Below are 61,122 nucleotides of genomic sequence, written 5' to 3'. Positions count from 1 at the left end.
TTTATATGTAAATATTTATGCTTTGTTGTGTTTAATGCTTTTAAATAGGTATTAGTATTTTGTGGTTGGTAATTGTAGCCCCACCTTCATGGGCTGATCCTCTTAAGGTTGACAGCAAGAGAGTATAAAAGCCTGCTGTATCTGTGTGGAATGTGATATTGGTTGGAAAGTACATCGAAATAAAGAGTCATACTCCTTGTTGGATTATAAAGCAGTCTCATGCTTCTTCATATTAATCATATGACCGACGGCTAACTGACAGGTTGCATGCCTCTGTGTGGCCCTGCGATGGACTGGCGAGCTGTACAGGGTGTACCTTGCCTTTCGCCCAAAGACTGCTGGGATAGGCTCCAGCTTCCCTGCGACCCTTCATTGGACTAAGCGGTTAAGATAATGAATGAATGAATGAACAAATGAACTTTCCATTCTACAATGTGCCATTTGATGGCAGCGAACTGTAGCAGCTCTGACTTGCTATCTTGATTTAAAAAAGAAAATAGAGAATCTTTGAACATAGATATTTTTATATATGTATATATATATATATATATACATATATGTATATATATATATATGTGTATATATATATATATGTATATATATATATATATATATATATATATATATATATGTGTATATATATATATATGTATATATATATATATATATATATATATATATATATATGTATATATGTATATATGTATATATATATGTATATATGTATATATATATGTATATATGTATATATATATATGTATATATGTATATATATATGTATATATGTATATATATATGTATATATGTATATATATATGTATATATGTATGTATATATGTATGTATATATGTATATATATATATATATATGTATATATATATATATATGTATATATATATATATATATGTATATATATATATATATATATATGTACACTGCTCAAAAAATGAGGCGGCGGAGAACATCCGCCGCCTCATCAGGAGCATGCCCAGGTGTTGTAGGGAGGTCTTACAGGCACGCGGAGGCCACACACACTACTGAGCCTCATTTTGACTTGTTTCAAGGACATTACATCAAAGCCTGTAGTGTGTTTTTCCACTTTAATTTTGAGTAAAACTCCAAATCCAGACCGCCATGGGTTGATACATTTAATTTTCATTGATAATTTTTGTGTGATTTTGTTGTCAGCACATTCAACTATGGAAAGAACAAAGTATTTAATAAAAATATTTAATTCATTCAGATCTACAACGTGTTAAGTGTTCCCTTTCATTTTTTGAGCAGTGTGTGTGTATATGTATGTGTGTGTATATATATGTATATGTGTGTGCGCAAAACAACAGTAAGCACAACTTCTGTGCAGAAATGAAGAATGAATGGGTTCATTCCTGGGGGTAAATGAGCAAAAATTCCAGCAAGGTTATTGTTTCTTTTGATCGTACCCATCCAAAAATTACTTGAGTAAAAATGTATCTTGAACAATAATATTATTGTCATCATTCAATCAAAATAATAAACAGCAATCGTAAAACTCATTTACTTTAAACACCACAAAAATGAATTAAATCTCTACAAATATAGTAGTCAAAGGAAGACAAATGCATTTATATTCTTATTTTCTATCCAGAAATGAGTAACCTCAGAGCAGCCTAAACAGTAACCTAACTTTACTTGAGTAATAGCAGCTTATTATTACTTTAAAATAATTTTACTCAAGTCAAAGCATTTTTGCAACAAAACTCCTTACAGTACCAGTTTTCCAAAAAGTTATTCGAGTAAATGTAGATACTACTACCTCTGTCTTAACTAGCTAGCTTAGCTAATTTAATTGTCATGTCTGTCATCTTTTAAAATCCACATGGTGACAAAAACAATACAAAATGTCTCTGTTTCTGCTCAACAGCGTCTGCATTCAGCAGCATGACTCATCTTACGCGGTTTGTTTGGAAGAAACTGGTTTTTTTTTTATGTTTGCACATGTGAATCACACCAAAGACAAGCTTCTCTGTTTACACATGGTTTGTTGTTAGCCGCCATGGCTTCGCCTGCTCGTGATGTATTTGGGTGCGGGTCAGAAAAACACGTTTCAGCATGTAAAGAAAGTCATTAAGTGGTTATAATGGCTGTAAAAAGTTTGTGGGGCAGAGGTCAGAGATGTGGGAAATGCGAGCGACATGCCCCCGTCTCCACGACGCCCATGTTGGTGTGGCAGTGTAATGTTCATTTTTCTGTCGCCCGCGCCGACCTGTGGTGGTGGTGTGGTGGTCTGGTTCTTAGGAGTGTCCTGCCATCTGAGTGGAGTGGTATAAGTGCCCTGTCACCCTTACCTTGCCTACAGCTGTCTTTCTGGGCTTCCCTTCTGCCCCTCTGTAGTGTTCATAGCAACACGTTATTCTCCAGATGAAGACTTTTACAATAATGTTACGGTTAGTCTTGGATATGTAATTTAGTTAGAAAACATTTCACTCTTCCCATCCATTTTGCCTAGTACGTTGTTGTCGAGCCAACAGACATGGTGGTGGTTCCCGTGGCCTGTACTTTTTGAGACAATGAAAACATCTTCCTGAGATAAATTAACAATCTCCGCTAACTCTTGTGTGTGGTCTGATTTTTAATCCAAGTTAAGTTTTTTCTTTTTTTTTTTTTTAAATTTCATTGACATCACCACTGTCTTTGTTTTAAAGGGCATTTAAGACTATTTAAAATTAATTTTTTCCTGCACTATTTTGCGGGGTATGTTCCAAGCGGAGTCACATTTACATTCTTAAAACTGAAAGATGACATAAAATGCTTAATCATTCCACCTCATACACTCCACCTCCACCTAAAATATGACAATCACAATAAAAATAAATCCAAAAATTTATTGTTAATTTCAATTTTATTTGGGCTAGTTACAATTTAATCTGCATTTTTATTGATTTACAGGAGCTTTAAATCCATTTAAAGTGAAAAATGTGTCAAGTCTCCAGCAAGCCAGAATAAAAAAAAAAAAAAAAAAAAAATCAGGAACACCATTCTCAGACCCCAAATCTCGTATTTTATTTGCTCTGTACAGATTTCCTTCAACATTCATCCTGGACTGCCATGACCATCAGCAGGGTGAGAGGAGGAACACAAGTCATTATTAGTTTAATCTTTGTCAAAGAAAGCAGCTTTTTTTTTTTCTTTTTCTTTTTTAAGACAGTTTTAGACAGAGGAGCTAAAGGGAGTCCAGACAGAACAATAGATGTGATGTCAGGAAGAGGTGAAGAGGAAGCAGGGAAACAATCCCTGATAAAGTCTAGTTCTTTACATGAATGGTTTCTGCACATGGTTGGGATTTGCCTGCAGCTCGACTGAAGTAATGAGAACCAAGCAGATGGACTTTCCCAGATTCACTTACCGGCACAGGATCTGCTGCACGTTTAAAACCTGCCAACCAGCCATCTTTTGGAAAGTGGCTTGTAAACCATCACTGGACTTTATAAATACTCGTCTAAAGAAGGACATATTCCAACAGTTTGCTGGCCGCTGGACTCAATAATAAGACAGGTCACAAACCAACCAGAAAGAATTCAGAAAGGAATGGTCCCCAAGACTGTCCTATAGCACACAGTTATCTGCAGAGCGACAACCACACACTGCCAACCAGCTGCAGAGACACAAAGATGCAACTCTAAGACAGCGATGCGCAAAGAATGCATAGAAACCAATCAGAAAATGAAGCTGAATAACTTCAGGAGATATTTTATGGGCTTGTGAGCATGTGTAGCTATACATTGTGATAGGTGACACATTTAGGAAGGACTTCTGTCCCCCAGACCTCTCCAGCTTTAGAGAACCAGGCCCTCATAGGCAGGGCCCTCTGACTCAGGGGACTCTCTCTGCAGGCGGAGATGCTCCAGCGTATTGTGGAAGTGTTTGTTGATCTGCTCAGTTTCTTCGCTCGCTTCCAGGTTTGGAAGATCCTCCCTGATCTTCTGAATCAGCTGGTTCAATACCTGGACAGTCACCTGGATGGGTGGGACATGATAGAAATGATATCTTACGTGCAGCATGATATTTGGATATGTAAAAAACATCCAAGTGTAGATGTAAAAGTCAGTGACATGACCAAAGACTGGAACTGTAAGATGTTTGAAAAGAAAGAAGCCATGAAACTGGTTTAATCCTCATTTAGTGGTAATAATTAATTCCGAGCCTCTGTGAAGTGAGATTTCTAAAACATGTCATGCAGGGGTTTGGTAAAAGAAAGCAGTGAATGTCATCCAGCACAGCTCGGTGAACAGCTGACGTAATTAAAACTTTCATGTCTTACCGCATCATTTTCTCTTTCATAGAAGCAGATGTATCTGTTGAGGATTTCAATGAAAAGCTGAACTTGAAGTGATGAGTCCATGCACTGGTTGGCAATCTTCAGGGCTTTCTTTAGACACTCCATCACCCGCTTTCCATCATGGATCTAGACAATATTAGTAGAATGTAATGAGATGAGTGCATGAACTTAAAGAATAGTAAAGTCTAAATGCTAAACTAAGTGATGTTTGCATTTGGTTTAATAAGTTCCCACGCACCTCTTCACCATTCTTGTCAGTGCTGCGACCGGACCAGAACAGATGTGCACATGTGCTAACAGCCCTGCACTGGTCAGGCTTTTTTAGCAGCTTAGACGCAGCCAGCGCACACTGAGTCCTCAGAGGCTCGTGGTTTTCCTCGCTGAAGCATTTCATTCGCTCAAAAGTGCCAATGATCAGTGTGATGGCTGCCAACTGGGCTTTAGAGTCACTGATTTCATCCTCATACAGAGAGAAAGCCTAGGTGGGAGATGCAAGACCTAAGTCAAAAACAATACCTTTGATGGCATCATTAACAAAGAGACCAGAGCTCCTCTAGCGTCTCTGCTTGCGTGAGCTCTTGTGGCCTGTGTGCAAGCTTGAACTCTGTGCGTTTGTGCCCTGGTGTGAGCTTCTCTGATGTTTGTGCCAGTGTGAGCTCTTGTGGTGTCTGTGCTAACATGATCTCCTCTGCCCTGTGGGCTTGTATTAAATCTCATGCCATCATGCTTTTCAACATGAGATCCGTTTGTGACTAATCTATGCTGGCTAGGTGAAGCACTAGGATGGATGTCAATCACTTTACCTGTGACATGAACTCATACGCTACAGTTTCATGGTTTTCAAAGCCAATTTCGCCTGCAGCCAGCGCCCCCTGCAGGAAGAGTCGAAGAGGCAGTTCAGAAAGCTCAGCCTTGATAAGTGCACTGATAGTCTGGTGGGCAAAAGAAAAGATCTTTTGGCACTTCTTCTCCCATTTGTCATCCTGTTGGAAGATAAAAATGTTTCAGGATTTCAAACCAACCATCAGAAAACTGCCTGGGAGCAGTAAAATGAAGGGCTGCTTACAGTTGAAGAGTTTTCTTTGTATCTGAAGGCCAGTTGGTAGGCAGCAAACACCAGAGGAGGCAGAGTGTAGCGAATCCTTTGGTTTCCACCAGAACCAAAATGTTTACGAGCCGTGTTGAGAATCTGAATGAAAAATAACACAAAACATTCTTCACAATGTTTTAAAACAGACTGGCTCTCTGCATATCCACCAGGTTGGTGAGATAAAAGGATGACTCAGCAGACTAATGGGTGGATGTTACCATCAGTGATTTCAGGCCTGACTTCAGAAATCATGACATACTCTGAAGACGTGTGATCATGATGTTCCACTGTCAACATGTGGAACTGAAAATCTTATTTATGATTTTTGTGATAGAAAATCTCCATGTGGGCAGACTGTTTCAGACACGATCCTCACTTAACATTTACTGCCCTGAAGGCCCTAAATTAAGCCCCCCCCCCCATTTCAATAAAAGAATGCAGTTTCGAGCAAAACAGGCTTAAGGTTCAAAGGTTAAAAAAGGAAGAAGAATTTAAGAAGCATTACGCAACTTTCAAACCTTAAAACTGCATTCTGGACTCGTCTGATTCCACAGTGACATAGTCTTGCCAACTATCCTGGTCCACAACTGAACCCGGTTCCCAATAGGATCGAGCTATCCTGGTGGGACTGCAACCTCAGTTTTTTTTCCTGCTCCTGGTGTTTTTCTAACATACAGTGGGACATATGGATCAGGAAGTTGACTGCCACACATAGCAGAACTCAGCTGTGTCCTGAAGGACAAGAATCTAAGTTTCCGGACCCTCTTTCCAGCGCAACTAAAAGTGTTCTATGAAGACGGAGTGATAACCTACAACGCGGTGGAGGAAGCAACAGCTGACCAAGCTAGCCAGGGACTCCCAGTGAAGGTTGTAAATTCACCGGTTACCCCCAGAGAGAAACTACAGAGGGTATCGTCATGGCAACAGGCAAGTAGCAGATGCACACGGCAGAACTGAGGAGCTGCAGGATACAAAGAGAAGCCTCAAGTATACAGACGTGAAAAGAAATAACAATGTTACTTGGCTGATATGGACAATATTGTGAATTAAATTTATTGTTGAGCTAAAATTAGAGGGGATTCCTCATACTGAAGGCACAATGTCAGTGGAAGGCCGCCTAACTCTGAAAGTAAATAGCGCTATTCCTTCATGTTCACTGGTAAAAAGTGGAAATTATCTAATGTTTGTAACCTGTAGAGGAGCACTAACACCTAATTTGTTCCGTTCACATTTCATGTTTACTGTTTGTTTCGGTTCTAAGGGATAGTTTCCAGATGTTGAGGTTGTTCTTTGTGCTCAGATAAACATAATGCGATGCAAAATGCGCCAGTGAAAATTATTTCTTTTTTATGTAAATGGGGTCTTAACATGAGCAAAATGTATAAACCAAAGAAAGAAAAGCCCAGATTGCTTTAATTCAGGGGACACACATGAATCAGGTAGAGCATATGAGGTTGAAAAGAAAGGGCTTTAAATATGTATTTTTCTCTTTTGAAAAATCTAAACACAAAAGGGGTGTGGCTATCCCTGTTTCACTTATCTATGAGCAAATCCCAGAACTCAGTGATAAAGAAGGATGGTATGCTATGAGTAACAGGAAAGATAAATGGGTCAGTAACTACAATATTAAATGTGTATGCTCCACCTGTCAACGATTGGCCCTTATATAGGATTTTTTTTTTTTTTTTACCTAATGGTAGGGGATGGTTGTTTGTGCAGGAGAAATTAACATCAGGCTAGACTTGGTTATGGACTCTTCCAACCCCATCAACCGTACAGTCCCACTCACAAAGAAAGTGAACTCTTACATGGCAGATATGGGGATAATGGATATGTGGAGAGAGTTATTCCCCTCTGTCATGGATTTCACCCATTACACAGGTTTTTTCAATGTTTAGTGACTAAAATGAAAGAAGACATAAGAGAATTCCTAGAATTAAATGACATCCAAAATCTCAACTATCTTATGGGACACGTTGAAAGCAGTAATGAGAGGAAAATTCATTTCCATTGCATCCGACCTTCACAAAACCAGAAGGCTAAAACTAGTAAATCTACACGCAAACAACGCTGAAACAGAAGGAAGACATAAATAATCCAAACCAAACTGTAAAGAAAGAAATCAAGAAATGACAGGCTGAAATCAATGATATTTATACACAGAAGAATTTAACCTTCCGGAGGCAAATTGCTATTATAGGAGGGAAATCTGCAAAATACCTTGCATATATATTATGCAAACAACAAGAGTAAAATACAGTTTTTGGAATCAGGAACCCTAAAACTAACCCCCTAGAAACTAGACTGAAAATGATTCAGAGAAGTTTTGAGGCCTTCTTTAGGAGTTTATATGCACAGCCTAATGCTGCTGAGCAGAACCTTATTGATGTGTTCCTCTGCTCTCTAGATCTGCAATCACTTTCAGACTTCAAAAATGGAAAGTTACTATAGTGAATCTCTGTGGACGAAATTAAAGAAGCTCTCTCCAGATTGAAAAGGAAAGGCTGTTTGGTCGGATGGGTTCAACTCTCAGTGGTATCATAGTCTAACGACATAACTAGTTCCAATATTACTGAAGAAATTTAACTATGTCCTTCAGGAGGGCACCGCTCCCCCTTCTTGAAGGAAGGTAATAATCTCAGTAGTACGTCTGGGCGATTAATCAGATTTTAAACTCAGTACGATCTGGGTTTTCAACGATGATAAAACTAAAAGGGTGTGATTATTTTCCTCTCTGCAGTTTCCTCTCCTGCTGTCTTCAGCTGCTAATCGAGCGTCTCTGGCGTTGCAGCGCTGTGCTGTAAACTCCTCCCACAGCCGCTTTGCTTTCATTCAGACACTGTTGCCAACTTGGAGACTTTCTCACTAAATCTGGTGACTTTTTTGTTAAAAACGACAAATCTAGCAGCTTTTACTGGAGTTATTAGAGACTTTTCTGGTGTTTTGGCGACTGACTTGAAGGCACATATTGTTCTGCAGTTACTGTAAGGAAGGAGCAGCGGGAGCCTCTCCCGTCCTAAAGCACTCCCAGGCGGCCAGTCTCAGTCGGCTCCGGCTGCAGGTCCATGTAGAATAACTGCAGTAGGTTGTGGAAGTTTCACGACAGTATAGTTTATACCATTGTCAGTGACAACTGGCTGCATTATTTTCCTATACATAGTTTGGTGAGTTAAACACTGTAAAATCCCTCCGTTACGGGGTGTTACCATAGCAACGTGTTAATCAGCTTGTTCAGATCAGCCGTCTTTTAACAGGTGCATGAGAAAAACACGCTGCAGCCTGACAGCGGTTGTTTGGTATAAAACGTACATCCAGGCCAACGTAAAATATTTTCTATATAAGTAGTAGATACGGATTAAACAACTCTGAACCGCGCATTAGACGGTTATAATGCACAGCGCTGTTTAAAAATACTGGATAATTGTGTTAAATAATCAAGATCTCAATTTCAGTCAAAATAATCGTGATTATAATTTTTGTCATAATCAAGCAGCTCTACTCAGTAATCACAAAAGAGGGGAAAGATAGAGAATGTAAATGTCCTCAGTTTAGATTAGAAATTGTTCATCTGTATTCTTGCTTGCAGATTAGGGAGGTTATTACCTGACCTCATAAACCTGGACCAGAATGGCTTTATCTCAAACGAACTGACAAAATAAAAAAAAAAAGTTATATTATCCTAAGCCATATGCCATAAGCCATATAAATAAAACTCATTCAGTTGTTGTCTAGATGCCAAAAAGGCTTTTGACTCTCTACAAGGTGCTAAAAAAGTTTGGTTTACAGGAAAACTTTATTAGAGTAATTCAGGCTCTGTATGACAGACCCACAGCCTGTATTAAAATCAATGAGGACCTATTGGATGCCTTCACGGGGGATCGGGTTTGCAGACAGGGTTGTGGACTTATGCCTGTCGCAATAGGCAATAAATCAGTTCATCACAGGATAAGAAAAAATGTGCACAATAAGTTTGCCAGAAGCAATAACTTTCATTTGTATTTCTTTCCTTCTATCCCATTTGTTTTAAGACATATTAACTAAACATGGCAATACTACAAGTTCCCATCTGCACTTAAAACACTGCAATTTTCCCAGCTGTGAAAAAAAGACCTAAACAAACAGGTTAGCTCTATTTTCCCGACAGTCCATGATCACTGACGTGTTTAACCGACAGATTAAATACGAACAGGACAGTGCAACAAGGTGTGCACTCAGACAGCGTGGTTGGTAAAGCAACAATGCCCTTTAATGTTGTTAAAAATGCGACATTTTGAAAAATGCTGCAAACATTTTACAGCCAGTATGAATTACCTGGATGAACATACATGTCACAAATAGCAATTCCACAACTTTTCAGTGACATGAAAAAGGACATACTGAAGGCAATCGAAGATTCCATCTCTGGTCAACTCCAAACATGTCCACTTATATGAGCTTGACCATAGACTATGTAACTGTGTTACACTGTGTTTAGAGACCATATGTTCCAGATCCCCACATTGCTTAAACCCTGGGAGAAATTCGGATCAGTTTTAGCAGACCGGGGACGGGATAAGCGCAAACTAGTCTGCACATCAAGCTAAATGTTCTTTAGAAATTAAAGTCTGTTGATCTGTGAGTTGGTGTACTTGCATTATTGTGGCATTATTGTTATTGTAGTTGAAAATGGTCTCAAAATGATAATAAAAGCTTAGCACAATATTATCGTCTATCGCAATAATTTCTGAGACAATTAATTATATGGCAAAATATGTTATCATGACAGGCCTATGTGGACTTTTACCCCTCCTTTTTGATTTTCTTTATAGAGACACTAGGTCAGCTGAGACCAAAATGTTAGGGCTGTTGCACTGTCAGGAGTGCAACATAAGATCACAATGTTTGCCGATGATGTCTTGGTTTGCCTGGGGGACCCAAAGAGGTCTTTAGTTGATTTGATAAACACTCTGGAAGACTTTAGGAAGCTATCTGTTTATAAAGTCAATATCTCAAAAACACATGTGATCGTACTTAACTATACAGAATATATCTGACCAGGGACTTCTTGGGGCTCTTCCAGGCAAACTATGACCCAGTATCTTCAAAGATAAAAGAGGAACTACGCAGATGGATCCTATTTACCTTCTTGAGCTTTAGCTCTAGGATAAGTGCAATAAAAACAAGAGATGCACCGATCGGTTTTGATCGGAGCTCACAAAAAATGTCAGAGCAGGCCGATCAGATGACATTTACTACAATCCGCCGACAGGGCATTTATTCTCAGCCTCCTAAGGGGAGCACTAATACAAACTTACTGCCGGAATGTGAATGAGCAGCAGAAGAATAACTTAGTGTCCACACTAAAAATGGCATCGCCAGTGTGGGAGTTTTACAATGTGTCCGAAAAGGACAACAAATTTGCCGTTTGCAAGGTGTGTGCCAAGGAGATACCTCAAGGAGGAATGCAACAAAAGAATTTCTATACAACAAACATGATAAGACATTTGAAAGTTTCTCATATAAACCTATAACCTATAGCAACGCCACTAACTCAGCTGACTAACGGATACTTACAAACGACAGCAGCCCTACAGCAGCAACAGCAAGAAAAAGAAAGAACTAAATCGTAAAGTAATGGATTTTTTTTTGCCTTGCTCATCAACCGCTTTTCGTTGTAGAAGACATCGGGTTCAAACGCCTCGTCAACTGCTTGGATCCACGTTACACGCTGCCAAGTCGTAAACATTTCATTGATCAATGCCTGCCGGAGCTGAACCTAAGTATCTCCAGTCACATCCGAAGCCTTATGTAGGACGACAAAATCAGGTCAGTTGGCTTCACAACTGACATTTGGAGTTCTAGTGTGAGTCCCACGTTGATGCTGAGTTTAACCGCGCAGTTTATTGATGAAAAGTTTGCGCTGAAAAGAGTTGTGCTCCACTCACAAGAGTTACCTGGATCACACACGGCAGATGCCATCGCAAAAGCTTTCACAGACATGTTCCAAATAACACATTCTATATAAAGGCCAAATGGAAGAGAGAGTCACACATTAGCATTTCTGTGGAATAGTGGGAAAGCATCTGGGCCTAACATATGCTTTTTTTTTCTTTTTTTTTCTAAACTTTATGTCAAACTGGATGGATGTACCTTGGTGTCGATTTGAACAGTTCAGTCAGTCTGGTGTTTTGCGGGAGAGGGGGGCTGAGTAGTACTTCTCAAACTTAATCTTGCCCAGTTCATCAGGCGGTGAATGTCATCTATGTATATCCAGCAATAAAGTGAGAAATACATGTAAATAAATTCTCCCCATTATGGATTAGTTCTGACTTTGCTAATATAGTGAAATGGTTGCCGATTACACTTGGCCTTCAGCCAGTGGCAGCGCTCATGGCATATTAGCAGCTGCTGTAAGTAGGGCAGGTTAAACTGAATTCTGGCTCACTCAGTCCTGGAGACAAAGGCCTTGTCCACATGTAGCAGGTATCTCCCAAAAGGAAGATATTTTTCTCCGATTTGGCCTGTCATCCACACCAAAATGTTTTTGGCATTTTGGGGGTTACTGTTAAGGGGTTAAGAGACGAAGGATAGAAATTCATGGCTGTTTAGAATAGAAAGGGTAGGGTGATTGGGGTGTGCTTGTATGTGCAAAGAGTTTAAGGATCTTATTATGTGGTGTGTGTTTTTAAATTAATGAGCCACCTGAGGAAGAAAAGGTGACTCTGTCCCTTCCTGTATGCCTGTATTGACTGACCATTCCAACCTTTGGTCCAGAACCACCTCCAGGTACTTGTAGGTCTTCACATTCTCCATTTCCTCTCCACCAATACAGAATTTATTATGCATAAATAATATTTATTGTGTTATTTTGTGTTGCTGGTTGTACGAGAAGTGCTTTATAAAAAAAAGGTTTGATTTGATTAGCAAAGTTCAGGTCTGGAAAAGTAACATTACTTTTCTTCCGAACACATAAAACTGTGACATCTAAGCCAACATCTGCCCGTTCCAGCTGCTGCATCATGAGCCCATCACACCATACAAACAGAACATGGTGTGTGACAGTTTAGAGCAGCGTAGATAAAGATGAGATAAGCATGGAAATGAACACATACCAGATACTGCTGGTCTGGATCATCAGAATGGAATAGGTGGATGAAACGACCCACAAGGCTCTGCTCCTCTGCAAAGTCCTCTGGGTCTGGATCATCAGCTGGCTGGTCCGGTTGATCCTGGATTAGTGTGGACACTAAGCTCAAGATGGCGTCAACCTGTAGAATCCCAAATTTTTCTCAATGTCAGCAAACAACATGAAAAACAAGCAAACAGATAGTCTGTGTGTTACTGAAGTCCAACCTGCTCCTGAGCCACGATGGTGGTGTTGAACTCCAGCGTGTTGCTCAGGACGTAGCAGCTCATGCTCTTACGGGACTCGTAGTCAAAGTATTCAAAAAGTGGAGGGAAGTGTTTGAGCTGAAGCACCATCAGGATGCTGTTGTAGGAATCCACAGGGATCTTCAGAAGACGGGTCAGCTCCTTGGACACAGCGCTGCTGGTTGCTATGCTGCAGGCGGGGAACACAGTGTTAAAAAGGGTCACCCAACATGCCAATCATGCACTCATGAGTGGATGTGTGGTGTTTTTTATATCCAGATGTTTTCATTCAGGCTCTGCAACCTTATCAGGACCTTCTAGTACTGGGTCGTCCTCTTCATCATGACTTTAGAGTACAGACTTGTCTTCTTAATCAGGACCTTCTCATACCTGGTTTATTAAAAAAAAAATAATAATAATAAACCAGGTAAAAAAAATAAAAAATGCTGCCAAGTGATTGGCTGGTCAGAAAAAAGTGTAACCAAGAAGTTAGACCCAATAAATGAATAAAATTAAATCAAATGAATGAAAATTAATTCAGTTTAATTTATTAAATTCAATACTTTCATAAATTAATTAGACTGAAACTTAAATTTATTTGAATTTATTAAATGTATATAATTAAATGTATTAATCTATTTTATCCATTCATCATTCAGAAGGGGTCCTCTCACACCCTTAATTCCAGGGTTTTTCCGGGAGGGCGGTTCAGGCGGGGTAAGCTGCCCAGTGATCCTGGGTCTGGGCTGGACTGGCTGAGGGGCGAACTCAGCTGGCTCTGGGAGTTGCTGGGTCGGCTAGGTCTGGGGAATGGGGGGGGGGGCGGCTGGAGGTGGTGGCCGGTAGTTGTGGGGGCCGTGATCGGGGCCTTGATGGTCTCTGCCCCCGCAGGGGCGTCCCGCACGGGACATGTTGGGAAAGAAAGATGAGGGTGTGCTGGAGCGAATGGATTGAGTTGCGGATGGAATGTGAGAGAATAGAGGTGGGGAGAAGGTGTGTATGTGTAGAGAGGAGGTGGGGTGGGGGAGTGTGCAAAGGGGTGTGAATGAATAAAGGGGGAGTATGCAAGTGGGGTGTAGAGGTGGAGGGACGGGGTGGGAGGTGTTGGGACGTATAGGGGGTAGTGTATGAATGAAGACGGAAAGGTGAGTTGGGGTGCGTGTGGGTAGGGAGGGGGTGGGTGATTTGAAGAGTGGTGGGGATGTTTATGGGATGGGGTGTGTGTGCGGATAAATAAGGGAGTGTGTGAACTGGGGACGAGAAGGGGGTCGCGTGTCGAGGTGTGTAGAGAGGGAGCTCGTGAGGGGAGTTGTGTTATGCTGTATGTATGTGCGCATCGGGGAGTATGTGAGCGGGGGCAGGGGAGTAGGGGGGTGTGACATGGAGCATGTGGGTATGTGTCGGGAGGGAGTACGTGCTTGTGAGTGAGTTGGTACGTGTGTGTGGGAATTAGGGCTGGGCGATATGACCTTTTAGTAATATCCCGATATTTTTATGCCATGTCACGATATACAATATATATCTCGATATTTACCTTGAATGAATGCTTTGGTGCATACAATCACATCAGTAAGATGATTGTGTGTCTCCATTAAAACACAATTGTTCATACTGCATTAAGATATGCTGATTTTAAACATTTATGCCAAAAGGATGAAATTGTAACGAAGCAAACTGATCAAAACCGTATTTATTGAACAGTTAAAGCAGTGGCAGAAACATGTCATTTTAAAAGAAAATAAAGTGACTTTGCATGATGTAATAAATGCAACGTATGAAAATAGGTGCTCTGGGGGGACTTTTCAAATGATGAACTATTATAAGGCTTTGCTTTATGGATACGTTTTTGAGTTGTCGTGTATTTCTTTTTATTGCAGAGTTTAGCGTAGAAATCAGTCTTATAATCCAGGCAGAATGTCCTCGTATCGTCTCCAATAAACGGCTTCAGCCAGCTTTTAATTCAGGGTTTGATTCCCACTCCTTTCTGTACTTTCTAGAGACATGACGAGCTAGATAAATATGCTTGTGTCACACACACAGTGGATGAGGTGAGTAAATGACAGAGGCTGTGAATGTAATCAAATATGATTTATTTTTGCGTGACGTGAAAAACTTTGTAATTTACGTCCCACTCTGTAATCCAGAGCGGGATCAGTGGTGGATTTGGCTGTTCATTGTGACTGTAGGTGGAGTGGTGCAGGTGTCCTCTCTGCTCCTCTGACTGGCTGCAGCTGCAGCCGGAGCGACTGAGTGCTTTAGGACGGGGAGAGACTCTCCTTCTGACAATAACTTTACAATATGTGCTTTAAAGTCAGTTGCCAAAACACCAGGAAAGTCTCCAATAACTCCAGTAAAAGCCGCTAGATTTGTCGCTCGTCGCTTTTCACAAAAAAAAGTTGCCAGATTTAGCGAGTAAGTGGCTCCACGCTGACGTAGCATGTAGCTCACGTTATGTACGTAACTAGGTGCGCTTGCTTTAACTCTCTGTGCAAAGTGGTGCAGAGTCAAGGAGGAGGGAGGAAACCCCGCCCACAGCTAAAAACAGCTGCGTGACAACAGGATACTTGAATATGACGAATATTAGGCATTTTCTATATCGCACAGGGGACTAGCCACGATATCTCCAGTATATTCGATATATCGCCCAGCCCTAGTGGGAATATGTGTGTGGGTGGCTGTGTATGCCTGTGTGTGTGCCCGGGGAGCGCGGCTGGTGCACTGGGGTGTGGCCTGACTGCCACTCGGCGGCGATCCGGGGATCCTGGCTGGGCCCTCTGCCCTCGGCGGTGGGGGGTTGCCTTTGGGCTCTTGGGGCCTGCGCTCTGTCTGCCCTGGGCGGCCGGTGCCCGGCAGGGCCGGTTCTTGCCGGTCTGGGCCTGCTGGGGCCCGTTCCCCCTGACTGTAGGGGACCACAGCTGGGGCTCCCCTCTGATGCCTCCTGGTTGGGGTGGTTGGATCCAGTGCTGCCGGCTACCTGAGTCTCGGGGTCTTCCTGGCCTTCCTCTTGCCTTTATGTGGGTGGGGTCACATTGACATGATCACTCTTCTCCGAGCACGTTCCACTCTGTATGTTCTGCATGTGACACAGTCACTGAGTCATCTGCAGGTTTATTCACTAACAGCAGCTAGTTTTCTTTGTCTCCCATTATTATTTAATCCGACAGTTTTTGGTGCTCCTGTCACTTGATAGCTTAGTTCTCCACAAGGGGTGCATGACTCTAAGATTGGCCTGTTTGTGTATGTGTGTGTGAATGCGTATGTACATGCGTTTATATAGATGAATATGTATGGGTATACACATGTTCATGCAAATGTCTTTTTTTTTTCTTTTCCTTCTTTCTCTTTCTTTTCCTCTCACTCTATGAGGTGTTTTCTTTCTCTTTCCATTTGTCTTTCTGTTTCTCTTCTATCTTCTCCAGTCTGGTCCAGCAGTAGAAACAATATAATTACAATTATACAAAATAAATAGAGAAATAAAAAAAGAATCCAGAAAATCAAGGGGATCATCATACCAGTAATGCTCCCCTTGGCAAAGTAAATTTGCTCAGCAGAACACAGCATCCAGACCATCATTCTGCTGCTTAAATGCTGGACAAGTCACAAAAAAATAAAATAAAATAAAAATAAATATTTTATTTATATTGATAATTAATTATAAAAATATTTTGAATAGTGAAGTGGATGCAAGTTTATTTGTTGAATGTACTTGATATGTATTAAAAAGAAGAGAGAGAGACAGACAGAGAGAGACTGCGACAACACTAATCAACAGAACTGGTTCTACCAGGTCCGCTGCAGTGCGTTTCTGAAGTATCCCATCGCCGTCGCTTTCCACTTCTGAAATTACTGTATATCAATTTAAAGCAGAGTGGATTTGGTGGATTTTGCCAGTAAATATTACATGTCCATTTTGGATGTATTTTATTCTGAAACCGTTCGGTGAAACATAGTTTCACTTAATATATGAGTGAAACTATATATATTAAGTTAACATGTCATGAATTTCTGAAATGAAATTGTTGTGATGCGTAACGTCAGATTGCCTGCTAACAAAACAGATGAACTCAAGGTGCTAACAAGGTCTCAGAAAGAATACAGAGTGCAATATTACGTGCTTTACCAGTCACCTGAAAAAGCTGCTGAACATCAAAAAGAAAGCCTTCAGGGATGGAGACAGGGAGTTATTGAGGGCAACACAAAAACAACTTAGAACACAAACTAAGAAGTGCAAGGAGGACTACAGGAAGAAGTTAGAAAGTCAGCTCCAGCAGAATAACGTGAGGGATGTATGGTCTGGAATGAAGAATTCAATTCAATTCAACTTTATTTATATAGCGTCAAATCACGGCAATGCCATCTCAAGACGCTTTACAGACAGAGGGGAAAACATAATGAAGATCACTGGCTTCAAGTTAAAGGGGGACCAGCCTGATGGAGGTCTGGACAGAGCTAATGAGCTGAACATATTCTTCAACAGGTTCAGTTCACCCCCTACCTCCAGCCCAACAGACCACACACCCTCCATAAGCCCACTGCTTTCCTGTCACGCCTCCAATCTGTCACCCTGCAGCTCAGTCATGGACCAGAACACAGCTTCATCTCCCTCCACATCAGGACATCCTGAGACCTCCACCTTGTTTGTCTCCTGCAATCAGGTTATGAAGCAACTTGAGAAACTGAACCAGAACAAGGCTGCAGGTCCAGATGGTGTCAGTCCCAGAGTTCTCAAGACCTGCTCAGAACAACTATGTCCGATTCTCCAGCACCTTTTCAACACCAGTCTGAGACAAAATAGAGTCCCAGTGCTGTGGAAAACCTCCTGCCTTGTTCCAGTGTCTAAAAAAACGCAACCAGCTGAACCAAGTGACTACAGACCAGCTGCCCTGACATCTCACATCATGAAAGTCCTGGAGAGACTCTTACTGGCTCACCTCAACAAGCAAGTAAACACCTTTCAGGACCCATTCCAGTTTGCATATCGTAATGGACTTGGGGTTGAAGATGCCATCATATACCTGCTCCAGAGAGCACACGCTCATCTGGACCATTCAGGCAGCACTCTGAGGGTCATGTTCTTTCATTTCTCAAGTGCTTTTAATACCATTCAGCCTGCTTTGTTATGTGAGAAGCTCCATAAATTCCAGGTGGATACCTCCACAACCACCTGGATCTATGACTATCTCACAAACAGACCCCAGTTTGTGAGACTGAAAGGTTGTGTGTCTGAGATGGAGGTCAGCAGCACTGGTGCACCACAAGGAACTGTACTCTGGCCATTCCTCTTCACTCTGTACACCTCAGACTTCCAGTACAACTCTGAGTCCTGTCATCTGCAGAAATACTCTGATGACTCTGCAGTTGTGGGGTGTATCAGGGATGGACAAGAAGCAGAGTACAGAGAACTGGTCAGTCAGTTTGTTAAATGGTGCGGTGACAATCATCTCATATTAAATAGCAGCAAAACAAAAGAGATGATTGTTGACTTCAGGAGGAAGAAGAATAAACAAAGCACTGTTTCCATCCTGGGAGAGGAGGTGGAGGTGGTGGAGGAATACAAGTATCTTGGAGTTCAGCTGGACAACAAACTGGACTGGAAATGCAACACTGACTACATCTACAAGAAAGGTCAGAGCAGACTGTACTTCTTAAGGAAGCTGAGATGGTTTAACGTCTGCACCAAGATGTTGCATATCTTCTATAAGTCTGTTGTGGAGAGTGCAGTCAGCTTTGCAGCATCTGCTGGGGTAGTAGCATCAGAACCAGACACAACTGGTCAAGGTGCTTTTGTGCTGAGAGGAACTCTGGAGCCACTGATTGTCCAAAGAAGAATGCTGCACAAGCTGATGAAGATGATGGAGGATTCTTCACACCCTCTCCACAACACAGTGATGAAACAACAAAGTGTGTTCAGTGAAAGACAGAAGATCATTCCTGCCAGCAGCCTCCGAAGCAAGACTTCCTCTAATTAACAACAATTATCTACTACAATATTGAATTTTCCTTTGGGATTAATAAAGTATTTTTCAATTAACTTAATTCAATTTTAAAAAGGCCTACACCAACTATGGCACCACACAGACGCTCCACTCTGAACCTCTGCTGGTAAAATATGGTACCGGAGTGAAAGCTCGGCGCACCAGCTGCGCAGCGCCTCCACAATGCTTCCACATGTTGTGACACTAACCCTTTGTTAAATCAGTGTGTTGTGACTCTACATGTGTGTGTGTGTGACACTGTGACCCTTTGTCAGGTTGACTTACTGCTCCAGATTGAGCTTGTTAAAGATCTCCACCGTGCTCTCCAGGACCTTGTCTACGTAGTCCACGCGATCAGGGTAACACTTCATGGCCAAATTTATAAGAGAGACTTGAAGAGAGACCACGTCCTCTGATGGCATGTCCTGGCGGGACTGAGGGAGGACAAAGAATGCTGTTGAGCAGTAAATCGTCCTGAGAGAGGAAAGTAAACCGGTGCACTCACCTGAATGACAGTGGCCACCTGCTGAGAGAAGATGTCAAACAACTTTATCTCAGGTGGAATACCTGGACCATCTTCTCGATGAGCAAACAGAGCAAGCCTGGAAAAACAAGACATCTTTAACAGCGTTCCTGTTAAAAGGGAGTTTTCCTTTCCACTGTCGCCTCATGCAAGCTCGGGCCGAGAGACTGGATTGAAGTCAAGATTTGATGCAATCTGTTGGTTTTTCTTAGCTACACTATTTATAATGAATTGGCTTGAAATGATGTGTCTTTGAAGTGCTCTGAGATGACATTGTTGTGAAATGGCGCTTCACAAATAAAGCGGAATTGAATCTTTACAAACATCTTACGTCCAGACATCTCACTTAGCTCTGACCCTGCCTCTGTGAGGGCAAACCAAGCTTACTAGGCCTGTCACAGTAATAAATGTTGCCATGCGATTGTCTCAGAAATTATTGCGACAGTGGAGAATATTGCGCTAAGCGATTATTGCTGTCATTTTGAGACCATTTTCAACTAAAGTAACAATAATGCCATAATAATGCAAGCACACCCTTTCAAAAGATCAACACTTAAAGTTGTGGAATTGCTGTTTGTAACATGTATGTTTATCCAGGTAATTCTTACTGGCTGTCAAATGCTTGCAACATTTTTCAAAATGTCGCCTTTTTAACTATATTAAAAGGGCAGCATCGCTTGAGCAACCACGCTGTCTGAGGGCACACCATGTTGCACTGTCCTGTAGGTAGTTAATCTGTCAGTTAAACACCTCAGTGATCGTGAGCTGTCGGGAAGATGGAGCTAGCTAAGATGGAGCTGTTTGTTAAGGTCTTTATTTTCCAGCTGGGAAAGCCGCTGTTGATAATTGGTTTTTAAGTGCAGATGGAAGTTTGTTGTATTGCCGTGTTAACATTGTCAAAACAAATGCAGCAAAGAGAAAAGAAAGAAATGAAAATTATTGCGTCTGGCAAACTTATCACACACATTTTTTTAAATTGTGCAATCAATTGACTCATTGCTTATTGCAACAGGCCTACAGGCTACAACAGGTAAATGTGTGTTTTTTGGTTGGTGGTGGTTGGTGATGAGGGGGGGGGCAGTGGTGGTAGAGTCGCTTGTGGAGATGGGACATTTCACATTGACACTCCAAAGCCTGTTTCACTTAGTCTAAACAGACTGGTTGGAACAACTGTGTTGAGGCTTCAGTTAAATATCTGTGATCATGTGACCAAAGTCATTGGAGGTCTCATTCATCCAGGATTACATCATTGATTGTAATCACTGGTACCTTTCATTCATTTGAATCCTGTAGCTTGGAGAGAACAATACTGATAGAGAATGCAAATAAAACAATTCCAACGGGAACATTTTGACTTTGTGTCACCCATAAACGTAGGCATATCTAATCTGCTAACTGTATGTCCACAACCGTTGTGAGGAGTAAATGGTTGCAGAAAACGAGTAAATGGTATGTCTGGCTGCAACTAACGATTATTTTAAGAGTCGATCAATCTGTAAATTGTTTTTTCGATTAGTCACAATTATTTCTGTCACACCCACTATATGCGCTTCCAATTGATGCAGCTTTTTTTTTTTTTTTTTTTTTTTTTTTTTAAACAAGCTCCAGTATGTTTTACTCCACTCTTCACTTGCATCATGATTATCACCCAGATTTCCAGTCGATCACGCCATAAGGTCCTTTGGTAAAGTAAAATGACTCCTGAACCAGTTGAATATCAAATATAAGCGTAACAGCTTACTACAAATTTTAAAACAAATAAACATACTTATAATGTCACATCCAAACTACAGAATTTGCCTCAAAAAGAAAAAATAAATAAAATATTTTAATTGTACAATCGTGTCGGTTTATTTTCTCCTCGTTTCATAATCCAGGAAATTTCTGGGAAAATAAGAATCTGGGAAGGTTGACCCCTGACCCCTTAAAAACCGGGAGTCTCCCGCAGAAAACGGGATACTTGACAGGTATGACAAAACTACGTAACTACTCGATAATTCTAACTTACCCATCAGGAATGCTAGCAGAAACCATGACTCCAGGGTGCTTTCTCTTCACATGCATAACTGTTGTCCTGCCGTGGTACGTCAACTCTGCGTGGCAGACTACACATTTCACCTTTTTGGACAGGTTGTTTAGCTGGAAAAACTCCCAAACATTTGATGCACGAGGTCTAAAGCTGTTTTCACTCGACTGTTTAGGTTGCGCCGCCATCAGTCTTGAGTTGTTCTTTGTTAGTTAAGAAGACGGTGCACAAAATGACAATACTGCCCCCCGCACTTCCTGTGGCATCAAGTCATTTACTTGATGTTTACAGTTCTTTTACGGTCTAAAAAGCCGTCGCGTTAAGTTGCCTGGCGCAGCGTTTTAACAGCAAAGCCGTTACGGGCGTTAATAGCACGACGCGTCGACAATGAAATTTGGCGTCAATGAATTTTTATTGTCGACGAATCGTTGCAGTCCTAATGGTATGATATAAAACAGAGAATAATTAAGTAGTTTCAAACAAACATGGCTTTTTAGTCCACCAGGACTTTAATAAGCGACAGGACAACTTTTATCATCATACTGAGATTTAAAAATGTAACATCACATTCAGAAAGAAGAGATGACTGTTTAAGATTGAACTTGTGGATTTTATGTTGGAAGTATAAGAAATTAAAATGGGGGAAATGTTTGGAAGTTTGAGGCTGCTGTAACTGCAGCTGACCACTAGATGTCACCATTATGGTGGTTCCTGAGGACTGGTCCCAAGGGCCAGTACCAAGTCTGGATAAATGGGTTACGTCGGGAAGGCATTGGCATAAAGCATGCCCATTCACTCATGCAGTGATTCACCGTGGTGACTCTGCAGGGCTTTGTCTGGGATCTTGTTCAGAATTTTACTGTGCTGCATTGAAGAGCAAATGACGTGGTCCTCTTTGTTTCATTGGGCTGGGACCTTCAATTCCCACAGCAGACTGAAGCAGCTGGGAAAGGGTGATGCGTCCCTTCCAGGTTGGGAATGTGGAGGAATTCCGATCTCTTGGGGTCTTGTCCGAGAGCGAGACAAATGGAGCAAGAGATTGCATGGTGGATCGGTGCAGCATCAGTGATGATGAGGGTTCTGCATCACTCTGTCGTGGGGTTGCTCAGAGCAGAGCTGCTGCACCTTTGCATGAGCATTTAATCCATGGCTGGGCAACTCTGGTCTTCAATGGCTGCAGAGTTTGATGTCATGCTCTGCACAAGTTTTTTAATTAAGTCTGATGTCTGTTGCAGCAAGGAAATTCCCAACACTTGCAGGACTGTGGCCCTCAGTGACCCCTGATCTAATCAGTCTACAGGGAAGACAAGTGTCCATGTTGTTCTCCACATGGAATTTTTCCCTAACTGATCCAGAGTATGTACAGTCAACACTCTGAGCTGCACTCAGTTACGTGGGGACTCGGTAAATTCTAGTTTATATGGGAGCAGATAGATGTAGCCAGCCAAGCAGGCGACAGAAGGACATACCTGTCAATCAGGGCAATTATGATGTTCTTTACATTGACATGCTGATGCAGTTCAGCACAGGAACGCAGGAAGGGGTTCAGGGTCTGAAGGTGGAACTCATCTGGGAAAACCTGGAAAACAAAATTGTCTCAGTTCAGTGCAAACATGGAATCCTCTGAGTTCAAGATGATGATTGACAGAGACGCAGCATAATACGCAACACTATGAGATTCAGCAGACATCTGAGAAGCTGAACTTTTAGTTTGTAATCACACATGATGCAGCTTATCATGCATGATGCAGGTTATCGTGTGTACATAGCTATGGGATGAACTTTGTCCCACTATGGAGTGAATCTGAGTTATTTATATTTGAATGTGAATTTTAACATTTGAATCTGAATATGCCATCCATCCATCCATCCATCTTCTGCCGCTTATCCGGGGTCGGGTCGCGGGGGCAGCAGCCTAAGCAGGGAAGCCCAGACTTCCCTCTCCCCAGCCACATTTGCCAACTCTGCGGGGGGGATCCCGAGGCGTTCCCAGGCCAGCCGAGAGATGTAATCCCTCCAGCGTGTCCTGGGTCTTCCCCGGGGTCTCCTCCCAGAGGGACTTGCCTGGAACACCTCACCAGGGAGGCGTCCAGGAGGCATCCTGACCAGATGCCCGAGCCACCTCAACTGGTTCCTCTCGATGCGAAGGAGCAGCGGCTCTACTCTGAGCCCCTCCTGGATGACTGAGCTCCTCACCCTATCTCTAAGGGAGAGCCCGGCCACCCTGCGGAGGAAACTCATTTCAGCCGCCTGTATACGAGATCTCGTTCTTTCGGTCACGACCCACAGCTCATGACCATAGGTGAGGGTAGGAACGTAGATCGACTGATAAATCGAGAGCTTCGCCTTCTGGCTCAGCTCCTTCTTCACCACGACAGACCAGCGCAGAGCCCGCATTACTGCAGACGCCGCACCGATCCGTCTGTCGATCTCACGCTCCATCCTTCCCTCACTCGTGAACAAGACCCCGAGATATTTAAACTCCTCCACTTGAGGCAGGACCTGACTCCCGACCCGGAGAGGGCAATCCACCCTATTCCGGCTGAGGACCATGGTCTCAGATTTTGAGGTGCTGATTCTCATCCCAGCCGCTTCACACTCGGCCGCGAATCGCTCAAGTGAGAGCTGGAGATCACGACCAGATGAAGCCAACAGGACCACGTCATCCGCAAAAAGCAGGGACCCAATCCTGAGGCCACCAAGTCGGATCCCCTCAACCCCTCGGCTACGCCTAGAAATTCTGTCCATATAAGTTATGAACAGAATCGGTGATAAAGGGCAGCCTTGGCGGAGTCCAACCCTCACCGGAAACTAATCCGACTTACTACCGGCAATGCGGACCAAGCTCTGACACCTGTCGTACAGGGACCAGACAGCTCGTACAAGGGGGTCCGGTACCCCATACTCCCGGAGTACCCCCCACAGGAGCCCCCGGGGGACACGGTCGAATGCCTTCTCCAGGTCCACAAAGCACATGTAGACTGGTTGGGCAAACTCCCATGCCCCCCCCAGGACCCCAGAGAGGGTATAGAGCTGGTCCACTGTTCCGCGACCAGGACGAAAACCACACTGCTCCTCCTCAATCTGGGATTCGACTATCCGGCGGACCCTCCTCTCCAGGACCCCTGAATAGACCTTACCAGGGAGGCTGAGGAGTGTGATTCCCCTGTAATTGGAACACACCCTCCGGTCCCCCTTCTTAAAAAGGGGGACCACCACCCCAGTCTGCCAATCCAGCGGTACTGCCCCCGATGTCCACGCGATGCTGCAGAGGCGTGTCAGCCAGGACAGCCCCATAGCATCCAGAGCCTTAAGGAACTCCGGGCGGATCTCATCCACCCCCGGGGCCTTGCCGCCAAGGAGCTTTTTGACCACCTCAGCGACTTCAGCCCCAGAGATAGGAGAGTCCACCCCTGAGTCCACCAGCTCTGCTCCCTCATGGGAAGACGTGTTGGTAGGATTGAGGAGGTCTTCGAAGTATTCCCTCCACCGACCCACAACGTCCCGAGTTGAGGTCAGCAGCACCCCATCTCCACTGTACACAGTATTGATGGAGCACTGCTTCCCCCCCCTGAGCCGCCGGATGGTGGACCAGAATCTCCTCGAAGCCGTCCGGAAGTCTTTCTCCATGGCCTCACCGAACTCCTCCCATGCCCGAGTTTTTGCCTCGGCAACGGCCGAAGCCGCATGCCGCTTAGCCCGTCGGTACCCATCAGCTGCCTCCAGAGTCCCACAGGCCAAGAAGGCCCGATAGGACTCCTCCTTCAGCTTGACGGCATCCCTCACCGCTGGTGTCCACCAACGAGTCCTGGGATTACCGCCACGACAGGCACCAACGACCTTGCAGCCACAGCTCCGGCTGGCCGCCTCAGCAATAGAGGCACGGAACACAGCCCATTCGGACTCAATGTCCCCCGCCTCACCCGGGACATGTTCGAAGCTCTGCTGAAGGTGGGAGTTGAAGCTCGCTCTGACAGGGGACTCAGCCAGACGTTCCCAGCAGACCCTCACAACACGTTTGGGCCTGCCAGCTCTGACCGGCTTCCTCCCCCACCATCTGAGCCAACTCACCACCAGGTGGTGATCAGTTGACAGCTCCGCCCCCCTCTTCACCCGAGTGTCCAAGGCATGTGGCCGCAGGTCCGACGATACGACTACAAAGTCGATCATCATGAACTGCGGCCCAGGGAATCCTGATGCCAGGTGTACATATGGACACTCTTATGCTGGAACATGGTGTTCGTTATAGACAATCCATGACGAGCACAGAAGTCCAATAACAAAACACCATTTGGGTTCAGAGGGGGGGGGACCATGCCTCCCAATCACTCCCCTCCAGGTCTCATTGTCATTGCCCACGTGAGCATTGAAGTCCCCCAGCAGAACAATGGAGTCCCCAGAAGGAGCACCCTCCAGCACTCCCTCCAAGGACCCCAGAAAGGGTGGGTACTCTGAACTGCTGTTCGGTGCATAAGCACAGACAACAGTCAGGACCCGTCCCCCCACCCGGAGGCGGAGGGAAACTACCCTTTCATCCACCGGGGTAAACCCCAACGTGCAGGCACCAAGCTGGGGGCTGATGAGAATGCCCACACCAGCTCGGCGCCTCTCACCATGAGCAACTCCAGAGTGGAAGAAGGTCCAGCCCCTCTCGAGGGTACTGGTTCCAGAGCCCAAGCCATGCGTCGAGGTGAGTCCAACTATATCTAGTCGGAACCGCTCAACCTCGCGCACCAGCTCAGGCTCCTTCCCCACCAGAGAGGTGACGTTCCACGTCCCTAGAGCCAGCTTCTGCAGCCGGGGATCGGACCGCCAGGGTCCCCGCCCCTTGCTGCCGCCCAGCTCACATTGCACCCGACCCCTACGGCTCCTCCCGCAGATGGTGAGCCCACGGGAATATGCTTGTTTGAATAATTGCTTTTAAAAAAATCATTTTGAAAAACTTTTTTAAATTGATTTTTTTTTAATGCGTATTGCAGTAAAATTGAAACTTTTGCATTTGAAACATGTTTTCCCTATTCATTTTCAGTTCTCCCCATTCAAACTCATATCTAAAAATCAAATTCAGATATGAAATGCAAACTTTGTGCCACACATCCGGGACCTGACATGAGGCAAAACTAGTTAATCGCAGATGGTGTAGCCTAATCTCAGTTTGAGAGGCTGAGATCTAAAAGCAGCGAACATCAAATGCTCTTTTTGCTTCGGTAACATTGGTAATATAAGGCGGCTTTCCTTTTTTTTTTTTTTTTTTTTTTTTGCCTCGGGTGTTAATCGATTTTCATTTGAATGATGAGCAATGAATAGATATGTACCTATCTATGTATCTATAACAGTATTTGCTGTTCTGCATCAGCCGATGTTAAACGATCAAGCCGGTAGAAACAGGTCAGCTTGGCACTCGCTTTCAGCAATCGTCTCATTTATTGACAATCAAGCTATTTTATGTCCTATTAAGTCTCTACTGTACTGACCAGCTACAGAGGCAATGGCTCGGTTCACTCTATTTGTTTGACGCGCTGTCACTTTTACAAATGGTGCAGATAGGTTACATGTATTTCTTACTTTATTAGTGAACATACATAGATGACATTCACCGCCTGATAAACTGGGCAAGATTAAGTTTCAGAAGTACTGTAACCATATGTGATGTAGCCTATAAACTGGTCAACAAACATTACAGCTACCCAGCCCTCCTCTCCCGCAAAATGCCAGACTGGCTGACAAGGCCTGAACTGTTCAAACCGACACCAAGCTACATCCATGTGATCCTACTCCACATCACCATGGCAACCACATAACACAAACCATCTAGTCAGTGATAATTACCCCCCTAAACAATATTTATAGCTCTTACAGCCGCTGCCTGCATACCTTCACATACCAGCAGAGGTGCAACCTTGAGGGAAAAAAAATACTTAAAACAAGCAGTCATATTTTTGGGAATTGAGTATTGAATATACGATATTGAATGACCAACAAAAATGTACAAATTCTAAACTGAAACAGTTGTCTAAGCCACAGGTGTCAAACTCCAGTCCTCGAGGGCCGGTATCCTGCAGGTTTTTGTTGTCTCCATGCTCAAACACACCTGCCCAACATTCATAAATAGGTTGACAAGAAGCTGCTGGATCCATTTGATTTGAATCAGCTGTGTTGGTAGAAGGAAACAACAAAAACCTGCAGGATATCGGCCCTCGAGGCCTGGAGTTTGACACCCCTGGTCTAAGCAGTGAGACTGTGTTTGTCTGTCTGGTCTCAGCACAGGTCAGTTTATCCTTGTGTGACAATAAGCCGATACAAACAGAAGTTCACTGAGATGTTGATGCTGGAAAGGGCTCTCAATTTTCACATTTTAAAACTCATGTTAAACACACATTTAAAAGGCTGCTGCACTGTCTCAGCTTTGACCCATTAGTAATTCATTTTCTTTATATTGTTCTGAATTTGGAGTTGTGTTTGTTCCTCCTGCTTTAGTTGCAACGTATTTTAGTATTTCATTTAGGGCAGGGCGATATGGCCTAAAAAACAAAATTTTCGATTTTTTTTTAAACCCAATCTGATTTCCAATTTTAACCAACCTAATCAATTATTATTATTAGTTATCCATGGATTTGCTTACCATAGTCCCACACAGTAAAGACTTTAGAAAAAATGTGTACTGTGTTTACAGGGTTTTTTTTTTTTGGGGGGGGGGGGTTTCAACAAAACAAAACTTCTCGTTGTCTATTTTATGCTTAACAACCGTTGTCAAGCTACAACGCATTTGGCTATTTCACCTGTCAAAAGCCAGCGTTGTCATGGTGACGCTCGTGGAGGTATCCACCTGGAACTTATGGAGCTTCTCACATAACAAAGCAGGCTGAATGGTATTAAAAGCACTTGAGAAATGAAAGAACATGACCCTCAGAGTGCTGCCTGAATGGTCCAGATGAGAGTGTGCTCTCTGGAGCAGGTATATGATGGCATCTTCAACCCCAAGTCCATTACGATATGCAAACTGTAATGGGTCCTGAAAGGTGTTTACTTGCTTGTTGAGGTGAGCCAGTAAGAGTCTCTCCAGGACTTTCATGATGTGAGATGTCAGGGCAACTGGTCTGTAGTCACTTGGTTCAGCTGGTTGTGTTTTTTTAGACACTGGAACAAGGCAGGAGGTTTTCCACAGCACTGGGACTCTATTTTGTCTCAGACTGGTGTTGAAAAGGTGCTGGAGAATCGGACATAGTTGTTTTGAGCAGGTCTTGAGAACTCTGGGACTGACACCATCTGGACCTGCAGCCTTGTTCTGGTTCAGTTTCTCAAGTTGCTTCATAACCTGATTGCAGGAGACAAACAAGGTGGAGGTCTCAGGATGTCCTGATGTGGAGGGAGATGAAGCTGTGTTCTGGTCCATGACTGAGCTGCAGGGTGACAGATTGGAGGCGTGACAGGAAAGCAGTGGGCTTATGGAGGGTGTGTGGTCTGTTGGGCTGGAGGTAGGGGGTGAACTGAACCTGTTGAAGAATATGTTCAGCTCATTAGCTCTGTCCAGACCTCCATCAGGCTGGTCCCCCTTTAACTTGAAGCCAGTGATCTTCATTATGTTTTCCCCTCTGTCTGTAAAGCGTCTTGAGATGGCATTGCCGTGATTTGACGCTATATAAATAAAGTTGAATTGAATTGAATTCTTCATTCCAGACCACACATCCCTCACGTTATTCTGCTGGAGCTGACTTTCTAACTTCTTCCTGTAGTCCTCCTTGCACTTCTTAGTTTGGGTTTTAAGTTGTTTTTGTGTTGCCCTCAATAACTCCCTGTCTCCATCCCTGAAGGCTTTCTTTTTGATGTTCAGCAGCTTTTTCAGGTCACTGGTGATCCAGGGTTTGTTATTGGGGAAGCACCTCACTGTTCTTGTTGGGACGATGCTGTCCACACAGAAGTTTATGTAATCTGTCACACACTCAGTCATGGCGTTGATGTCGTCTCCATGAGGTTCACAGAGGACGTTCCAGTCTGTAGCCTCAAAGCCTCCTCTAAGAGCATCTTCAGCTTCAGCAGACCAGATTTTGATAGTCTTTGTGATGACTGGTTGCTGCTGAACGATGGGCTTGTAGGTGGAGGTGAGAAGAACCAGATTATGGTCAGATCTTCCTAAAGGAGGCAGGGCAGAACAACTGGATCCATTATTCATATTTGCATAAAATAAGTCCAACATCTTATTTTCTCTGGTGGAGCAGCTGACAAACTGCTGGAATGTTGGTAGAGTTGCAGAGAGGGAGATGTTGAAGTATCCGGAGACTGCCATGAATGAGTTTGGATGCTGTGTTTGTAGCCGAGCAACGACGGAGCTGATGATGATGATGAGCACTCGAACTCATGCGTAACGGCACTGGATCGCGACTGGAGCTGGTTGTGGTTCTGGAGCTCATCTGTAAGTGGGAAACATCTTGGAGAAGCAGTTGCTTGGTTTTGGTGGGAACTGACCCCCGATTCGGCTGTTTCGGAGTCCGACAGAGAGACCACTAAGGACACAAAGCTGAGCCAAACGAAGCTTAGCTTGACCCAAAACTAAGCTGTTATATGAATCTGGCTCCCTGACTGGCCTTGGCCAGGCTGGTTATTACGTCTCCTGGAATGTAATGCTGTCTGATGCTCAGTCCCCCTCCTAACCCCCATCCCTTCTCAGGCCTGTGGAACTTAAACTGAACTCAGCTCTGAAGGCCGCGTTTACATCAGATGGAACAGATGAACTGGGGAAAGTTCTCAGACTCACTCACTGAACGCACACACTCACACACACTCACTGTCACAGACACACTCTCCTATCTCTCACCGCCTTCTCCAGACTTCGCCCCTCCCTCCACTCACGGACGGCGAGTTGGATGGGCGTGCTGCTTGGCTGGCTGCAACCTCACTGGCTGTCTGGGAGACCCTACCCACTCTCCCTCCCATACTGTGTGTTGTCTATTGTCTGAACTTGTGTTTATGCTTTGAGGTGTGTTTTTTTGTGGCATCTTTATCCTTCCTCTTTAGGTGAAGTGTAGAGATACTTCTTTTATTTTTTTAACACCCACCCATCCTTCCTCATGTCATCTTGTCCTCATTTATAAGGCAGCGCCGGTTAAAAAACTGGCTGCAGGGCTGAAGTATCAGTCCATCCTGTAAACTTGTCAAATGTAAATGTCTGTATGTCTAACCTTGGAACCTTGAATTTCCCCTCGGGGATAAATAAAGGATCTTTGATTTGATTTCTCCTCTGTCTCACTCCCCCTCTGCATCCTCTTCTCTTTCTTTTCAACTTCATCGTGTTTTGATGTGTAGTTTCGCTGATAATCCTGATTTGGGAGAGTTTAATTAGTTGATCGCGATTGGAAACAAGTCTTTCGTTGCCATGGAGACTCATCATAACAAGTCTTGAGAGAGTCAAAAATATGCAGAAAAATCTCTCTTGCAGCACACCCTCCAAACCGGCATGAAATCCTCAGAAAAAAAGACCTAATTTGAGCTAATACCTATATTTATCAGACAGCGCAATTTAGAACGGAATGAAATAAACAAGGAAAGCCCTCTTATTATTATATTACAAATGTTTCAGAAGCATAAACAGCATTTGCCGTTTGCCGCTTTTGGAACTTTGTCTCTCAAACAGAGGTTAGGCTACACCATCTGCTATCAACTAGTTTTGCCTCAATCTAGGTCCCGGATGTGTGGCACCAAAGTTTGAATTTCAGATCTAAATTTGAATTTTACATCTGAATCTGGTGAGAACTGAAACTAAACTAGGAAAATGAATTAGGGAAAAAAGTTTAAATTTTACTTGAATACACATCTAAAAACAAAGATTCAATTTCAAATGCTCAGCAATAATTCAAACAGGCATTTTCAAATTCAAATGGAACAATTCATATTCAAATATAAAGAATTAAGATTCGCTCCCTAGTGGCACAAAGTTTATCCCATACATAGCAGACGTACATGTAGACTTACAGCACGTTTATTAGTACAGGCTCCACACGAGGAGGTGATGACTACGCATTTCAGCCAAAACAGATCATCTTCAACACTCTGATTCAGGACAGAAGCAGTCTACCTGGATGATGCACTCCATCAGATATTCCTGAGCCAAGGAGTCTCTGCAGTTCACCACCTGCTCCAGCACCCCAGGAAGAACGATCTGTGGAAAGAAGGCAGAAGGACAATTACCCGTTTGTAAACAACCATATCTGCCATCCCATCATCACTCACACACCTGCTTGTACTTGTCGACATTGACGCCCTCCAGTTGGCTGAGGCGAACCAGATTGGTGCCCACCAGGATCCGGAGCTCTTGGCGTTCCTTCTCTCTCTTCTCTCGGTCTCTGCTGTGACCCTGATGCTGCATTCGAACCCACAATTTGTTCATTTCAGCAAAATTCAGAAGGACAAAGTCGATGGAGTCGTTGATATCTCCAGTCATCTCCTCGGATCCCCTGTGGAGTTTATGGGATACTTTTAGAGTAAGGATGACCCGAAGAGGTCATTTTCAAGGTCAGATGGCAGGTAAAGTGTCTGGCTTTGGGCTGAAGTACTGAATACTGGTCCCAGACCTCTACATGGTCTGGGACTGTGATGTGGACAAGAAGGAACAAAATGTGACGCCTTACTCTGACTGCTCTCCATCATCTGGAAGTATGTTGCGAGTACACTGCAGCAGGTAATTTCTGAGAAACAGGCCCCTGAGTGGGTGCTGGACACCACGGCACATCTCTACCAGGTCTTTGAGAATGTCCTTACGAGACTGAGGGAAGGAACGAACGTAAACCACACCCACCGTAATCAGCAGGTAGCTGAGAAGAGAGAGAGAGCTATGGAATTACTGAGGACACAGCATTTAGATGACGAAGCTCAGACAGAGATATACTTACAGTCTGGGAATGATGTTGCCTGCATACTGGACCAGCTCATAAAGATCTGCCACTTTACGTCCCTTAGCAAACTCGTCGGTCAGATAAACCTCCAGATAGTGGAGTTCGTCAGAGATAGCCATGTCTGCAGACACTGTTAGGGAGCTGAATAACTCTATCGATATGATCGACAGACCAGTTTACACTGATCCAGACAACTACTAATCGTAACCCAGGAATACAGAAATACCACTTTAAATAAAATAAAACCCTAAATCCCTTCCTCTTTTTCTAACCCCTCATCATCATCAGTCCTCTTTATTCCTGCTCAGAAAGAGAGCAAGATATGACTCATCCATCCAGCCATCCATCCCTTTTCTGTTTATGAAGCATCGTGGTTTTTTACACAATTAGTTATACCACATCAGCATTCATACATCTCTGCTGTTGCTAGATAATTGGAGATTAAGTTGTGGTTGTCATCCTTTACAATTTTGTCAAATTATACACATTACCCACATGCCCCTGGGACTTTCAAGCCCTGATCAGGTTCTGGTTAATAAGGTTTGTTAATTGATCAGAAAGTGAAGGATACAGAGCTCGTAGTAGCTCTTTGGAGAAAGCATGGAGGTTCTCAGCTCTCCCAGCATGTTGGAAGCATGCTTTAGAGCATCCATCAGCTTGTTCTTGTCCTGCAGGACACAACAGTCAGCACATAATTCCAGGTAGAAAAACCATTCTGCAAGAATAAACTGCATGCAGAGTTACATGTGAGGCAGCTAATTTAGTTTTTATCTCAGTTTTCTACAGTTGTTAACGACTTAGTGGACAAGTGATCGCTGCATAAAAACATTATCTCCACAAGGTTGTCCTGACCTTTAATATGTTTAATCAGTAGCACAGCAAGAACAACCAACTGGATTATAAGTGGAGTGGAAAATAATTAGACTGTCGGCTGAAACTGATAGAGAAGCACAAAGATCGCAATCAGGACCATTAACCCACCAGGCATCGCTTCATTTGGAAGGACTGGACTTTGACAGCCTGCACGGCTTCATCAAGAAGCTTCTCCTGCTCATCCTGAGGAGACTGCTGAGTGGTTGGCTGCAACAAAACAATACAAACTAAGAAGTAACTCTTTCATTTACTTTATATTATTTTACCACATATGATCAAAACTTAAAAATAAAAAGATAGTATCCAGCTTTTTTTCCCCCCGCATACAGAGATTCCTCCTGATGTTCTGAAGATCCATAAAATGCAGTGGTTTCACCATCTGATATGTTGTTTTTTTTTTTTTCTTTTTCTTATTTTAAATCTTCTTCTGGGATAAAATATGACTTTAAGTAACTAAAATCCCTGTTCATGTGTTTAACTGTGAAATAACAGGAACTGTAGTTTTGTTTGATTTGAGGGTTGTTTGGTGTGGTTTGTTTTTTTTTTGGGTAACAAATGAATGAAAAAAAAAAGGCTTTTTAAAACTAAACACTGATTAATAAAGTGGAAAACATCGAGAAAAACCATTGATGATGTTCAGAACAGAACGATGAGAACGCATAAGAGCCGGTTCTTCTAAAAGAGTTGAATCTGAAAAGAACCGAGTCCAGTCGTTCTTGTACTGACGAAAATGGTGTTATTTGAAAAATCTGACCAGCGCTCATCTTGACAACCAATTCGAGATTACCAGGTTTTTTAATGGCTAAATAAACTAAATAACTCCTTGTACTGATTCTTCCCTTGCCGAGTTTATTTTTTTTCTATTAAAACTAGGAAACATTCTTCACACATCCGTGTGTGGTGTGAACTTTTCCATAACAAATATGCTTTGCGGCTGCACGGAAATGTGTGAAAAATGTGTTCTGATCTTACAGCTGTCTGGTCAGAGTAAAAAAAATGGACATGTTCTTGACTTTTTTTTAAGGTCAGACCAAAATGCAAAACATTCCCGGTGACAGCAGGATATGACACAGCTAGCTAAAGCTGGCCTTAGTTGTTACATATTTTTTAAACTGTTTTGATTCGGAAATCTTTAAAGTAATCATACATATGGTTACGGGAATAGTGGAAAATAAGATACCATCATTTGTAGTTTAAAGATATTTTGAAATAATCTGAAACATCACTAGAATGTTTCAATGTTGCTAAGCTAGCATGCTAACTGCGCTAGGCCAGAGCTGCAGTCTCTTTCATCCCCAACTTTAGGTCAGAACTAGTCACACGGAGGACTACCTCCTCCACTGGCTCACTCTAAAACACGCAAAAGTCTAAAGCAAACGCGCTATTGTAAACTATTTACATTTTAAACTGCTTACCATGGTTATGGGAGGTGTATCTGATCAGCCCGAGACGCTCGTCAGTCATGTGACCCACCGCTGCGACGCATCACGAGCGAAAAGGCGGAGCCTGTTTTTAAACGTTCACTTCACAGCCTGTATACGGTCTGAGGTTCACTTCCTTTTCGTTCTTTTCCTGGTTAAAGCTGTCCTGTCCAGCACATGGTCCTGCACCAAGACAGCGGAATGATGCTCTGGATATGCATATGAAGCTCCTCATAATTCTTAAATTGTATTCTTTATTATTGTTGTTGTTGTTTATGTTATTATTACTTCCATCATGCATATGTTTTTGTTTTGTTTTTTGTCATTTCTGCAAAAGAAAGTAAAAATAAATGAAGGTAGAAAGTAAAAAAAAAAACAAGCCACACAGCAACTGCAACAAATACTTAACAGATAAACTGAACATCTTCTAGGTCTGTAAAGAAGCATTAAAAGCTTTTAAGAAAACACAACAGGCATCATCTGTTGGAAAAACTGTAAAAATGAACACACAAACACAACAGCACCATGTGTATGTGTGTGGGTGTGTATGTGTAGTGTTAGTCTGTGTACAGTGGTATGCATGTGTGTTGTGTGTATGTACTAAATATTAGAGGTGACTTGTGTTGAGTGATCATGCAAATACATTTCCACGCCTCCTGAGGATCAGGGCCGAATCAAGAGGGTCCCGAGTCCCGGGCAACACAGAAGGCAGAGCAAGACCACCCACCGCAGGACAGTCACACCCCTGTCCAGAAGGAGGCAGAGCAAAGCTGCACCACAACACAAAAATTATTGTTTGCGCTGCTATAGTTTTTGAGATATGAAAATTATTTCAATATCTGTCTGACAGCACACAAGCTTCCTGTTGTTGTCCGAATGAACTAAAAAATGCAGTATAAACATGGCACAAACATTTTCAGTTCATTTGGACAACAACGGGGGCTGTCTGCCCTCAGATTGACCATGTGAACAATGTTTAACATTTCCAATGAAAAAAAAGTGCACAAATGATTGAGACTCTTCTCATAAGGGTGTATTGAGGATGGGGGGCCAACTTTATGCAGGCTGTGTGTGTCAACATGAGGTAACTATGGCACTTGTAACGGGCACAAAGTGCGATATTGACTTGAACACTACTCATGCAAACAAGGACGGAAACACAAGACTGGAGGTAAACACAATGGAAGATAGTTTTGAGGGATTAAGGACAGTGTTGTGCCAAACACAGCAGCCCCACATAATTGCCACAAAAACGGTCCACAAAACGAGATGAGGAAGTTCAATAATCAGACTCAGGTGTTTTGGAGGAGGAATGTGTGTTTAACATGCAGAGCAGGGGATTCTGAGGACCTGGATTTAGAAACACTGCATTCAGTCCTCAGATGAAAAGTTAACTGTGCTGTAATGGACCCAGGTTAAAAACAAATACCCTGAAAGAGGGAATTTCTAAAAAAGAGAAAAATTAAGTTCGACAAAAGGCATCAAAGTTTGAAATTGAAAGTGAGATAATAATTTTGTTTACACTGAAAAACCGGAATTATGCATTTATGTGTCAGCCACTTATTAAATACTGTATATTGCACACCACTTTAACAACTAGCGAATAAAATCATCATACAACTGCTTAGTAAATGTGTCTTTGTCTTACTTTTATTATCTTCTAGGACAGGGGTGCTCAAGTTAGGTCCTCAAGATCTACAATCCTCCAGCTTTTAGGTGCAACCCTTCTCCAACACACCCAAATCAAATAAATGTCTTTTTACCAGGTCTCTACTGTACTGGCACCCCTGTTCTAGGAAAAGTTTTGTTTTAAATAAATGGCTCCACTAAAGATGATTAAAATCATCAAAGAGATGGCAGATGCTCTTTTTATGGCCTTTCAGGCACTCAGACGCTCACACTGGATGCTCACCTTGGACAAAAGAAGACCAGAGATGCCTAAATGTCTTTAGATATCGACATCTGGGTAAGCCTAGCTAGGGAGATATTTTGTTTTTAAGTTTTAGCTCATTTGACCAAGTCTTTTTTTGTTGTTGTTGCTACCACTGACAGGCTCACACATTGCTCAGTCACACAAGTACTGGATGTGTGTGCCATCCAGACTGTTATTGTAGAATAGGGAATGATTCATTCATTCATTTTCCAAACCGCTTAATCCAATTCAGGGTCGCGGGGAAGCTGGAGCCTATCCCAGCTGGCTTTGGGCGACAGGCAGGGTACACCCTGGACAGCTCGCCAGTCCATCGCAGGGCCACACACAGAGAGATGAACAACCACTCATGCTCACACTCACTCCTAGGGGCAATTTAGAGTGACCAATTAACCTAACATGCATGTGTTCGGATGGTGGGAGGAAGCTGGAGTACCTGGAGAGAACCCACGCATACACGGGGAGAACATGCAAACTCCACATAGAAAGGCCACTGACCAAACCAGCCAAGGATTGAACCAGTGACCTTCTTGCTGTGAGGCCACAGTGCTAACCACTGCGCCACCATGCAGCCCGAATAGGGAATGAGTTTCTTTAAAAAAAAAAAAAAATCAACAAAATTGAGAAAAAAAAATGTAATGTTCTCTGTGTTTGTTGTTTGTTCTTGATTTTTTTTTTTTTTAATATAAATGTGAGGTTATTGTTTGAGGGACTGCCACCTTATTGTGGTCTGGAGTTTGATGTTCTGTCCTGCTTTTGTTGTTTGTGATAGGCCTAGCTATTTCAGCTTAGTTTAAAAGTTTAGTTAATTGTTATTCAGCTGTCTCATAAGACATTTGTTATGTTGTTGTTTGTTAAAACTTTGATGATTGATATTTGTTATGTTTTTCTTATTTAATTTTTATAATCCATTTTCCCCCTGAGGGATGGCCACCATATTGTGGTCAGGGGGTTTGCGTGCCTCAGTGACCTTAAGAACAATACCAACAGGCACTTTAATTTCTGGTGAAACCCCCAAGCTGGACAGGTCTTAGGTTAGAGGCCTGACAAAGTGCAATCAGAATTTTCACACTTATAAACAACAACAACAAAAAAAAAACCGCTGAAGCATGAGGTGCATGCACAATGCCCCGTTCCCATTTCTGCCTGCTCTCTCGTATGCATTCCTAGAGGTGGCCTTGGGCTCACCATCTGTGGGAGGAGCCGTAGGGGTCGAGTACAATGTGAGCTGAGCAGTGGCAAGAGGCGGGGACCCTGGTGGTCCGATCCTCGGCAACAGAAACTGGCTCTCGGGACGTGGAACGCCACCTCTCTGGTGGGGAAGAAGACTGAGCTTGTGCGTGAGGTTGAACGGTTCCAGCTGGACATATTTGGACTCACCTTGACGCATAGTTTGGACTCTGGAACCAGTATAATCGATAAGGGCTGGACTTTCTTCCACTCTGGAGTTACCCATAATGAGAGGTGCCGAGCAGGTGTGGGCATTCTCAGTGGCCTGGCTCCGTGTTTGTACTTTGGGGTTTACCCCAGTGAACTAGTAGTAGCTTTCCTCCACCTTCAGACGGGTTCTGACTGTTGTCTGTGCTTATGCACCAAACAACAGTTCAGAGCACCCTTTCTGGAGTCCTTGGGGGGAGTGTTGGAGGGTGCTCCTTCTTGGGACTCCCATGTTCTGATGCATTGCAGGTAATGACAGTGAGACCTGGAAGGGTTGCATTAATGTTTGTCCCGATGAATGCATGGACAGAAGCCCATCAAGGTTGCTCAATGAACATAAAAGACGGTACACTTGGTTTAAACCAAATGGTCAGAGCCAATCCAGAATCGATTACTGGTTAATTTCTGAACCACTCTCTCAGATGGATGTAAACACTATATAGGGAGCAGTCCATTGAGTGATCAATGTTGTATACACTTGCATTTATCCAGAAATCGAATGGAAAATAAGGATAAAGGATACTGAAAAATCCAATGCCTCCCGACTGGAGAATGAATAATACTGTAATGACAATATATCTTGCAGAAGAGACTAAATTTGGGCAAAGACATATGGGAATACTTGAAATTCAGCATAAGAAAGTACGCAAATAGTTTCAGTAAAAGAAATAGTTAAAGGTACTAATTGAGAAAAAACATTACAAAAGAACTCCTTTCATATTATATTAAATCTAATTGGAACAAAGAGGACCATGTAAGGATAAATTCCCTGCAATCTTAGTTGGATGAGCTTTAGCTTAAAAAAGCAGAAAGAGTGTTTATAAGGTCCAGAGCCAACTGGATGGAAAAAGGTGAAATAAAATACCTCATACTTTTGTAAACTAGAAAAACTTAGACAAGAATATAATGCTATCAACTCAATACTAATAAATGATCAAAAAATTACCAATCCACATAAAAAGAGAAATATTTTAATTTCATTGTAATATTCACACATTTTCAGAATCGGGTGAAAAAGTTTTCTTTGAAAAAATACAAAATATAACGATGATTACAAAAATATATGTGATCAGGGACTAAGGATTGAAGAATTGAATGTAGTTATTAAAAAGATAGCTCTAAACCAGTCCTTATGGGTTGACCGTGAATTTCTACCAACACTTTTGGACTGAACTGAGAGAGTTGTTATTCTGGGCAATCCTTTTCCATTAGTATCAGCTTGTCTCAACTTAACTCACCTTGGCTCGGTTTGTAGGGTTTTCCACTAGGCTTTTGTACCCGTTTACTGGTACTTTTTCTGTAACTCCTCAACCCAGGTTCTCAGCGAGCTGAGTCGGGTTGTGTGTGACTTCGCAAGACTGCATGCCGCTATTGGACAGGGGCGCGGCCAATCAGAGGTCAGGGAGTGATATAATTGGAAGAGCTACTCCAACTTGCAAGTTGTTAACATTAGATTACAAGCAACTGTGCTACAAAAGTCTGTTTCGTTGGAGACATTTCTTTTGCTGAGAAAATGATACAGAGGGAACTAGATGGAGCAACATGAAATGAAAAAAATCTATCAAGAACTTTCCGACTCAATGGCCATGGCTAGGAGTTTTCAGCAGTGACGAGAGAAGCTAAAAAAGCTCAAAAGTGACTTTCGGCAGGTCAAGAACCACAATGGTCGGAATGGATCAAACACATGAGACTGGAAGTGGTTCCAACAATGGATACAAGTTGTTGCTTTTTTTTAAACAACTTTATGAAAGTTTACATAACAATTACAAAATAATGACAAAATTAGGGAGAACAGAACATGGGGGCCACATACAGAAAAGGATAACATTTTCTTAAGAATAGAAGGGAATAAAAGCAGAAAACAAGAATGAAGAGCACAAAGAGATGTATTACAAATTATGTTAAAGATTTACAACAAAAAAAGTTTTTACAGGGTCAAATATTTGTTGATTAAGGTTGTAGTTTTCATAGCTTTAGAATTCTTTGAATTTTTTATGGAGATTGAGTATTTCCCAATATCACAAATAAAAATAAGGCTTACAATTAGAGTATTTACATTTATGGAGGTAAAAGCCAAAATGAAAATAAAGTCAATCAAAAAGAAATAGCTGTTTTCCTTATGATCATAGAAACCAAATACAATATTCTTGAATGAAAAAGAAAAGTCAGAAAGAAGATTATTTAGCAAGAAATTAAGGAGATGGGACCAGAATGTTTTGACATGGGAGCAAGTCCAAAACATATGCACCAAAATTTCAGGTAAACTACCACAAAAAGAGCAGCTGGTGTCAAGATCCTTTTTAAATCTTTGTGAAATAAAGGTCTTTCATCAATATGAAGCTGAATTACGTGTTATCTGTAAAAAACACATTAAGGTCCATCTCTTATATTATCCTTACCTTTACCAGTTCACATATCAGTCACAGAAATTTGTTTGCCATTAATAATAGCATGCGCCCCTCGGAATCCGGCTCTTTTCCCTTCTTTCCTGGCCTGCTCCACGACCGGCCATAGTTTGTTGCTTGCTTCTTTGGTGGTTTGGGTGAGATCCTCCAATATCCAAATCTTTTTCTGCTTGAGCACGGTGGATGTTCTGGCTTCTCTCCAGATCTTGTTTTGGTGCGACCGTGAGATAAACTGCACGATGATGCGCCGCCATGATTTCCCTTTGTCTGAGCGCGGGCCCAGCCTGTGTGCGATGTCCACTGGGGTGAGGAGCTGTGCAGCGATGTCAGGACAGATTTCTCCAAAAAGGTTGAGCACTAACTGCTTAACATTTTTGTACATTCCGCTATTCCAGACACTCCCAGATTCCATCTTCTTCTGTAAGTCCATTTCATCCACTTTTTCTTTGAGTGCAGCATTCTCCTTTTGCAATGTAATGACCCTCGTGTCGATGTTATCCATTTTTTCCACAACAGCATCCATGTGCTTGGCCATGGAGTCCAGAGAGTCAACTACGCCCGTAATAGAGTTGCAGTTTTCCTCCTGGATGACCAAGCTCCTCACCCTGTTTCTAAGGGAGAGCCCGGCCACCCTGCGGAGGAAACTCATTTCAGCTGCCTGTATACGAGATCTCGTTCTTTCGGTCACAACCCACAGCTCATGACCATAGGTGAGGGTAAGGAACGTAGATCGACTGGTAAATTGAGAGCTTCACCTTCTGGCTCAGCTCCTTCTTCACCATGACAGACCGGCGCAGAGTCCGCATTACTGCAGACGCCACACCGATCCGTCTGTCGATCTCACACTCCATCCTTCCCTCACTCGTGAACAAGACCCCGAGATATTTAAACTCCTCCACTTGAGGCAGGATCTCACTCCCGACCCGGAGAGGGCAATCCACTCTATTCCGGCTGAGGACCATTGTCTCAGATTTGGAGGTGCTGATTCTCATCCCAGCCGCTACACACTCGGCAGCGAATCGCTCAAGTGAGAGCTGGAGATCATGACCAGATGAAGCCAACAGGACCATGTCATCTGCAAAAAGCAGGGACCCAATCCTGAGGCCACCAAGCCGGATCACCTCCGCACCTTGGCTGCGCCTAGAAATTCTGTCCATATAAGTTATGAACAGAATCGGTGATAAAGGGCAGCCTTGGCGGAGTCCAACCCTCACCGGAAACTAATCCGACTTACTACCGGCAATGCAGACCAAGTTCTGACACCTGTCGTACAGGGACCGGAGGGCTCGCACAAGGGGGTCCAGTACCCCATACTCCCGGAGTACCCCCTACAGGAGCCCCCGGGGGACACGGTTGAACGCCTTCTCCAGGTCCACAATGCAAATGTAGACTGGTTGGGCAAACTCCCGTGCCCCCTCCAGGACCCCAAAGTGGGTATAGAGCTGGTCCACTGTTCCGCGACCAGGACGAAAATCACACTGCTCCTCCTCAATCCGAGATTTGACTATCCAATGGACCCTCCTCTCCAGGACCCCTGAATAGACCTTACCAGGGAGGCTGAGGAGCGTAATTTCCCCTGTAATTGGAACACACCCTCTGGTCCCCCTTCTTAAAAAGGGGGACCACCACCCCAGTCTGCCAATCCAGCGGCACTGCCCCGATGTCCATGCGATGCTGCAGAGGCGTGTCAGCCAGGAGAGCCCCATAGCATCCAGAGCCTTAAGGAACTCCGGGCGGATCTCGTCCACCCCCGGGGCCTTGCCACCAAGGAGCTTTTTGACCACCTCAGTGACTTCAGCCCCAGAGATAGGAGAGTCCACCCCTGAGTCCTCCAGTTCTGCTTCCTCATTGGAAGACGTGTTGGTAGGATTGAGGAGGTCTTTGAAGTATTCCTTCCACCGACCCACAATGTCCCGAGTTAAGGGCAGCAGCTCCCCATCTCCACTGTACACAGTGTTGACGGAGCACTGCTTCCCCCTCCTGAGCCACCGGATGGTGGACCAGAATCGCCTCAAAGCCGTCTGGAAGTCTTTCACCATGGCCTCGCCGAACTTCTCCCATGCTCGAGTTTTTGACTTGGCGACAGCCGAAGCCGCATACCGCTTAGCTTGTCTGTACCCATCAGCTGCCTCCGGAGTACCACAGGCCAAGAAGGCCCGATAGGACTCCTTCTTCAGCTTGACGGCATCCCTCACTGCTGCTGTCCACCAACGAGTCCTGGGATTACCGCCACGACAGACACCAACGACCTTACAGCCCCAGCTCCGGCCGGCCGCCTCAGCAATAGAGGCACGGAACACAGCCCATTTGGACTCAATGTCCCCTGCCTCACTCAGGACATGGTTGAAGCTCTGCTGAAGGTGGGAGTTGAAGCTCGCTCTGATGGGGGACTCAGCCAGACGTTCCCAGCAGACCCTCACAACACGTTTGGGCCTGCCAGATCTGACCGGCTTCCTCCCCTACCATCTGAGCCATCTCACCACCAGGTGGTGATCAGTTGACAGCTCCACCCGCCTCTTTACCCGAGTGTCCAAGGCATGTGGCCGCAGGTCCGACGATTCGACTACAAAATCCATCATTGAACTGCGGCCCAGGGAATCCTGATGCCAGGTGTACATATGGACACTCTTATGTTGGAACATGGTGTTTGTTATGGACAATCCATGACGAGCACAGAAGTCCAATAACAAAACACCATTTGGGTTCAGAGGGGGGGGACCATGCCTCCCAATCACTCCCCTCCAGGTCTCATTGTCATTGCCCACGTGAGCATTGAAGTCCCCCAGCAGAACAATGGAGTCCCCAGAAGGAGCACCCTCCAGCACTCCCTCCAAGGACCCCAGAAAGGGTGGGTACTCTGAACTGCTGTTCGGCACATAAGCACAGACAACAGTCAGGACCCGTCCCCCCACGGGGGAGGGGGGACGGGAGGGAAACTACCCTTTCATCCACCGGGGTAAACCCCAACGTGCAGGCACCAAGCTGGGGGCTGATGAGAATGCCCACACCTGCTCAGCGCCTCTCACCATGAGGAACGCCAGAGTGGAAGAAAGTCCAGCCCTTCTCGAGGGTACTGGTTCCAGAGCCCAAGCCATGCGTCGAGGTGAGTCCAACTATATCTAGCCGGAACCGCTCAACCTCGTGCACAAGCTCAGGCTCCTTCCCCACCAGAGAGGTGACGTTCCACGTCCCTAGAGCCAGCTTCTGCAGCCGGGGATCGGACCGCCAGGGTCCCCGCCCCTTGCTGCCGCCCAGCTCACACTGCACCCGACCTCTATGGCTCCTCCCGCAGATGGTGAGCCCACGGGAGGTGGGGACCATGTAACCCTTTCGGGCTGAGCCCGACCGGGCCCCATGGGCGAAGGCCCGTCAACCAGACGCTCGCTCTCGTACCCCACCTCCATGCCTGGCTCCAGAGGGGGGTCCCGGTAACCCACGTTCGGGCAAAGGAACATTTATGCACAGGTTGTTCGTCGTCATAGGGGTCGATGAGCCGTGCTTGGTCTGGTCCCTCCCCTAGACACCTGTTTGCCATGGGTGACCCTACCAGGGGCATAAAGCCCCAGACAACATAGCTGCTAGGATCTTCGGGACACACAAACCCCTCCACCACGATAAGGTGATGGCTCAGGGAGGGGTTGGAGGAACACATTTCACCAAAACTGAGACCATTGCTAAACCGATTTATCCCACGTCCTCATTACCAATACTGGCCAAAATATTTAAAGAAATCAATAAAATTAAGTTTCCAAATTAAACTTCATTTAGAAGAAAAACATTACTACTTAAAAAAAGGTGACCTGGTTAAAACTTATGATGAAGGAGGAAGAAAAGCTATAGATTTTGATATGATGAATGGTGTTCTAAAAATAAAATGGCTGCAATCCTTGATTAAGAACGGGAACCAAATGTGATACCCTCACTTGTGTTTAACCAGGTGGGGGGGGCATTGATTTTCTTTTAAAATGTAACTTTGACATACCTAAGCTTCCGATTAAACTCTGCCTTCCACCAACAGACCATGCTGTTCTAGAAACTTATTTTTAAGCATAATTTCAATCCACATAACATCCTGTTTCGGAACAATAGAGTTACTTTAAGCCACAGGAAATCTGTTACTTTACAGCTTTTACATGTCTGTCAATACAGTGTGGGGAGTTTCTCTGAGAAACCTCATTATAGAAATCAGCTTCTTGGATAGTAAATGCACTAACACTTTTTTGAAGTACCATTTGAGCAGTTATTTGTATCCAGGGAAAGCGAAATCCTCTTTCACCCTGAACGAACACGAGAGAAACGTTTATCCCATTAGAACCAAATTTCTAAGATTTCCATTTTCTCCCAAATATAAATTGATACATTTCAAATGCATTTAGGGAATTTACCCCTCAAACAATTTAATAAACAATAAAGTTAAGATAGAAGTCGAAAACTGTCATCTAAGGAAACAACAGAACATCTGTTTTTCAGTTGCCCTCATGTTAACCCCATCTGGAAGTCATTGGCTGACCATCTGAAATCCAAATCCATAAGCATAGAGAAAGATACATTTTCATATATCAATATAAAGCTCGGTTTGCTCACAAAGGACAAAAACATTAGTTTTTAATTAACAACTTGATACTACATTCACAAGTGTCCTTTTAGCGAAATTCCCCCAGTAATTCAAGCTTTAATAAGAGAAATAACTTTGTTTAAACAATGTATTACATGAATGTCAAACTGTCCTCAGGCAAACAAACTGAGGGAACTGATAAACAAATATGACTAATTTTAGTCCACAATTAACCTTACTCAATTTAAGTGTCTTGCATTGTTTTGTCCTCGATGAGTTGCATTTATTGAATATTACTTTTTTCCTCTTCACTCTTCTTGTTCTTATCTGCATATATATATATATATATATATATATATATATATATATATATATATATATATATATATATATATATATATATATATATATATATTTTTTTTTTTTTAATTTATTTTTTTTTTTTTTTAATTAATTTATTTTTTTTGTTTTGTTTTTGTTTTATGTGTTTGTTAATTTTTATTTTTTACATCTTCTTTTATTTATGTGTAATTAAATCTGTTACATATAGTGTAGTTCATGTTTTGTTAATTTGTTACTTCAGGACTATGATTATTCAATGTGGGACTCTCGGGCAAGAAAAAGTTAAACTAAGGTGCTTGTTCCAGCCACTGATTGTGATGACAGTGAGGACTTGAAAGGTAAACCATCACACAGAGAAAGCACACCTTCTTTTGGACAATTTTTTGCCACCATGACCTTCCCTTCTTTTGACTCTTGGGGACCATCATAAATGGTTACTCAGTTCAGCTTCCTAACTCTTTTGTACATGACAGTTCTTTGTAAAGGCCCTAAGTGTATTTTTCTCTCTTTGTCATGCACTTTCTCTGAAAATTGTTATATTCTTTAATAAAGTTTTATAAAAAGAAAAAATAACTTTTCTAAAACAAGGAAATCTGGTACTTTTTCCAACTTTCTTATTATGTGAACTTCATGGACATAAAATATCTTTTTAAAACCAATTTAGATAACCAGACAAAACCGATTTTAATTTCTTTATGGGTGATTTTATTGTTTTATCAGTCTGATGTCTCGTAATACATTTAGCCGTCCTTGTTATGCATCTGTTCTGTGAAAGACAAAATTGCCATAAAGCATCTGCCTCTTTTACCAATGACCCTGAACGCAACGCATCAACAGATGGATACGTTTTGCGCATGCTCACATCTTGAACAGTCTCAGCAGTCGGAAGAGAGTTGTCCTTTAAGAGCTGTAAATGTGGATTTTATGCCGTACTGATGTATGTTTTTAGCATGTATAAATGAACATATGTTGGAGGAATCGGACACCGTCCATGTGTTTCAGAGAGCTGTAGCCGCCATCTCCGGTGGGAAGAAAAGGGAATATGTCGACAAATAAAACAAAGAAGGTCAAAATGGCTACTAAATCCTGTCCTGAATGCGACCAACAGGTGAGAGGAGACCTATCTGTCTCGTAATCACGTTGTTTATTTACATGTCGGGAAGTAAATCAGTGGCAACGGGAGGTGGGTCCAGGCGAGAGCACGTGCCGTGGTTAAAGGCTGAGCAAGCTCATTAGTTTGACGAGATGAAAACAGCTGTGTCTCAATTCAGGGTCTGCACACTTCCAGGTGTGAAGACTACCTGTACGTAGGCTACAAAGTGCTCCACGTCGTCTGCACACACCAAAGTTTGCTTGTTTGTCGATGAAATGAGACGGCCTATCTAGTGTTGGAGAATTACCCATAGTGCTCTGTTTCCTAGCAGTTACATACGCCAAGTTTATCTAATTACTGACCCCATTCTTCCACAAAAAAAAACCAAAAAAAAAACCCGAAAACATTTTAAAAATGACATAAAATGGTGCCGGTAATTTTAATTGGATTTATTGTAATTTTCTTTGTAATTAAATGAGCAACACGAGGAGGAGGCGGTTTAGACGAGCTCTCCTCTGGCTGACAGCTCATCCTGGCAATCTGACGTTAACTTCAGTGGAAAATAATCATGGTTAGACACATATACAGTCATCCTCTTATGTATTCATACCCTCCCATTAAAGAAGGACAAAAACTGCTGCCTGGGAAATAGGATGACATTATTACATTACTTTTCTAATTCCAGTTCAATAGAAAGATTTTTTTTAAAAAGCAGACAAATATGGTCAAATAATATCAGTTGTAAACTAATATTTAATTGAACAATCCTTTGATGTTTCCACTCCAGTCAGGTGTTTTATGTTCCTCCCAGTCAGACTTCTGCACCAGTTGACAGGTATTTTGTCCCACTGGTTATCAGAAAAGAGCTCTGATTTCTCCTGTTTGTTTCTTTCACCCAATTAAATGACAAAACATTCTTATGTCATTAAATCATAATTAAGGACATTTTTAGTTATTGTTCCTTTTTTCAGTCTCCAGTAATTTGAGTGATTGTCATAAATCCAGCCTTTTCTTTAATGAAAGGGGACGAAGACAATTGAGGTCAACTGTATTTAAAATTATTCGTGGTTATAGGACACAATGCCACTGTCCTCCCAGCTTGTCTGCTGGGTGTATGTACAAGTATATCTCAGAAAATTAGAGTATTATGAAAAAGTTCAATATTTTTGTCACTTATTTCAGAATGTGAAACCCATATATTATATAGATTAATTACACATAGAGTGACACATTTCAAATTTCTAATCCTTGAAATTTTGAATGCAGTGTCTCAGGAAATTAGAATATTGACTTTCAATCTTGAAAAGTCATGGTGTCACAGCCTAATCAAATAATTAACCCAAAATACCTGCAAAGGTATCCTAAACCTTTAAATGGTCTCTCACCTGGGTCAGACGGCGACACAATCATGGGGAAGATTGCTGACCTGACAGATGTCCAGAAGACGATCATTGACCCTCCACAAGGAGGGAAAGCCATAAAAGTTCATTCTGAAGAAGCTGCTTGTTCACAGAGTGCTGGATCCAAGCATATTAATGGCAAATTGAGTGGAAGGAAAATGTGCACCAGCAAAAGGCAGAACTGCTGCCTTGAGAGGATTGTCAAGCAACATCCATTCAAGAATCTGGGGAGCTTCACAAGGAGTGGACTGAAGCTGGACTCAGCACATCAGGAGCCGCTACGAACAGACGAATCCTAGACATGGACTACAGATGTCCCATTCCTCGTGTTAAGCCACTCCTTAATCAGAGACACCGACAGAAGCATCTCACCTGGGCTAAGGAGAAAAAGGACTGGACTGGTTCTCAGATGGAAGCAGATTCTGCATTTCATTTGGAAACCAAGGTCCCAGAGTCTGGAGGAAGAGTGGAGAGGCCCAGAATCCATGTTGCTGGAAGTCCAGAGTGAAGTTTCCACAGTCAGTGATGGTTTGGGGAGCCATGTCATCTGCTGGTGTTGCTCCATTGTGTTTTCTGAAGGTCACAGTCAACACAGCATCTAGCAGGACATTTTAGAGCACTTCATGCTTCCTTCTGCTGACAAGCTTTATGGCACAGGTGTCAACCTCCAGTCCTCGAGAGCCGGTATCCTGCAGGTTTTTGTTGTCTCCATGCTCCAACACGCCTGACTGAAACTTAAAAACAGGTTGACAAGAAGCTGCTGCATGCATTTGATTTGAATCAGCTGTGTTGGTGGAGGGAAACAACAAAAGCCTGCCGGATACCGGCCCTCGAGGACTGGAGTTTGACACCCCTGGAGATGCAGATTTAATTTCCCAGCAGGACTTTGCACCTGCCTATACTGCCAAAGGTACCAAAAGCTTCTTGAATGACCACGGTGTTACTGTGCTTGATTGACCAACAAACCCACCTGATCTGACAATCTGTGGGGTATTGTCAAGAGGAAGATGAGAGACACCAGACCCAACTAGATGACCTGAAGGCTGCTATCAAAGCAACCTGGGCTTCCATTACACCTGAGCAGCACCACTTGCTGATTGCTTCCATTGCCACGCTACATTGATGCAGTAATTCATGCAAAAGGAGGCCCAACTAAGTACTGAGTGCATGGAAATACTTTTCAGAAGCCTGACATTTCTGTTGAAAATATCCTTTTTTTCATTGATCTTATGTAATATTCTAATATTCTGAGATGTACCTGTGTATAAAAATAAATCAATAAATAAACAGTCTCACTGGTGTGGTACCTACACCGGCGCTCTGCTGCTTATTCTTTTCTACCAGTCGTGCAATGAATTCTGGGATGAGAGAGGGCGCATAGGATGCATCGCTTGGAGCCTTTGTTTCAAGCTAATCTGGAGCCAAACGAAGTGCGGATTGGAAGGGTGGATTTGGAGGAGCCTTTGAACTCGACAGCACTTGGCACGCCACTATGAAGCATGCAGCTAACGAATCTGCCGTGGATGTGTGCAGACCCTGAATTGAGACACAGCATATGTCACAGATACAGTCAGCCATCAGAAAAAACAATCACCACAACGGTTTGGTCTGACCAATATCTCAACTAGTCGAGTATAGATAAATCAGCTGAGAGGTGAAGTTGATTATTTGGTGATCATTTTTAATATGCAGAGGAAAATTTTGATACTTTTTATCAGGAATGTTTGGTGGATCATTTCTGTGATGGAAGAAGATCCTCATTAAAAATCTGATAAAAAGGCAGTTTTTTTATTTTTTGAAACATCTGGAAGGAAAATGCTCCACTGAGCATGTCCAGAACTGCTAAAGATGGCCAGTTATGCTCCTCATGCTGGCTTCCAGCTGCTGCTTACAGGTGTTTCGCATCCAGGTGTGCAATCTGAGCAGGTGTGGACATCCAGGTATGTGTTCAGAAGCACTTGTAGCAGGACTCTGCAATATGGAAAGGCATTTTATTCATAACTAAAAAAAATAAATTTATTTCTAAACGTATTAACTAATAACAGACAAATATAATATGACCATGAAATTATAAAATGAGGAAACATTGTGAAATATAATTCAATATTTTTAAATGTTACATTTATTTTTTTATTATCAAATGTTACATGAATTTTATTTTCCCTGTATCATACATTTTAAAAATATTATTTAATTTGTCAAAATTTCATTTGTTCTCTCCCTGAGCCGTCACCTTATCGTGGTGGAGGGGTTTGTGCGTCCCGAAGATCCTAGCAGCTATGTTGTCGGGGGCTTTATGCCCCTGGTAGGGTCACCCATGGCAAACAGGTGTCTAGGGGAGGGACCAGACCAAGCATGCATTACCAAGTTCTGCTGGGGGACTTCAATGCTCACGTGGGCAATGACAGTGAGACCTGGAGGGGAGTGATTGGGAGGCATGGTCCCCCCCCTCTGAACCCAAATGGTGTTTTGTTGTTGGACTTCTGTGCTCGTCATGGATTGTCTATAACGAACACCATGTTCCAGCATAAGAGTGTCCATATGTACACCTGGCATCAGGATTCCCTGGGCTGCAGTTCAATGATCGACTTTGTAGTCGTATCGTCGGACCTGCGGCCACATGCCTTGGACACTCGGGTGAAGAGGGGGGCGGAGCTGTCAACTGATCACCACCTGGTGGTGAGTTGGCTCAGATGGTGGGGGAGGAAGCCGGTCAGAGCTGGCAGGCCCAAACGTGTTGTGAGGGTCTGCTGGGAACGTCTGGCTGAGTCCCCTGTTAGAGCGAGCTTCAACTCCCACCTTCAGCAGAGCTTCGAACATGTCCCGGGTGAGGCGGGGGACATTAAGTCCGAATGGGCTGTGTTCCCTGCCTCTATTGCTGAGGCGGCCAGCCGGAGCTGTGGCTGCAAGGTCGTTGGTTTGCCCAACCAGTCTACATGTGCTTTGTGGACCTGGAGAAGGCATTCGACCGTGTCCCCCGGGGGCTCCTGTGGGGGGTACTCCGGGAGTATGGGGTACCGGACCCCCTTGTGCGAGCTGTCCGGTCCCTGTACGACAGGTGTCAGAGCTTGGTCCGCATTGCCGGTAGTAAGTCGGATTCGTTTCCGGTGTGAGTTGGACTCCGCCAAGGCTGCCCTTTATCACCGATTCTGTTCATAACTTATATGGACAGAATTTCTAGGCGCAGCCGAGGGGTTGAGGGGATCCGACTTGGTGGCCTCAGGATTGGGTCCCTGCTTTTTGCGGATGACGTGGTCCTGTTGGCTTCGTCTCATCGTGATCTCCAGCTCTCACTTGAGCGATTCGCGGCCGAGTGTGTAGCGGCTGGGATGAGAATCAGCACCTCAAAATCTGAGACCATGGTCCTCAGCCGGAATAGGGTGGATTGCCCTCTCCGGGTCGGGAGTCAGGTCCTGCCTCAAGTGGAGGAGTTTAAATATCTCGGGGTCTTGTTCACGAGTGAGGGAAGGATGGAGCGTGAGTTCGACAGACGGATCGGTGCGGCGTCTGCAGTAATGCGGGCTCTGCGCCGGTCTGTCGTGGTGAAGAAGGAGCTGAGCCAGAAGGCGAAGCTCTCGATTTACCAGTCGATCTACGTTCCTACCCTCACCTATGGTCATGAGCTGTGGGTCGTGACCGAAAGAACGAGATCTCGTATACAGGCGGCTGAAATGAGTTTCCTCCGCAGGGTGGCCGGGCTCTCCCTTAGAGATAGGGTGAGGAGCTCAGTCATCCGGGAGGGGCTCAGAGTAGAGCCGCTGCTCCTTCGCATCGAGAGGAACCAGTTGAGGTGGCTCGGGCATCTGGTCAGGATGCCTCCTGGACGCCTCCCTGGTGAGGTGTTCCAGGCACGTCCCTCGGGGAGGAGACCCCGGGGAAGACCCAGGACACGCTGGAGGGATTACATCTCTCGGCTGGCCTGGGAACGCCTCGGGACCTCTGCCTGTCAATCCTTGCAGGGATTTCTTCTTTTCCTTGACACACCGGTCATTGCCATTCCTTTTGATGGCTTATGTTGTGTTCAATTTGACTCCGAGATCAGAACTGAGAATGACTTCATAACCAAGTTGAGACCAACCGACAACCTCCGGCGGTTAAAAATGAAGGCTCTGCGGAAATGCTAAAAATTGCGGTTCCACCCTCATCCACTAGGGGCTCAACAGAGCAAATCCCCATAGACTCTCATGTTTTTGAGACCTATTAAACCATTTCAGGTTTAATAGGTCAGGTTTACCTTCATGACAACTGTGGGGGGAGTGAAATTTTTTTCTAAGCCTGAATTTAGAAGTAATTTCATCTCAAAATTCGGCATAATTAGGGGCATGTCCCTTTGATTGACAGGTAACTGAAATCCTGCTTCAAGAAGGAGGAATGTACAACCACTGCAATTTTTAGCCGTTTAATGGCGTGACTTAGCTTTAGCCTGCTTACCTCTGTTGGCTGGTTAGCTCCTGTTAGGTCCGGGTTAGCTCAGATAGCTCTTAGCTACAGGCAGGCTGGAGTTTGCTTGATCAAATCAAATCAAAGATACTTTATTCATTCCCGAGGGGAAATTCAGAGTTCAAGCCAGCTCGTCCAAGGTCAGACATTCAGTCATGACTAAAGAGCAATACAGTACCGAGCCTAAGCTTAGGCCATGCAGCTAGTATACCAGCCCTGCCTTACAATAGATAAGAACAGAGATACATTAGGATCATAGGGGGTCGAGGGCAAAAAAGGTCATGTTAACTCCGGGCCGCGCCAGGAAGACGCGGTCCGAAAATACAGAGAAAAAAAACCTCATACACTGAAGCACAAACTAAACAAGACACACAAAGTCCAGGAAGGTGGTGAGTCATGTGGGAGGGGACTGGGGGTGGATGAGGAGGGGGACAGAGCATCTATGAACATGTCTCAGGGGGGGTTGCGCCGGCCCAAGGCCGCTGGGAAACCGAATCCAGATATCAATAGATAGATGTCAATCATCCACCCCAACGCTCACAGCCCCCCTCTCAGCTCTACCTTTTTTTGTATTATCCGGGAGAGACAACACATGTGACGCTGTCAAAATGGCAACTGTGAGAACTGCCCAACAAGCTTCAGTTCAGCTCTTCAGAAACTTACAGGTGACATCAGGGTTCTGTTGCTAAAATATATATATGTGAATAATTCAGGCTATGACACCAGTGTAAAATCAGCTGATCAATATAATATACTAAGAATATTGTTTATATTTCTACAGTAGTGTTCTTTTATCAGTTGTAATTTAAAGCATTGCTGTGATTGATCAGGTCTCCGTTTGTTGTTGAAAGTTTTCGTAGCTGTAAACTACCATATTTTTCGGGCCATAACGCATACTTACAAGCCACACATTTTCGCAAAAATCGGCGGTGTGCCTTTTAACCTGGTGCGCCTTATGTGTGCTGAATCCCAAAATCTGTAGAAATATTGTCATGCCATTTTAGTAAGCGCTCTGCCTGATTGACTGTAAGGCCATTTCCCACTATCCAGGGGCGTAATACAAGGAGAAAATAAAAGAGTGGTTAAGAGAGGTGTATGTATGTGCCGGAGGAGTTTGGGCGGGGGAGTGGTGCTGTTCAGGGGACCTGGGTCTGGGCTGGCCTGGCAGGGGTGGGACTGCTGCTGGCCCTGGGTGGTGCTGGATCGGCTGCATGTGTGAAGTGGTGGGGGGGCATTGACAGGGGTGGGGGGTAGTTGTGGGGCCCTGATCGGGGCCCTCCTATCCCCTGCTCCCCCGGGGGTATCTCACAGGGGACACGTTGGGAAAGAAAGGTGAGGGCGTGCATGAGCCAATGGATGAAGTGGTGAATGAATGTTAGGGTAGAGAGGGGGGGTGGGGGGATCAGGGTGAAAGAATTTAGGAAAGTGGATGGCCGCTGGGATAGGAGGAAGTGGGGGTGTAAGCAGATGGGTGGGGGTGTGTATGTGGGGTTATGTTGGTGGTATGGGGAAGTGATGGGGTGGGTGTACAATGAGGAGTGTGAATGTGGATAGAGGGGTGTAGGGAGGTATGTGTGTGTGTAGAGTGGGGTATGCGTGTATGGAAGAATGGGTGATTATAGAGGGAGCAGGGATGTGTGTGTGAGGGGGTGTGTGTGTATAAAGAACGGGGGTAGGAGAGTGTGAGTTTGAGCGTGTGTAAGAGAATGGGTGGATAGGGTGTGTTTAAGGAGGAAGTGTGGATGCGTGTGGGTGGGGGTAGGTGGGTGGGTGTATGTGTGCGTGTGTGTGTGTGTGTGCGTGTGTGTGTGTGTGTGTGCGTGGGTGCGTGGAGGGTCTTGGTGCTCGGGGAGCGCTGTTGGTGCACTGGGGCGCGGCCTGGCTGCCGCTCGGTGGCGGTCTGGGGATCCCGGCCCTCCGTCGGTGTGGGCTGGGCCCTCTGCCTGCGGGGGTGGGGGGTTGCTTCTGGGCTCTTGGGGCCGTGGGGCCCGCGCTCTGTCTGCCCTGGGTGGCCGGTGCCCAGCGGGGCCGGTCCTCGCTGGTCCGGGCCTGCTGGGGCCTGTTCCCCCTGACTGCGGGGGACTCTGGCTGGGACCCCCCTCTGCTGCCTCCTGGGTCGGCGCATGGCTGGCTCCGGGGTGGGGCGGTTGGGGTCTGCGCCTGGGGGAGGCTGCCGATGGCCCGGGTCTCGGGGGTACTCCTGGCGTGCCTCTTGCCTTTGTGTGGGAGGGGTCACACTGGCATGATCTTCTCTGAACACGTTCCACTCTGCATGTTCTGCATGTGACACAGTCACCGAGTCGTCTGCAGGTTTATTCACTAACAGCAGCTAGTTTTCTCATTTCTGTTTGTTTCTCATTTATATTTAACTTTTTAGATTCATAGTTTAGTTACTATGATCTAAAGTTGGCTTGTATGTGTATGTATATGTGTTAATACTGGCAAGTGCGTATATGTTTGTACGTATGTATGTGTGTATGTGTGTGCATAGAGGTGTGTGTGTATATGTATATGTGTACATATGTATATATATGTGTATATATGTATATTATGTGTGTATACGTGTGTGTATATGTATGTGTATGTATGCGTGTGTATGTGTGTGTATATGTATGTGTGTGCCTGAATGTGTATATGTATACATCTGTAGGTCGTTTTCTTTCTTTTTGTTTTTGGGTTATTTTTTAGTTGGTTTTTTTTCTCTCCCTTTTCTCTCCCTTTATCTCTTTCACTTTTCTTATGAGGTGTTTTTTCTCCTTTCTCTTTCTGTCTTTCGTCTGTCCTCTCTGGTCCAGCAGTACAAACTCTACAATTCAAACAACAATACAAAATAAATATAGAAATAAAATAAAAATTCAGAAAGTCATGGGGATCATTATATCTATAAAGCTTCCCTTGGCAGAGAAAATTTGCTCAGCAGAACACAGCATCCAGACCATCATTCTGCTTGCCTAAATGCTGGACAAGACAAAAAAAAAAAAAAAAAGAAAAAAAAAGTGAAGTGTATGTAAAGAGACCAAATGTTTTTTCACGCATCACCGTTTCCTCTCTTGCTGTCTTCAGTTCTGAATCGAGCGTCACTGGCAGTGCAGCGCTGTGCTGTGAACTCCTCCCACATCCGCTTTGGTTTCATTCAGCCTCTGTTCTCGCTAAATTTTTGTATAAACGCACACGTAGTTTGGCGAGTTAAACACTGTAAAATCCCTTACCATAGCAACGCATTAATCAGCTGGTTCAAATCAGCCGTCTTTCTACAGGCGAATGAGAAAAACACGCTGTAGCTTGACAGCAGCTGTTTGGCATGAAACGTACATCGAGGCCAATGTAAATAGTTCCTATATAAGCGGTAAAAGCAGATTAAACAACTTGGAACCGTGCAATGCACAACACGGAGTCAAGAACACTACAACGCGCATGTTGTTTAAAAATACTGGATAATTGTGTTAAATAATCGAGATCTCAATTTCAGTCAAAATAATCGTGATTATAATTTTTGCCATGATTGAGCAGCCCTACAATAAATATGCTGTTACTCCAAGTCCAGACTAAAGAGAGACTTCTACTTTAATCAGAATTCAAAAATCCCTCCAACAGAAAGGAAATACTACTCAAAAACAAAGCAAACCTACTACAATCATAGCAAAAATATATATGGCCAAATTTTTTTACATCAACTCAGAAGATCCTCTGCTGTCTGTGTTATTACACTGAACCTCTAGTCATCCCATAACTATAAATGACCAGTTTGGGAAATTTTATTCAAATCTTTACACATCTCAGGTCTCTATGGGACCATTTGAGTTTCAGGCATGTTTTGACCTTCTGGTAATTCCAAAGATATGCTCAAAGGACCAAATTCAAGGTGTGAATTTGCATTTGCCAACTCTTTGGCAAATAATCCCTCCAGCGTGTCCTGGGTCTTCCCTGGAGTCTCCTCCCAGAGGGACGTGCCTGGAACACCTCACCAGGGAGGTCCAGGAGGCATCCTGACGAGATACCTGAGCCACCTCAACTGGTTCCTCTCAATGACCAAGTTCCTCACCCTATCTCTAAGGGAGAGCCCGGCCACCCTGCGGAGGAAACTCATTTCTGCTGCCTGTATACAAGATCTTTCTTTCGGTCACGACCTGCACATGAGCACATGACTATAGGTGAGGGTAGAAACATAGATTGACTGGTAAATCGAGAGCTTCACCTTATGACTCATCTCGTTGTTCAACACGACAGACCGGTGCAGAGTCTGCATTACTGCAGACACCGCACCGATCCGTCTGTCGATCTCACGCTCCATCCTTCCCTCACTTGTGGACAAGAACTTGAGATATTTAAACTCCTCCACTTGAGGCAGGACCTGACTCCCGACCCGGAGAGGGCAATCCACCCTATTCCGGCTGAGGACCATGGTCTCAGATTTGGAGGTGCTGATTCCCATTCCACCCGCTTCACACTGCGAATCGCTCAAGCAAGAGCTGGAGATCACGACCAGATGACGCCAAAAGGACTAGCAGAGACCGAATCCTGAGGTCACCAAACCGGATCCCCTCAACACCTCGGCTGTGCCTAGAAATTCTGTCCATATAAGTTATGAACAGAATCGGTGATAAAGGGCAGCCTTGGCGGAGTCCAACTCTCACCGGAAATTAATCCGACTAGCAATGCGGGCCAAACTCTGACACCTGTCGTACAGAGATCGGCCAGCCCATACAATGGGGTCCGGTACTTCATACTCCCGGCGTACCCCACACGGTGTCCCCAGGGAACATAGTCCAATGTCTTCTCCAGGTCCACAAAGCACATGTAGACTGGTTGGGCAAACTCCCATGTCCCTTCCAGGACCCCAAAGAAGGTATAGAGCTGGTCCACTGTTCCGCGACCCGGACGAAAACCACACTCTCATTTCACAATTCCATGGGAATATATCTGTCTGTTATTAATTAAATTTGTGTTGATTACAAAAGTTTTATGTATTTTTTTTAAATTATGAATGAAATGGCTCTCCATACTGCAACAGTGCTTGGATCAGGTCTGACTGATATGGACAGACCAGTCCTGAACCTAAATGCAGAAGTTCATTGAATGAAGACATTCAGTCTACCATCATGTCCTGGTCCATATCTTGATCACATCATGATCCAGTCTGGTCCACTTTCTGATCTAGGGTCTCATTTATCACTGTTGCGTCCGCACAAAAACTCAGAAAAAATAGCAAAGTAATACAGTCTCACCGAGGCAGACACTGATGTGTCGGTGAGTGCAGGTGGAGAGTGTAAAAAAATATTTTGATAAGCACAGTAGTGATGTGACAAATAAAAGGAAGAGTTATGGCCAACCTGCATCTAAAGGGTGATGGGTGACAAATGCAAAATCAGATGAATAATTGATGAATGAAATTAGAAATTTCCTGATTAATTTGTGTTACGTTGTGTTCAAGATTTGAAACACGTTTAAAGAACTTGAAAGAAGCAGTGAATTTCGTGTTAGTGTTGAAGTTCCCCTTGGAAGGAGGTGTGGATCAGGGTCGCCGTTCTGAGGAAGAGGAGAGGCCAGGACGGAGATGGATGCTGTGCCTTTTCTCATGTTGCACATTTCCTCTGTGCTCTTAGTGCTGAAGCTCTTCATGTTTTATGTTTATAGATCCCTGTTGCCTGCAAGTCCTGCCCGTGTGGTTACGTGTTCATCAGCAGGAAGCTCCTCAATGCCAGGCTAAATGAATGTTCCTCTTCAGCCATTACAGGTAAATTGCCTTCACACACTCAGTAATTTGTAGGAAAACTGTCAGTTTTCCGGTGTTTTAATATTTGCTATATTTATTTAATGTAGTGAAGGTTCGGTAGAAACTGGAAAGAGAAAAACGCTTCAATGCCCCAAATTACAGAAACTTAACATATTTGTCTGGAGTTGATCTCGGACATCCAGCTCATAGTGAATAAAGATGTTTGGACTTTCTCCAGTCCAGACACAAACTGTTTATTCAGACACTGTATGATAAATCCACAATTATGCATTTTAACACTGTTATTTATCTCATTTTCATCACTATATCACCACTATCTTGCTAAGAGACCATTTTGCCATCATTGCCAAGAGACTCTTTTCACCTGGAAATGAAGGTGAAGGCATTTCCTGTCAAACTTTTCACCAATCAGAGAGCTTATATTGATGGTATTGTCTGATGTCCGATGAGGAGCAGCCAATCATAATGATGATGATGATAATGGTGATGATGGTGATGATGTCTGGTCTCAGACAGATGCCGCAGATAAAACTGCCACAATGTTGTATCTTTCTCCTTTCAGACATGTTGAACTTTAAGCGAAGAAGGACGGAGCGTATTCGTAAAGAGAGGATTGACTCCCCACTAACCAACGACATGGAGAACCGGAGAAGACCCCGCACCAACAGCCAATCAGATACCATCCGTAGGGGCCGGGGCAGACCAAAGACAGTGGGTCTGAAGAAGCAGGAAGAGGAGAAAGGTATGGGTTTTCCACACACTATGAACGTTGCAAACCCTCATTATCCAACTTTACAAGCAGCTGGAACTGGGAAGGATGTTGTTTCTGTAGAATAACCAGTACAGCTGACATGTGAGTACTTCCACAGAACCAGAATCTTCTGTGATTCTGGTTCTGTGGTTCTCCAAGTGGTGTCCACTGGTTGGTCAGATGATACTGGTCTCCAGTCTAGTACCACCTCGTCATACTGGAGACCAGTATGAGGAGGAGGTGGGATGTTTTACTTCTTCATGAAGCCTGTGTTGGTCTTTATTCTGTAGCTTCTGTGCTGATGAACTGATCAGATAAACTTTTTGCAGTGAATCTTTAGAAGCACCTGAAAAACTGTGGCCAGATGCTAATGTGTGGATCATTCTGTGTTGACAGAGAAACAGGAGAAGGAGGTGGATATTTACGCTGGTCTCTCCGATGAGAAGGCTTTTGTCTTTTCTGTGGCCTTGGCTGAGATCAACCGCAAGATCCTGGGACAGACGCTCATCTTATAGGTACAAGCCTGGACAAAACCAGGATGACTCAAGATGGCCAATCAAGTTTGAACTGAACTTTCATGTGCTTTACTTGCATCACAGGATAGCATACAGAAAACTAAACCACATCACGTGTTTGTCATCATGCACATTCATGCTGCAAAAACGTTTGCAGGGCAGAATGATCTGGTAGTTTGGTTTCTATTGTTCAGGTTTACATTGTTGACAGACACACGGAAAAATGTCATTTCCTGACTGTTCTGTTGACAGTACTCTCATCCATTTTGCATCATGAAGCTTCCTTTTTTTTTTTTTTTTTTTTTTTTTTTTTTACTTTAAGACCATGAATAAATAAAGAAATTCACTCTTCAAATAAATGTCACTTTCTGCTGCAGTAATTCAAATCAGGTCATATTTTTTCCCAGTAGAAAATAAACATGAAAATAAGACATTTTATAGCAGTAGTTATCATCGCTGTGTTAAAATCCTACCATACATGCATGCTGGCAAACCTTCTTTCTCCTGCTGAACGCCATAAACTAACGGCAACGGGCCCATTTTCATATCATTCACAGCGTGGCAGGAGACTTTAATGACACAACTCTAAAGACTGCACTCCTCAAGTCACCTCATGTAAAAGTTCCGGTAAGAGGGGAAAACGCCTTAGATCATGGGCAGTCTAATACTGAATACGGATAGAGAACTTCACCTCTCCCCCACCTCGTCAGACCATCTCTTTCTGTTGCTCATCCATATTTTAACTCCTCTCAGACGTAGATCTGGGCCCACCAGGAAAACTAACAACTAAGCAACACTGCTTCCAACACAGAGACTGGGACCAAAACACCAGGACATGGAAACATTCACAGGAAAAGGACTGGATGACATAATATTCTGTATGGAAATGTGTCTGTGGATAAGGGATTAGGTAATCTGGGTTCTTCCTGAAACCCTGGATGACCAGCCAGGGTTTGTCACTCCTCATAGCAACACTGCCTTCAGTTGGAACAATTGCAGAGCAATCCCAGCATGCTCCTTGTGGAGTACAGACATTCTGACGACCAACCTGGACCTCCCCCTCTCACATGTTCCAGGACTTTCTCACCAAAAGACCCCAGACTGTGTGGTCTTAGCCCCCATCTTTTCTCAACCCACATGCTGAGCACTGGTTCACAAGGTTGGGTGCCGAGTCCCATCCTGCACTGCCTCCACACCTACGACTGCCGTCCAGCACACAATAACGACATTATCATATTTGCTGATGACATCACAGTGGTCGGACTAACCTCATGGGAGAAAGGGCAACATGTAGAGAGTAGGTCCAGAGACTTGCAAGTTGGTGCTCAAACAACAATCAGAGATCATCATGGACAGAGGTTGTGCAGAGAGAGTCCACACATTCAGGTTCCTGGGAGCCCAGATCTCGGACAACTTGTCCCATTGTTGAACTGAAAACATCTCAGCTGTCATAAAGTAGGCACAGCAGCAGTTGCACTTCCTGAGAGTCCTCAGGAAGAACAACTTGGACAGAGAGCTGCTGATGGCCTTCTAACGCTTATCCATCCAGAACCTGCTGACTTCCTGCATCTCTACCTGGTACAGGAGCCCCACTGAGGCTGACAAAGCGAGGCTTCAGAGAGCTCAAAGCAGCACAAGGAAATATTGGATTCCCTCTCCCCTCACTGAAGGACATCCACATCCCCCAGTGCCTCAGCAGGACAGTAGCTACACACCCCCAGTTCTCAGCTGTGCGTTACGCTGATCTCTGGTAGACAATTTAATCCATCCATTCACCCATCAGTCCATTTCCTAACCTCTTAGTCCTGTTCAGGGTCACAGGAAGCTGGAGTCTATCCCAGTAATCATTGTGACATGTGACAGCAAGAAGCTCTGAGAGTTTAACATGTTTTTAATGTGTTTTATTGGAACTATTTATTTAAAGTATCCCACTGATTTTTGATGGAACAATGACTCATCTGTGGCTGGTCATCTTTGGTCATTTCTTTTAAAGGACTCTTCACTATGGTCATCCTGTTAGACCGGGTGGCTCCGCAGATCCAAAGCCCTGAAAACCT

The 61,122-nt window shown here is 43.9% G+C and overlaps 2 protein-coding genes across 2 annotated transcripts; one reads left to right on the top strand and one right to left on the bottom strand.

The window, feature by feature from the left end:
• Nucleotides 1-2,894: 2,894 nt before the first annotated feature.
• vps35 (VPS35 retromer complex component) lies at nucleotides 2,895-34,514 on the bottom strand. Its single transcript, XM_079243687.1, has 17 exons — nucleotides 34,458-34,514; nucleotides 33,151-33,249; nucleotides 32,741-32,837; nucleotides 32,167-32,290; nucleotides 31,906-32,088; nucleotides 31,512-31,731; nucleotides 31,353-31,436; nucleotides 22,753-22,862; nucleotides 19,240-19,336; nucleotides 19,020-19,168; nucleotides 12,742-12,949; nucleotides 12,501-12,656; nucleotides 5,386-5,508; nucleotides 5,123-5,302; nucleotides 4,558-4,797; nucleotides 4,302-4,445; nucleotides 2,895-3,996 (listed from the first exon to the last, which is right to left on the bottom strand). Exons 1-17 carry the CDS (start codon nucleotides 34,458-34,460, stop codon nucleotides 3,817-3,819), a joined length of 2,397 nt encoding a protein of 798 aa, XP_079099813.1. The 5' UTR covers nucleotides 34,461-34,514; the 3' UTR covers nucleotides 2,895-3,816.
• Nucleotides 34,515-46,010: 11,496 nt separating this feature from the next.
• Nucleotides 46,011-59,735, top strand: cUnh16orf87 (chromosome Un C16orf87 homolog). Its single transcript, XM_079245938.1, has 5 exons — nucleotides 46,011-46,240; nucleotides 57,700-57,799; nucleotides 58,362-58,541; nucleotides 58,947-59,065; nucleotides 59,623-59,735. The coding sequence occupies exons 1-4, from the start codon at nucleotides 46,175-46,177 to the stop codon at nucleotides 59,063-59,065; spliced, it is 465 nt and encodes a 154-aa protein (XP_079102064.1). The 5' UTR covers nucleotides 46,011-46,174; the 3' UTR covers nucleotides 59,623-59,735.
• The last annotated feature ends 1,387 nt before the right edge of the window (nucleotides 59,736-61,122 follow it).

The sequence above is a fragment of the Telmatherina bonti genome (genome assembly GCF_933228915.1).
Source record: "Telmatherina bonti genome assembly, chromosome: 1".
In the NCBI taxonomy this organism is placed as follows: Eukaryota; Metazoa; Chordata; class Actinopteri; order Atheriniformes; family Telmatherinidae; genus Telmatherina; species Telmatherina bonti.
This window is presented reverse-complemented; position numbering and strand designations above follow the sequence as displayed.

What these genes read in the sequence shown, in the direction of transcription:
- vps35 (XM_079243687.1), bottom strand. An exon ending in TGATGGAGTGCATCATCCAG is followed by an intron (nt 22,863 to 31,352) that starts GTAGACTGCTTC and finishes TTTGTTTTCCAG; the next exon opens with GTTTTCCCAGATGAGTTCCA. An exon ending in ATGAAAGAGAAAATGATGCG is followed by an intron (nt 3,997 to 4,301) that starts GTAAGACATGAA and finishes CCACCCATCCAG; the next exon opens with GTGACTGTCCAGGTATTGAA.
- cUnh16orf87 (XM_079245938.1), top strand. Translation starts at nt 46,175, where the DNA reads ATGTCGACAAATAAAACAAAGAAGGTCAAAATGGCTACTAAATCCTGT. An exon ending in GTCCTGAATGCGACCAACAG is followed by an intron (nt 46,241 to 57,699) that starts GTGAGAGGAGAC and finishes TTATGTTTATAG; the next exon opens with ATCCCTGTTGCCTGCAAGTC. An exon ending in TTCCTCTTCAGCCATTACAG is followed by an intron (nt 57,800 to 58,361) that starts GTAAATTGCCTT and finishes TTCTCCTTTCAG; the next exon opens with ACATGTTGAACTTTAAGCGA.